The following is a 72089-nucleotide window of genomic DNA, read 5'->3' as shown; positions in this document are numbered from 1 at the left end:
CACTTTCTGACACAAAAAAAAATTCTTGTCTTTTCAGGTACATGCCCAGCAATACCAGAAGCTACAAGGAAACTCAACTGCTATTCTCATCAGACCCTGCAAGTTTGGAACGTTCAATCCGAAAAGGAAGACGCTCCTCATCAATCGACGACAACAACAGTTCGTCGCTCGATTTTCGTCAACCACCGTCGACCCAGACACCAATTTCGTCGACCGACACTCGCTCACCATCGACGACCGAAGAAACTGTTCCGTCGACCGACATTTTCCTTCTGACATCAATCGATACTCCAGTCCGAACATCGATCGATACTGAGCCGCGAGACATGGTTGCGACCTTGATACTTGTACGTGATGATAAGGGAGACCTGTATGACCAGGAGGGTCATCTGCGTAATGCAGCAGATCAGATGATATATGCTCAGGGGGCTGCAATCCCTGAGACTGATGCTACATGTGCTGCTCAACCTGTAGATGAGGCCACTCGACCCAGAACGTTAGCTGATTACAACCGTCCAGATCAGTTCTACACCAACAGATCAACTATTCGTCCTCCAACTATCCAGAGAGGGGATTTCGAGTTGAAGCCGCAGTAATACACACTCATGGGACAGACGCCCTATTATGGGTTATCTCACGAGCATCCTATGGACCATCTGGAGAGGTTCGAGGATCTCATATCTGCTATTAAAGTCGAATGAGTCTCTGAGGACTACCTACTCTGCAAGCTTTTCAAGTACTCACTTGCTTCGCACTGGCTTAAGCAGTTACCACCAGGATCTCTCACATCCTGGAGCGACATCAAAATTGCATTCCTATGCAACTTATTTGATGAGGCGCGTGCTGAAGACTTGAGGAGCAAGATTGCTACATTCGCGCAGGAACCTACATAATCATCCAGAAGCTCCTGGATTAGATTCAAGTCTTATTAGAGAGATTGTCCACACCATGGATTCAACAAAGTACATCTGCTCAGTACTTTCTTCAGAGGCATCGCAGTGCAGTATCAGATGGCTCTTGATGCTTCCAGCGATGGGAACTTCAACACCAGGAATCCAGAGGAGGCTGTGAGAGTTATTGAGAACTTGGCATCCAACAACAGCACCGAGAACACTGATTTTGAGAGGAAGAGATCTGCAACCATCCTTGGGAATGACCAGATGGATGAGGTGAAACAGCTGCAAACCCGAGTCTGAAACAGCTGCAAACCCGAGATCTAGAAATCAAATTATTCAAGAACACAAGTTGTTTTCCTATCATTTCTTCTCATTCATTATTGATACAAAAACAAAGATATCTTAATACTGTTTTAATGATATGTCTGGTTCCATTTGTACTCTCGTGAAAAGAGAATGTTTTTGAAAGTGATTTGCACTTTTATACTTGTGTAGATACAATCCTAAACAAACACAACGGGAGACAAGAAACGCTAACTTGCTTCTTCTTGTAACTTGTGCAATCTTAGAAAGAAGCGCTAACTTGCTTCTTCTTTGCTTCTGAAGAAAATAAAACCAAAGCAAAACAATCTCTGTTTAGTTGTAGCTTCAGTTCTTTTACGAAAAAGCTGTGTCATGACTTGGTCTCAAATTCTCAACTAACGAAGTAAACAGACTATTGTTTGAATTGGTTAAAATTCTAAACTGATTTCAGTTGAATGCATCATTATGATTGAAAATTAATCAAATTGTATACAAAACATGATTAAAAATTAAATATTCAATACATTTAAATTTAGTTTAAAACTATAAAGCTTTAACTAAAAGCCCACAAAACTTTGAATAAAATAGAGATAGGGTTTTTCACGGGTTACCCGTGGGTAACCCTAAAATTTTTGGGTTTTTCGCGGGTTACCCTAATGATACCGGGTTTTTTCGAGTTTTTTAGTTTAGGGTATTTTTTTAGACGGCTTTAATTCGGGTTCGGGCCGGGCCGGGAAATTTTGCCCATTACAACATCCCTATTCACAAGCTTCTCAAGAAGCAAGCTTGCTTGGTTGAGGATGCAGAAGATGTAGACACATAGTGTAGAGCAGAAGTAGAAGAAGATGTGAAATTCATTGGTGGAACTGGATTTCAGAGGTCTGGAAACCATAATGGAAACTTCTAAGGACAAAGGAGTAATTTCAACCAGAGTTCGCAGAACCAGAAACCCTACAACAGCAACTACATCATCAACAAGAGTTATGGAAACTCATTCTACAAGAAGCCACCACCACCTACTCAAGAGAGCAAGATTGAAGCGATGCTCGATAAGGTTTTTGAAGGACAGCAAAGCATGACGGTAGACTTCAATGGGAAGATTGACTCTGTCTAGACCGACCTGAATACAAAGTTGGAGACTTTGAGCACTCACGTGAAGAAGCTGGAGATGCAGGTTGTTCAAACAGGAGAAGTTGTTAAGAGGCAAGAAGCCTTAACAAGAGGGGTAGGAGATGATGTGATGAAGCACCACGTGAATGCCATCATAGATGATGATTTTTGGCAAGTGGTGAAGCAGAAGAAGCTGCAAGAAGGAGATTTTGAAGTGGAAAGCTCGATGAGCTTCGGCAGATCGCATTGGTGTCGATCGACGCCAAACTTCTAACATCGATCGATGGATTTCAATCAAAATCGATCGACAGGCTCTCCAGAGCATCGATCGACGACACCTACGGAGTCGACCGCATCTTGCAATGCCGTGAGGATCATGACTCACGAGGAGTTCGCAGCAAGACACCTACATCCACCCAGCCATGTTTATGTCAACATCGATCGACACTCTGATCCTGCCATCGATCGACTGAGAGAGACTGCAATCGATCGACAACCTCCTGCGCCCATCGATCGACGCATACCTCTCACATACCAAGTGCAGATGCCAAAGATAGACGCCGACCGTCTAAATGCACTCAGGCCACAACCCAAACCTTCAGCTAACCCACCAGAGGCTACCAGCCCACATTCAGATGATGCAGCAGAACCTATGGAAGTTAACAAGGCTCCTATGGGGAGAACCTTGAGGAATAGAAAGGAAAAGGTTGCTAACCATTTGAAGAGGGGAGATAATGAGAAGGAGATGAAAAGCTTTCGAAAGAGATTCTTCAGGATTCCACAGGAGAAACCATTCGATGAAGTCTACTTTACCCACAGATAGTGGATGTTCTTCAGAGAGACCATAGAGACTGAAGATGACATTAGGAGAATGTTCTATGAGGGTAGAGAAAAGATGAAGAATAGGATTACACTGAAGAAGAAGAGTGATCCTTGGAAGTTTGCAATACCATGTACGGTGAAGGGTATTGAGGTCCCACATGCCTTGTGTGACACATGAGCATCAGTCAGCATCCTGCCTACGTACCCTTGTTGAAGGGATCAAGCCTTTCGTAGTTCATCTTGGAGTTAAGGTTCTTATGACTAGTTTTCCAGTGAGACCTTTACGGTCTAGTTTATATGAAGAGGTTATCAGGCGTGTTGCTGCCGATGGCATTTTTTATGGGTGTAGAGGGAAGACTACGAGTTGTCATCTCGTAATCTAACTCTGTGTGAACTGCTATATCCGTGATCTGTTTCGAGAGTTTTCCGCAGTGTGTAAACTTGCGGGATTTCTGAAGACGCTCGAATATTGGCCAAATGACAAATTTTGGGATCTCGTATCAGGTTGTTTGATACTATGCCTAGAGATGTTAGAGACCAGTGTGCTAGGTTTAGGGGAAGACCTAGGTCTAATCACGACTTTAGGGGGTGCGATGACTACTTCGACTTACGTTTCCCATATCGTTTTCGACCTGATTCCATCCCGCTTTAAAGTCCGCGATATGTTCTCGGATTACGTGACTTGTATGGTAGGAATCGAGCATCTCCTCGAGGACAATTTTTAAGTCTCCCGAAAGTGCTGACCAAAATTTTGGATTTTTTTATATAGCGCTATTACCCTTGTGTCGGGTGTACGAGAGCTATCTCTACGAGATGGATAAGTCTGTTTAGGACGTTAAGAGTTTGTTGTGATCAGCAAAAAACTTATCGGTAGATATTACCGTTTTTGAGTCTTCGCGAAGAATACGTGTTTGAGAAGATGTTAGTATGTATGACTGTTTGGTCTTCCAAGAAGGTGCCTTTATCGAGGAAGGTAATTTTGTCAAAAAATGGTTCTTCAGGCGTCTGCGACGTCTCACAATGCTGAAGATTGATTTTTTCTTTCGTATGCCGCGTTTCGTGCTTGAAATGTTCACGGGCTTGAAGATGTTTCGCGATATTGCAAGGGTTTAGTCTTAGCCCTGCGTTTGAGAAACATTCTGGTCTGTCTACGGATGTTCGCAGCCAAAATTGTTGTTCCTGATTGGATGCTAATAATTTGATTTTTGATCGAGGAATTAGGACTGAGAGGTTGCGTAAATTTGTCCATGGGAAGAAGCGTTTTCCTTCATAGTGCTTTGTGAAGTGCTAGCCTTCCGAGATCTATTTTGTGCATTTTTGAGGATGTTTCGTATAGCTCTAGAAGCTTTGTTACAAATTTTTCCTTACATGCCGCGTATTATGGGTAAAATATAGCAGGCTTAAAGTGAATTGTGGAATGTATCGAACTTGGTCGATTGTCGACAAGTTTTGGTTTTCCGTTAACCGTTTGGTTGTTAGGACTGAGTTTCGTTACGAAGAATTTATCATATGATTTCCGACTGTGGGTTATTCGATAACTATTCTCTTAATAGTCTCATGACGTTTTTAGACAAATCGTAGATTGTCGTTTAGCCGTTAAGTGATGGAGCAATGGTTTCTCGAATAGTTTGGTTTGGTGTGAAGGATGTGTTCTCTCAGATAGCCAAGGATGTTGTAGGTCGAGAATTAGACCATGGTACTTTAACATTTAAGATCATGTTAGTTTACGATCGTTCTTAAAGGGGAAGGCAAATTCTGGTTTGGACCTTTACAGGAAGGCGTAATTGACCGAGGGCCAAAGAGCGCTTGTCGAGATTGGTAGGCCAAGTTTGCCTGAGTTATCCGTGTTAAGATGGCTGATAGTCATAGAAAACGATTCTATGCTTTAGGTTTCAGTTATACGATGAATATTTCGTATAATGTTACCTATAGTCTTATGAAAATTGATTCGTTTTTGTCTGAGGAAGACGTAGCCTAAGAGGTTTGATACAGAACCAGTGCGGAGTCAGTTGCGGGACGATTGCCTGCTTGGATGTGACCGAGGGGAACGAAACGCAGAAGCCAGTGAGCCGGATGGCTAAAATACGAGATCTATTAAATCGTAATGCGAAGATCTCACTCTAGATTGGTCATCCAAAGTCAGATTTTACAGCTTTGTGATTGGTATACAAAATATACTTCTTCGTAAAAACAGTTATGTTTACTTTCAAAAGTTTCTTCGTAAGACTTGGTGTGCGGGTTTTACGAGAAACGTTTCTGCTGTGATTTCGAACTTAGGTGAAAGTTGCTTGGAGTTACTCATGGAGTGTTGCCGAAGTTTATTTCACTACGATCTAGTCGGAGAACCTTTTTCATTGGTTTTTTGAGAGGATTCTCATGACACATTTGTTTCTGGAACGAATTGGTCAACTAGAGGTTGATCTAGCCAACGATTGGGAAGAAAGTGTTCCCTTTAATGTGCTCGATGCTACAATTATTCTCGAGTTTTTTTTGTCACAAATGTTCTCGATGCTTTTCCGTGACTCACTTGGTTCAACGGAAACTGAAAGAAATGCTTTGATGCTTGAAGATTTCTTGTAGAAAATTTTATACGAAAATGGCTTTATAAAGCCGGAAAGGACTTCAAGACTTTGGCTAATCTTCGAGTTTCAGTTTGATATTTGTACAAGTTTTCTACACGCATGATTGCGACAAGAAATGCTGTATAATCTTTGAGATTATGTTCATCATCGTCTGGATATGTTGCTAGCGTTTAGACGAATATTAGATTGTCGTTTGCCTATATGGGACGATTTGCTTTGACGAAAGCCTTTTCTTGACGATTTGCAATCGTTTTTGAAGTTTGGGAGTATACGAGTATAGTATACGTACCTACTCCCCCATTTTTTTTTTTGAAAAAAAACGGTTGAACTGATATTTTGAAGGGTTGTGTACCTTTCTTCTTCCGAGGTTTGGAATGATCGACAATCCGGGTCGATTTAAAGACAATGCTAGGACTGTGATTTGGTTGTTTCCAGGTGGATGACTTGGAATATGTCGGTTTTAAGAAAATCGCTACAAACAAATCAATTTTAAGACGACATTCGTGTCTCTAGTTTTTTTCTCTCTTTAGGAAGCGAGCTGGATATGCGTGGCGATCATTTCTCGATTTTCAGAGAGTTTAGATCGGTTTGCAAGATCTGGCTGAACAGTTATGGAACGATATATCGAGACAGGAAAAATTGCCTAAGACTTAGTGCGCTAGACTATCCACCTAGGTTTAAAGTTCCCTAAAGTTCTATGGCAGTCTCAAAGGCGTTTTTATTTCTTAGTAATTTCCTACGAAAATTCCAAGTCTGATTTAAAAAAATTCAAGTCGGAAATACCTTAGCTCTCGCGAAGATTTGGGTTAGCCTCTTCTCTGTTTTGCTTGCTCATTTGCGCTTCTCTTTTCGTGTCTGTGTGCCCACTTTGAATAGCAAGAATATTAATTCTTCTTGGACTTCTCTACTTTCCTGGCCGCGTTTTGGCTGCTGCCAATATTGCGGGTTTTTGTGATTCATGTTTCAATCTTAGTATCATTGGATTTACGAAAATGAATAAGCATCTCGTAGAAAACTTTTTGGCGTTTAGGAATAGCCAGGGACGATTGAGAGATGCCAAGGATGATCAGGAAGACTCGCCAAGTGATGAGGTTTTGGCCACAGATCAAGGCGCGAGAGGAAGGATGGTGAAACTGTGGAGAGAGGCGGATGGGAGAAATTTGTTTTTCAGATTTCGCTCCATCTCTTTCCTTATCCGAGACTCTTTTTCTACGATTGTTGTTAGATTTTCGAAGGTTGTCATATGATGCCAATTTTAGTTTTACGAAAGAATTTCCAAAAAATAATATCGGGTTTAATTTTACAACAATTATTCCGTAAAATGTTATCGATTTTAATTTTACGAAAGTTGTTTCATAAAATGTTGTCGAGCTTAATTTTTACGGAGGTTATTTCGCAAGATGTTGTCGAGCATAATATTTCCGAGATTTGTTCCGTAAAGAGGTTTTCAAGTTTTGGCTGTACGAGAGCCGTGACGAGGTTAATTATTGCAACCGAGCTTAGTTAGAAGTTTTTCTCTTATCCGTGGGATTGATCCGTGGAAGTTTCGAGTAGTTTTTTCCGAAGTAAGATTTAGGTGACAAACATCGACAACTCACGGAGTTTGTTACTATGAAAGTGATACGTGAATTCAACTAGGAAATCTTAGGCTTCAGAAAACATTATAGCGGTGGGGATACGATTTCCCGTTTTGGTTTATTTAGTCTTCGTCAGCCGTTTTAGGTTTCGAGTGATTCTATAGAAATCAACTTCGTTTCTCTGAAAGTTATTTGGAAGAAGTACAGCTGTGGGGGATTCGTAACCGATTTGTTGCGCTTCCTTTTTCCGCGACTAACCTATGGATTATCCGCAAGATATCCGGAAGAAGTACAACGGTGAGTTATGTACCCGATTTGCTATGCTTCCTTTTTCCGCGATTAACCAAGGGTTTTTCCGAAAGATATTCGGAAGAAGTACAGCAGAAAGTTATGTATCCGATTTGCTGTGCTTCCTTTTTCCGCGATTAACCTAGGGTTTTTCTACGGTTTTTTGGAGAAAAAGTTTTACTTTTACGAAAAGTTTTCGGAAAACGTGTTTTGGTAGAACCCTTATGCATTGAGACTTCTTTAGCTCAGTAATGAGCCAAAATTACGTGGTTTGATAAAATTTATCGTTTCCCTTTATGTTTAGACAGAGAAATCGCGAGCTCGTTTCGTAGCACATCCTGTGGCGAAAAGTCGCGGCTAAGTTTTCGATTTTTTCGAGCACTACGGCGTTTGCGTAAGCGTTGGCCATAGGTGCAGTGGCGGCTGGAGTTGTCTTACCAGCGTTGTTGCGAACTGAGATTTTGTCTTTCGTATTTCCAGACATTGTTTTGATCAACTGTTTTGCGGCTATGAGTTAGAGTAATCCGTACCCCCCCCCCCCCTCCTTCTAGCTAGAAACTGTGGGAACCGAAATACACACCGTCAATTTCCGTAATCGGAGGAAAGTCAGGAAACCCTAACTTTCCCTGAGGTCCCGGATTCTATGCGAGAGCCAACGACAAGTGACCAAATAAATGCAAAAAATATAAAAAGATAGCAAAATAAATTTATAGAAAACGTAGATCTTATTTTTAATCCATGTAAGAGCGTTGCGATCATTACAAGAGATTATAAAAGCTTCGGCCGCAAGATCTGTCAGCGAATTGTCTAGCTCTAGCAACCTAAAACCTTAAACCTAGTTGAGTCGCATCTCGATAATAGAAGACAGAAAAGATATGAAAATGGTTTTGATTGATTTTGGAATTAACCTTATGAAAGGCTGCCTACGTACCTCTTTCGAGGATCAAGCCGAACGTAGTTCAAGAGTGAACCAAGAGATCGAACTGCTTGTGCGCGTTCGTCTGGTAATCGGGTGCCAGTCATAGAAACAGAGCATGTTGAGAATAATTCCCCAAAGTTTCTAAGTGCCGAGAGTTTGCTGTGTCTCGAATCCCCTTTGCCTCTCACCTAGGACTCCTTATACACTTGCTCCTAGGTGGGTTTGCGCCTTTCTCCTTCTGCCCTTAAGCCGTCATAGCTCAAAAATGGAGATATTCTAATTTTCCCGATCTTCGTGATTATCTTCGGAAACTTCACATTTATCCGCGGAAACTTGACATTTATCTTGCCTTACGAACCAAACATAAACCGTCATAAGTCTTATGGGTTTTCAGTTAAGAAATCATAATTGGGCTTCGAGTTGCGTTTTATGTCTCATTGGGCCATCTTTGACTCGAAATGTTTATCACGGTTTCTTCGATAAAAACAACTTCCCGCGGTTTTTATCATAAAGTTTGACTGATGACTTCGAGTGATGAGAAACAAAGAATGGTTTAGCCATGGCCTACGGGAGATAGCATCAAAGAGTAGACGAGAATGCATGGATTCATGTCGTATCGACGTTTTGGGAAAGTTCGGTCGCTACGTAGCGACTTAGCCGTGTGCGTGCCCGGTCGCTACGTGGCGAAGGAGCCGTGTGCGTGCTCGGTCTCTACGTAGCGACCGAGCTTGGCTTGAGCTTGGTCGCTACGTAGCGACCAAGCCGTGTTCGTGCTCGGTCACTACGTAGCGACCGAGCTTGGCTTGTGCGTGGTCCGATGGCCATACTTGAGCTTGTCCGTGGCCGATTTGGATACGTGTTTGTTGCCTTCGGACAATCGGTATTTAGTGATTCGATTGAGATTAGAACAAGATTTTACCGCAAGGCTCTTTGTAAAGATTCTTTTTACAAGAATAACTTTCGTAAAAAATGTTCACGCTGATTTTTACGGAGATTTGGACATTAACTTCGTCGTATCCGTTTTTGACCCCAATACGTTGATCGGTTTGTCCGCTGTTCTCAGAAAATTGGTGTTTGGTGGCTCGATCGAAGCTTTTTAAGAACGTCATCATGAAAATATTTCCGCAAGGGTTTCTTTACGAAAATTACTTTTCTGAGAAGTGTTTTTACCCATTTTTTTTTTACTTCTTTTTTTTGTTTTTATTGCGGGAAATATTTTCCTGGGACTTTCAGACATTGATTCCATCGTGACCGATTTTGACCCCAACAACCATCCACTGTAAGCGAAAAACCTAATTATGATAATCAGTATCTAACATAGGATGTGTTTGGTATTTTCAGGGACCCAGATGGCTATGCAAGAGCAATGGATGGACATGCACTGAAAATATCCAGAGAGGACATTACAGACATTCTTCAGATGGCTAATGGAGCAGAAAATCTCTTCATGCAACAACACACCAGCCCAACACATTAGCAGATGGTTACAAACGAGTTCTATGACACAGCTGGTGGCATAGACGATCGCTTCAAGCAGAAGTATCGACATCATACTCGACCGTCGATCAACGTTGATGTCCCTTCATCGATCGACAGATGTCCAAAATTTGGCAAAAGAGCCTATGGCCGTGATGGAACTAGCAGATTCCACTGGGAAGAGAAAGATGAGTATGGAGTCTACAGAGATGATCAAGGATATGCAAGAGATGTAGATGGACACATCATTCATGTGTTCAAGTATGATATCAGAAAGCTAATGGAAAGAGCTTCAAAAGATGAGCACAGCTACATATGTCTTCCAGAACATGCTAGCTCATTCACACAGACCAAGCTGGTACCAGAGATCTACACGAATGACGAGATCAATGAGATGTTCTATGAAGTCTGTGGAGCCCAAGAAAAGAATGAAGGTGATTTCCAGATGAAGCTTGATGGTGTCTACTACCCACTGAATGATAGCATCAGTTGGTTGACTACATGCATGGAGGAGATGAGGCAAGACATTGCCAGGATCCAAACACATCGTGCAGCCGAAGCAACCGCACCAGCGTCGATCGACAGACACCACTCAACATCGATTGACGACGACCCACAACATTCAAATCCAATGAAGTCTCAACCAGATTCCTACACCAGAGCAGAGATTGATCAGTTGGTAGAAGAGATCTACAGAACTCTAGAAACTATGGAAGATAGGCTTGATAGGAGATGTGATGACATCTGTTTCCCAATGGACCTTACAATGAGTTCTTTGACTTCTCAGATAGAAGCAATATAGAGGGAGATAGTAGAGATTCAGAGATACATTGCTCGTCGACCAGAAGCATCAGCATCGATCGACATACACAACAACAAATCAACCGACAATCACAGACGGATATCGATCGACGAAGCTACAAACCGAGGCAGGCTAGTACCAAAGGTGAAATCAGATATGTCTGATACACACAACCATGGATAGGAGATCTCAGCTGACACATACGCCACACTTATGAGACATCAGTTCAACCTTGAGAGTCTTGGAGACATATTGCAGAAGATTGAGAATACAACTGCAACAATGAAGGACAAATGGCGCAGAGGAGATGAAGAAATGCGAGACTTCACTGGTACATGGTTCAACAAGCGCAGAGAAGAGATGGACACTTGTTTCCCAGCAAGTTCCAACTTTCCACATTACTAGCTAAATCACCTCCAAAGTCAAGCCAAATGACTATAACAAAGCACTGAGTGGGAGGCAACCCACGATTAGGTCATAGAAAAAACAGATCCGAGTATACGATTGCCGTGAGTATCGACCGACGAAACACTGCCGACATCGATCGACATAACATCACCTGCCGCGACCGATATCAATATCTTTACATCGATCGACATTCATTCCGATATGGTATATCGTTCTAACTTGTTACATTTAGTCCTTAGGATTTAGTTATTACCATAACTCCGATTGAATTTACACTGAAGACAGTGTAGTTTAAGTCTGAGGGGAGGTTTACTGATATTAGTTTATTCATGAGTCTTATTAAAATGTTTTCAACAAAGTTTTTATTGAGTCAAGAAGAGGATGATGAACTTATTGATTTTGCTTATTATCTAACTACACCATTCTAGACTTACTAGTTGCAGATAGTACTAAAGATACCAAAATGGATCAACCTGTCAACTATGTTACACTTGCTGAGAGTGTTTAAAGGAACAAAAGCTGACCTCCAACCTAATTGAGCTAAACTCTGCTTGTCTTGGGGTTTGGTATACATGAGATCGGATTCTTCAAACAAGTCTGGAAGGTAAAGCCTTGTATAGATTTATCACCCTTTCTCTCTATTTTCGAAATATAGAGATATAATTAAAGATATAGATTAAAAATAATAATAATAATATATATTATAGATTAGTTAGGAAGGAATTTGAACAGGACTTGGTGTCTACAACCATTAAGGCTTGCTTCATAAGAATTCTATAGGTAAAAGATTAGAACATGACTTGGTGGCTACAACCATTAAGGCTTGATTCACAAATAATCCTAGGATATAGGTCAAAAAGAAATGAACATGATTTGGTGGCTACAACCATTAAAGCTTGATTCATGGAATCATGTCCAATCTTGGTCAATGATCTTGCAATATAAGCAGACTTTGACTGAGAGAGAAAATTAGTAGAGAGAGGATATGAGCTATTATTGACCTGCAGGTCCAGATACTTGTTTGAGCATCCTTGCATCCTATGATCAATACTCCCAAAGTAAAGCCTACACTTTATTTATGCAAGAATTGAGGTTGGTAGAGGGGATTGTCAAATATGATTTTCTAAGTTGTTGACTAGATGAACTTGGTTGCTAGACTAGGATATGGTATAGTGTGCTTCTGAGACTAGGGCTGTCTAAGGTGTTGATTCTGATTTTTAATCTGTGAGTCCCTGCTGTTTTCAAACTTCTTTCAGAGAGCCTGCCTATATGTTTTGCTTGAGGACAAGCAAAAGGGTAAGTCCAGGGGAGTTGATAGACCATGGATTTAACCCACTTTTACCCATGATTTACAAGTGTTTTAACTACTATTTATTATATTATAGAGTCTATTTAGTATAATTATAGGATCAGGAGTGATTTGGAAGAAAGTGATGATTTTGGAGCATTTTGGAGATATTTGGAGTAAGCACCCGAGATGACCATCGAGCATGACCATCGGTCGATATTGAAGAGGAATAATCGATCGCTGCTAACATCGTTACCTCGATCGACAGCGAAGCGCGCATAAAACCCGTTTGGTCTCAGCCGACTTAGAGCCCAAGTCTTCACCTATTTACAAGATTACCCTTGACAAGTGTTAACCTAATTATATAAGCTTTGCCAACATGTTAGAGGCAAAGTGTGCTTTCTTGTTTTTCTGATTTCACAGCAAAAGGTTTTCTAGGATTTTTAGTAGATTGGAGAGAAGATCCAAAAAGATTTGTGACTGGAACTCCATCGATATCTGTCTATTTATCTATGCAATTTTTATACCTAATTGTTGTTATGAATTGCTTAGCCATGTCTGAGTAGTTCTATTTGTTAGATTTAGGGTTTAAATAGGTTATGAGGGATTAGCCCCAACTATAGATTGCTAAGTTGTGATATTCATCTTTAGGATTGTCATTAATGTCTGATTCTAGAATAGCTACCTAGAACTTGCCCTAGGAGTTGTAGACATAAGCGATAGCTTGCATCTCACCCTGAAACCATCCTAACTGAGCTAAGACTTGCTAGAGTAAGGCGAGAGCTGATCAAGTGAGCTTAGGAGCACATTCAACCCGCACATTAACGCTTGACCAAAAGCGTCGATCGGTATTCCAATAGAATAGTCGGTCGACGTTTCCACAAGTGTATCGATCGATATTCTTATAGAATCATCGATCTACACTGGTCAATAGACAAACCTAGAAAGCGAGAGCCTAGTGGTTTGTTTATAAGTGTTGAGCTCTACAATATCATGCATACAACTTATTAAGCATCTGTAGATATATAATCCTGATTACCTGAATAAAAGCCCTAAGTCTAGCTACTTCCATCTAAGTACCAAAATCCTAATCAATCAATCGAGCAACTACCTTGCTCACAAACCTGCTATTTACATTTAAATATAAAATCAACATAGCTTAATCAATCTAATTAGATTTATTAGGTTCCCTAGCTCCTTGTGAATTTGATCTCTAAGTACTACAACTGAACCTCTTATTTGAGAGAGTAATTCACTCGTTAGGGTAATTTGAGTGATATCAATTAGAAGTAAAAAATTTCCAGCATTTCCTTCTAAATTAACCATGTGGTTCATGCCTGTGAAGATTTTTAACTAATCTTAATTATAAAAAAATATTTAAATTATACTACAAACTAAAAGCAAAGAATTTGATTTAAAAGAAAGTATATGGGTTGCGTCTACCAAATAAATATACAGAACAACAAATGAGAAGGATCGATTTAAAATCCGAGTTTCATTTTACAACAATCCTAAAGAAGTCTATTCATAATTTTCTTATAAGCTGTATAAGTTTACTTTTTCTGTTTTTTTTTTGTTGTTTCATAAAAATAGCATATTTGTGTGTTTTAATGTAACTTTACTACTTCTGTATCTACATATATAAATTTATGAAATGTATATTATATATTAAAATATGATTATTTTTATTATTAAAATGTGTGAAAACTCCAAGTTACCTTCTTCGTGAAACATAGAGAAACATATGCACTATAAGAATTCACTTGTGAACACTCAAGACTCGTCTTGGAACATATCCGTCTCTATATTGACTTGTGCATTTATTATCTAAGTCAGAAGAAGCATAGTTATATAGAAAAAACAATATTTGACTTCGTTATATGTGTTTTAATGACTAAATTGTTTATAAATAATGTTTTTCCCTGTTAAAGAAGTTGCCACCTAAACAAGCCAATGTAGTTATCCTGTTTAAATTGTTATTTTCAACAAATTCTACTCACAAGCTTATTATAAAAACTGGTTATCATGTTATCTCTTCTAAAAAAATTAATTTCTTTGGCTTAATGAAAAGTTGTTTAGCGTCTAACCATAGTTAAACTCAAAATACCATCAAGACTCTAGAAATTGGAAGATTGCATGCCCCTGGTCTCAAGAGGGAGAGAAAAAGATAGAGAGATAGAGAGAGGGAGAGTGAGAGAGAGAGAGAGATATAGCTATTTGTCTTAGGCGGGAGATGATTTGAAAACAATAGTTTCGAAGCATAACAAAAATGGTAAGACTATAAACTGGTCAGATCAGTTTTATCAAAAAGTCCACCAGTTATTTGTTATTAATGTTGCTCGTCACATCGGTTCAGCTTTGTTTGGATTTTGAAAAAAGGTAATTAAATTTATTATAAAAGTCCAAAGACGTTTCTTAACCTTATTTCCATTCAATATAATTAGACAAAGGATGGTACTATCTGCTCATCAATCAAAATTCAAACTCGATAAAGACTCATATATTTGGAGAAATCTTTCTTATTTTTTTCCTTATCTCATAATGTCTATTAAACATGGTTTTTTTTTCAATATGGTGGTTGTGTGTGTTGTAGTCTCTGACAAAGCCGAAGCCAATTGCTTACCGAAACTTCCATTCAACCCATTTTTTCCTCTCAAAGAACAATGTTCAAGAATTTCTAGCGCAGCTCCTCCTACCACAAAATAGAGTTTTACATTAATAGAAGTAATAGCTATGCCATTTTTATTTCTCAATGTATTTTTAAATTTTAGCTATATTCTACGATGTAATCCTCCAAAAATACGATTATATAAACAACATTTTAGAAGTAAAAAATTTCCAGCATTTCCTTCTAACTTAACCATGTGGTTCATGCCTGTGAAGATTCTAAACTAATCTTAGTTATAAAACATACTTAAATTATACTACAAACTAAAACTATACAATTTGATATATGGTAAAGCACATGGGTTGCATCTAAATAAATATAAAGAAAAACAGAGGAGAAGGATCGATTTAAGATCCGAGTTTCGTTTTTCAATAATCTGAAAGAAGTCTATCTACAATTTTCGTTCAAACTGTATAAGTTTCTTTTATTTTCTTTCATAAAACTGGAGTTTTTGTGTGTTTCAATGTAACTTTATTACTTATGTACTCATTTTACTCATATTAATTAAGATAATTACTACATATATTAATTTTTAATATTTATTATATATTAAAGTATGATTATTTTTACTATTAAAATGTGTGAAAACTTGAAACTACTTTCTTCGTTAAACATAGAGAAACATATGCACTATAATAATTCACTTGTTAACAATCAAGAATTGTCTTGGAACATGTCCGTCTCTATATTGACTAGTGCATTTACTATCTAAATCAGAAGAAGCATAGTTATATAGAAAAATATCTTTGATTCCATTATAGGTGTTTTTAATGACTAAATTGTTTCTAAATGATGTTTTTCTTGGAAATTGAAGTTATCCTCCAAAAATACGATTATATAAACAGCATTTTAGAAGTAAAAAACTTCCATCATATCCTTCTATATTAACGATGCGGTTCATGCCTGTGAAGATTCTAAACTAATCTTACTTATAAAACATACATAAATTATACTACAAACAAAAACTATACAATTTTTTAAATTTGGGAAAGTACATGGGTTACATCTACAAAATAAATATAAAGAAGAACAGAGGAGAATGATCGATTTAAGATCCGAGTTCCATTTTACAATAATCTGAAAGAAGTCTATTCATAATTTTTTTACTAGCTGTATAAGTTTCCCATATTGTTTCTGTTTTTTTTTTGTTTCATAAAAATATCATTTTTTTGTGTGATTTAATGTAACTTTACTACTTATGTATCCATTTTACTGATATTAATTAAAATAACTACTACGTATATTAATTTATTTAATGTATTCTATATATTAAAGTATGATTATTCTTATTATTTAAATGTGTGAAAACTCCAAACTACCTTCTTCGTGAAACATAGATAAAAATATGCACTATAAGAATTCACTTGTGAACACTCAAGACTTGCCTTGGAACATGTCCATTTCTATATTGACTTGTGAATTTACTATCTAAATCAGAAGAAGAAAAGTTATATAGAAAAAATCTTTGATTTTGTTATATGTCTTTTAATGACTAAATTGTTTCTAAATGATATTTTTCTCTGTTAAAGAAGTCGCCACCTAAAAAGCCAATATAGTTAGCCCGTTTAAATTGTTATTTTCAACACAATTCTACTCACCAGCTTATTATTAAAACTGGTTATCATGTTATCTCTCCTAAAAAAAAAAAATTCTTTGGCTTAATGAAAAGTTTTCTAGCGTCTAACCATAAAGAAAACCAAAATACCATCAAGACACTAGAAATTGGAAGATTTCATGCCCCTAGTTTCAAAAGAGGGAGAGAGAGAGTGTGTGTGTGGGTGTGTGTGTGTGTGTGTGAGAGAGAGAGAGAGAGAGAGAGAGAGAGATAGAGAGTGTGTGTGTGTGTGTGTTTGTGTGTGTGTGTGTGTGTGTGTGTGTGTGTGAGAGAGAGAGAGAGAGAGAGTGTGTGTGTGTGTGAGACAGAGAGAGACGGATATAGAGAGAGATAGCTATTTGGCTTAGACGTGAGATTATTTGAAAACAATAGTATTGAAACACAACAAAAACGGTAAGACTATAACTAGTATGATCAGGTATGTCATGACTTAAGAAAGTCCACTAGTTATTCGTTATTAATGTTGTTTGTCTCGTCGGTTTTAGCTTTGTTTTAGTTTTGAAAACAGGTAATTCAATTTATTATAAAAGTCCAAAGACGTTTCTTAACCTTCTTTCCATTCAATATAAAATAGTCAAAGGATTGTACTATCTTCTCATCAATCAAAACACAAACTGGATAAAGACTCATATATTTGGAGAAATCTTTCTTCTTTTCTTTGTCTATCTCATAATGTCTATTAAACAAGTTTTTTTCTTTATGGTGGTTGTGTGTGTTGTAGTCTCTGCCAATGCTCAACTACCCCTGTTTCCCATCCCATTTCCTTTTCCACTCCCATTCCAACCAAGTCCCGGTATTCCCGGATTACCTGAAGTAGCAAAATGTTGGTCTTCAGTGATGGATATTCCAGGATGCATTATAGAGATTTACACATCCATACTCACAGGACAATTCGGACATATAGGTCCTTCTTGTTGCAAAGCATTTTTGGAAGCCGAAGCCAATTGCTTACCGAAACTTCCATTCAACCCACTTTTTCCTCTCAAAGAACAATGTTCAAGAATTGCTAACACAGCTCCTCCTACCACAAAATAGAGTTTTAAATTAATAGAAGTAATAGCTATGTCGTTTTTATTTTTCAAGGTATTTTAACATTTTAGCTAAATTCTACGATGTTATCCTCCAAAAATACGATTATATAAACAGCATTTTAGAAGTAAAAAACTTCCAGCATATCCTTCTATATTAACGATGCGGTTCATGCCTGTGGAGATTCTAAACTAATCTTACTTAAAAAAACATACTTAAATTATACTACAAACTAAAACTATACAATTTTTGATATTGGGGAAAGTACATGGGTTGCATCTACAAAATAAATATAAAGAAGAACAGAGGAGTATGATCGATTTAAGAAGTCTATTCAAAAAAAAATTACTAGCTGTATAAGTTTCCCATATTTTTCTGTTTTGTATTGTTTCATAAAAATAGTATTTTGTGTGTTTTAATGTAACTTTACTACTTATGTATCCATTTTACTGATATTAATTAAAATAACTACTACATATATTAATATTATTTAATGTATATTATATATTAAAGTATGATTATTTTTATTATTAAAACGTGTGAAAACTCCAAACTACCTTCTTTGTGAAACACTCAAGACTTGACTTGAAACATATCCATCTCTATATTGACTTGGGCATTTAATATCTAAATCAGAAGAAGCATAATTATATAGAAAAAAACTTTAATTTCGTTATATGTGTTTTAATGACTAAATTGTTTCTAAATAATGTTTTTCGCTGTTAAAGAAGTCGCCACCTAAACAAGCCAATATAGTTACCCCATTCAAATTGTTATTTTCAACACAATTCTAGTCACAAGCTTATTATAAAAACTGGTTATCATGTTACCTCTCCTAAAAAATTAATTTCTTTGGCTTAATTGAAAGTTTTTTAGCGTCTAACCATATTGAAACCAAAATACCATCAAGACACTAGAAATTGGAAGATTGCATGCCCCTAGTTTCAAAAGAGGGAGAGAGAGAGAGAGTGTGTGTGTGTGTGTGTGTGAGAGAGAGAGAGAGAGAGAGAGAGGTGTTTGTGTGTGTGTGTGTGAGAGAGAGAGAGAGAGAGAGAGAGAGACGGATATAGAGAGAGATAGCTATTTGGCTTAGACGTGAGATTATTGGAAAACAATAGTATTGTAGCATAACAAAAAGGGTAAGAGTATAAACTGGTCTGATCAGTTATGTCATGACCTAAAAAGTCCACTAGTTATTTATTATTAATGTTGTTTATCTCATCGGTTTCAGCTTTGTTTTACTTTTGAAAACATGTAATTCAATTTATTATAAAACTCCAAAGACGTTTCTTAACCTTCTTTCCATTCAATATAAATAGTCAAAGGATTGTACTATCTGCTCATCAATCAAAACACAAACTCGAAGAAGACACATATATTTGGAGAAATATATCTTCTTTTTTTGCTTATCTCATAATGTCTATAAAACAAGTTTTTTTTTATGGCGGTTGTGTGTATTGTAGTCTCTGCCAATTCTCAACTACCCCAGTTTCCCATCCCATTTCCTTTTCCACTCCCATTCCAACCAAGTCCCGGTATTCCCGGATTACCTGATGTAGCAAAATGTTGGTTTTCAGTGATGGATATTCCAGGATGCATTATAGAGATTTAAACATCCATAGTCACAGGACAATTCGGACATATAGGTTCTTCTTGTTGCAAAGCCTTTTTGGAAGCCGAAGCCAATTGCTTACCGAAACTTCCATTTAACCCACTTTTTCCTCTCAAAGAACAATGTTCAAGAATTGCTAACGCAGCTCCTCCTACCACAAAATAGAGTTTTACATTAATAGAAGTAATAGCTATGTCGTTTTCATTTTTCAAGGTATTTTAACATTTTAGCTAAATTCTACGATGTTATCCTCCAAAAATACGATTATATAAACAACATTTTAGAAGTAAAAAACTTTTTCCAGCATATCCTTCTATATTAACGATGCGGTTCATGCGTGTGGAGATTCTAAACTAATCTTACTTATAAAACATACTTAAATTATACAACAAACTAAAACTATACAATTTTTTTTATATTTGGGAAAGTACATGGGTTGCATCTACAAAATAAATATAAAGAAGAACAGTAGAGTATGAACGATTTAAGAAATCTATTCAAAAACAATTTACTAGCTGTATAAGTTTCCCATATTTTTTCTGTTTTGTATTGTTTCATAAAAATAGTATTTTGTGTGTTTTAATGTAACTTTACTACTTATGTATCCATTTTACTGATATTAATTACAATAACTACTACATATATTAATATATTTAATGTATATTATATATTAAAGTATGATTATTTTTATTATTAAAACGTGTGAAAACTCCAAACTACCTTCTTCGTGAAACACTCAAGACTTGACTTGAAACATATCTATCTCTATATTGACTTGAGCATTTAATATCTAAATCAGAAGAAGCATAGTTATATAGAAAAAAACTTTAATTTCGTTATATGTGTTTAATGACTAAATTGTTTGTAAATAATGTTTTCGCTGTTAAAGAAGTCGCCACCTAAAAAAGCCAATATAGTTAGCCCGTTTAAATTGTTATTTTCAACACAATTCTAGTCACAAGCTTATTATGAAAACTGGTTATTATGTTACCTCTCCAAAAAAAATAATTTCTTTGGCTTAATGAAAAGTTTTTTAGCGTTTAACCATATAGAAAACCAAAATACCATCAAGACACTAGAAATTGGAAGATTGCATACCCCTAGTTTCAAAAGAGGGAGGGAGAGAGAGAGAGTGTGTGTGTGTGTGTGTGAGAGAGAGAGAGAGAGAGGGAGAGAGAGACGGATATAGAGAGAGATAGCTATTTGGCTTAGACGTGAGATTATTGGAAAACAATAGTATTGTAGCATAACAAAAAGGGTAAGAGTATAAACTGGTCTGATCAGTAATGTCATGACCTAAAAAGTCCACTAGTTAATTATTATTAATGTTGTTTATCTCATCTGTTTCAGCTTTGTTTTACTTTTGAAAACAGGTAATTCAATTTATTATAAAAGTCCAAAGACGTTTCTTAACCTTCTTTCCATTCAATATAAATAGTCAAAGGATTGTACTATCTGCTCATCAATCAAAACACAAACTCGAAAAAGACACATATATTTGGAGAAATATTTCTTCTTTTTTTGCTTATCTCATAATGTTTATAAAACAAGTTTTTTTCTTTATGGCGGTTGTGTGTATTGTAGTCTCTGCCAATTCTCAACTACCCCAGTTTCCCATCCCATTTCCTTTTCCACTCCCATTCCAACCAAGTCCCGGTATTCCCGGATTACCTGATTTAGCAAAATGTTGGTTTTCAGTGATGGATATTCCAGGATGCATTATAGAGATTTACACATCCATACTCACAGGACAATTCGGACATATAGGTTCTTCTTGTTGCAAAGCCTTTTTGGAAGCCGAAGCCAATTGCTTACCGAAACTTCCATTCAACCCACTTTTTCCTCTCAAAGAACAATGTTCAAGAATTGCTAACGCAGCTCCTCCTACCACAAAATAGAGTTTTACATTAATAGAAGTAATAGCTATGTCGTTTTCATTTTTCAAGGTATTTTAACATTTTAGCTAAATTCTACGATGTTATCCTCCAAAAATACGATTATATAAACAGCATTCTAGAAGTAAAAAACTTTTTCCAGCATATCCTTCTATATTAACGATGCGGTTCATGCCTGTGGAGATTCTAAACTAATCTTACTTATAAAACATACTTAAATTATACAACAAACTAAAACTATACAATTTTTTATATTTGGGAAAGTACATGGGTTGCATCTACAAAACAAATATAAAGAAGAACAGTAGAGTATGATCGATTTAAGAAGTCTATTCAAAAAAAATTTACTAGCTGTATAAGTTTCCCATATTTTTCTGTTTTGTATTGTTTCATAAAAATAGTATTTTGTGTGTTTTAATGTAACTTTACTACTTATGTATCCATTTTACTGATTTAATTAAAATAACTACTACATATATTAATATATTTAATGTATATTATATATTAAAGTATGATTATTTTTATTATTAAAACGTGTGAAAACTCCAAACTACCTTCTTCGTTAAACACTCAAGACTTGACTTGAAACATATCCATCTCTATATTGACTTGAGCATTTAATATCTAAATCAGAAGAAGCATAGTTATATAGAAAAAAACTTTAATTTCGTTATATGTGTTTTAATGACTAAATTGTTTGTAAATAATGTTTTTCGCTGTTAAAGAAGTCGCCACCTAAAAAAGCCAATATAGTTAGCCCGTTTAAATTGTTATTTTCAACACAATTCTACTCACAAGCTTATTATGAAAACTGGTTATCATGCCTCTCCAAAAAAAATTAATTTCTTTGGCTTAATGAAAAGTTTTTTAGCGTTTAACCATATAGAAAACCAAAATACCATCAAGACACTAGAAATTGGAAGATTGCATACGCCTAGTTTCAAAAGAGGGAGGGAGAGAGAGAGTGTGTGTGTGTGTGTGAGAGAGAGAGAGAGAGAGAGAGAGAGAGAGAGAGAGAGAGAGAGAGAGAGAGAGAGGGAGAGGGAGAGGGAGAGAGAGGGAGAGGGAGAGAGAGAGAGGGAGAGAGAGAGACGGATATAGGGAGAGATAGCTATTTGGCTTAGACGTGATTATTGGAAGACAATAGTATTGTAGCATACCAAAAACGGTAGAAGTATAAACTGGTCTGATCAGTTATGTGATACCACTCAAATTACCCAAAGGAGTGAATTACTCTCTCAAATAAGAGGTTCAGTTGCAATACTTATGGATTGAATCCATAAGGAGCTAGGGAACCTATTAAATCTAGTCAAGTTATTAATTCTAGGTGTTTGTTGTTTTATTGGTTTAAAAGTAAATAGCAATCTTAATTGAGCAAGTCGATTGCCCGACTAACAAGATGATTGGGGGTGTAACTTTATTGGAAGATATTAGATGCAGGGTTTCTATTCAGGTGTTAGGGATTATAATCCTATAGATGCCCAACAGTTGCATGCATGATATATTAGAGCTCAACTCCTTAATCACAGTGATCAGCGATGACAATGTTTCACTGGTTAACTAACTAGATCTTGGATCTCAACTGTCATCTTTTGATCACAAGAAAGTGTCGATCGATGATCCTATATGGATATCGATTGATACACCTTTTGCAAAATATCGATCGATTGTCAGAAGACAATATCGATAGCTTCTAGCTAAGCCCTAGGCGCGGGTTGATAATGCTCACTAGTCTCCTAGATCAGCGGTTAGCTCACTCTAGCAGTCCTAGCATGACAGATTAGATTCAGGACATGATGATCAAGGATGCTTGACACATGCTAATTCCTTGGTTCATGTTCTAGTTAGCAAGGCTAAAACATGCATTAAGAACAATCAATAAATGAATATCACAACTCAGCAAATCTATAGTTGGGGCTAGTCCCTCTAACCTATTTGAACACTGAATCTAACAAGTAAACTACTCAGACATAGCTAAGCAATTCATGACACAAAATATAGATAAAAACTACATAGAATAGAATAGATGAATCAATGGAGTTCCAATCAAAAATCTCTCAACGATTTTCTCTCCTAAAACTCTCTCTCCCTCTCTTTTGCTGAAAGTAAGAATACAATGGTGGCTAAAGCTCTCCATGCCTCCTAACACTTAGGCAAGTATATAACTATTAGGTTAAAAACTCGTCAGGGGTATTCTTGTAATTTGGTGAAGCCTTGAGTTTAAGTCGGCTGGAACCAAGTCGCGCATCTCGCGTCTCGACATCGATCGATAGTACAGGATGTATATTGATCGATTGCTTCTTCTTCGTATCGACCTCTAATGATCAGCTCGGATGAAATCTCTTTTAAGCTCTTAAATGCTCCATAATCATCACTTTACTCCAAGATACTTCTGAACCTGAAAACATACCTAATAGGATAGAATATATAATATATAGATAGTAAAACACTTATATACCATGGATGAAAATGGATCGAATCCATGGTATATCGACTCCCCCAGACTTACCCTTTTGCTTGTCCTCAAGCAAAACAAACAGGCAGTCTCTCTGAAAGAGGTTTGAAAACAGCAGAGACTTACAGATTCAAAACATAGAAATCACCTCTACAATTTCGCAAACCACATCTAAAAAGTCCTAATCACAAAAGCACATTATGCAATATCCTAGCTTAGCAACCAAATTCAACTAGTCTACAACTCAGCAAATCCTGTCTGACATTCCCCTCTACTAACCTCATTTCTTAGCATAAATATAAAAGTGCATGCTTTACCTTGGGAGTATCGATCACATGATGCAAGGATTTTCAGACAAGTATCTGGAACTGCAGGTAAAAGTTAGTTCCTAATTTCTCTCTTGAGTCAAAGTCTGCTTCCATTGCAGGATCAGTGACCAAGATTGGACAGGCTTCCATGAATCAAGACTTAATGGTGGTTGCCACCAAGCCCTGTTCACTTCTTTTTGACCTATATCCAAGAATTCTTTGTGAAGCGAGCCTTGAAGATTGCCGCCTCCAAGTCCCATTCGAATTCTTTTTATTGGAATCTTTATGAATCAAGCTTTAATGGTTTTAGTCACCAAGTCCCGTTCAGACTCCTCCTAACTAGATCCTAAGTTCTAATTAAGTAATAAATTTTGGATTTTTTTTTTTAATTTTTTTGATAAAAACTAACTACTCTAGGGTCAAAATAGAGAGAGGAAATATGATAAATGAATCTACACAAGGCGTTACCTTCCAGACTTGTCTGAAGAATCCGATCCCATGTATACCAAGCCCCAAGACAAGCGATTATGTCAGGTTTAGTGTTGGAGGTCAGCTTTGGTTCCTTCAAACAGTCAAGGCAAGTGTGTATAGTTGACAGGTTGATCCACTTTAGCATCTTTAGTACTATCTGCAATCAGTAAATCTAGAATGGTGCTAAAGAGTGGCTAGACATTCAAGTATAAATTAATAATAAGATCATAGTCCCTTTCACATAGCTAAGCATAACTTTATTAAAATCTTTTTATAAATATCAGAATAAATAATATCAGCAAACCTCCCCACAGACTTAAATTACACTGTCCCAGTGTAACACAGTCGAAGTTATGGTGGAAATAAATCATAAGTACTCAATGTAACAAGTTAGGAAGATAAACCTGACCGGAGTGGGAATCAATCGATGTGCATCGGTATGCATCGATCATCGTATGTGATTGTAGGTCGATCGATGTCGACGTCTCGTCCACGGTCGATATGTTGGTAATCATCCTACTTGGGTCTTGCAATAAATCTGAAAGAATGAAAACGAAAGTAAATACTAGTAACTAAGAAAACCAATTAAAATTACCTAATAGTGGGTTGTCTCCCACTCAGCGCTTTGTTATAGTTATTTAGCTTGACTGTGGAGGTGTGTGGCTAGTTGGTGGAAAGACAGCTACTTGTTGGAAAACAAGAATCCACCTCATCTCTGCACATTCTGGACCAAGCTGCAATGAAACTTCTTGTGGCTTCATCATTTCTGGTCCATCTCTCATCCATTTTCTGTATTGCATTTGAGATGTTTTGTAGCCTTTCTAGGATGTTTTCAATGCTGAACTGATGCCATCATATCTTGCCGTATGCGTATGCTGATAGCTCGTTCCGTTCCTCATTCATTGACTCCATTTTGTTTTGTATCAGCTGCTCGTCGTCTGGTGTAGACGTGGTATTGATCGATGCGACCAAGTGTTTATCGGTCGATGCTGATATATGGTGTTGAGATGCGAGTTGCCTCTGAATGGCTTTGACTTCCTTCTGTAACCACTCTGCTTGGCTATCCAGTCCACCGAGTCTGACGTCAAATGGAAAGTAGATGTCATCACACCGCTTCTCAAGTCGTTCTTCCATGGTGTATATATCTGTGTAAAGCTTTGATGTGATCTGATCAACTTGTGTACTGAATATTTTCTATAGGTTTCTTGCCGTCGAGCGATGCCATGCGGAACCTATCGATCGATGTTGAACCTTCTTCCTGAAAATCATGTTGATCATTAAGCTTGCCAATGTCCCTCTGGAAATTCATCATCTGTGTAGACAAGGTGTCCAAGTATCGCATTATAGGTGAGGTGAAACGGTCGTGCGTATCCTCGTATGTTTGTAACCTATCTTCCATGGCTGCGAACTTGGTGTCGATCGATGTGATGGTGCAGATATCGATCGATGTGGCTGGTTGTGGATCCTTCTTGCGAATGGTTTCCAAATCTTGTTGTAGCAGATCAATTCTCGTGCTTAACCAGTCCACATTGTTGTTGAGAGGGTTGTATACGTCGTTAATCCTCGTGTTGATGTATGCGATCTCCCATTCATCCTTCTTCTCGGCCAAACTTTCCGGTTCTGTAGGGATCTGAGATGTATGTTGCTTGATGTCGATCGATGTAGATTTGTTGGCGTCGATCGATGGTGATGTCGTTGCTTCCTTCTCAAGGTTGTGCTGCATACTCTCAATCTCTGTCCTCATCTCTGCCATACTTCTGAAAAGATCATTGTAACATCTATCCAAAGGCTGATAGGTGTCATCTACCAATGTCTTGAGTTCATCTCCTAGCTTTTCTTGAGCTCCACAAATACCAGTCACCATCTCATTAATCTCATCCTTGGTGTAGATATCTGGTGCTAGTTTTGTAGGTGTGAAAGAAGTGGCATGTTCTGGAAGACATATGTGACTCTCTTCAAATAGGGATGCTCTCTCCAGAATTTTTCTGATGTTTTCTTTGGTAACAGGGATCATCTCACCAGCTACGCTCCGTGCATATCCAAACTCATCTCTGTAGACACCATATTCTTCCTTTTGTTCCCATCTGAATTTTCTGGCTCCATAGATGTCATAAGCGCGATGTCCAAATTCGTAACGTCTGTCGATCGATGGTAAAGGTGCCTTGTCGAGCGACATTGGTGTTACCCTGTCGAACGATGTAGGAGCAACCTTTTTCGATCGATGCTTGGCCAACTGGTCGGCATGATTGGTGTGAACCAATTTCTGTTGTGTCAGTCCTTGGATATTCGTCTGGAACAGCTGGAATGTTGTCCGGAATGCTGCGTTGCTGCATAAACAAGTTGTCTGGTCCATTGGCCAACTGAAGAATATCTGCTATGTCCTCTCTGGATACCTGTAGAATCCTTCCATCCATAGCTCTTGCATGGCCATCTGGGTCCCTGAAAATACCAAATTCATTAGGAGTTAGAAAATCGTACTCAATACTCATATTCTTGTTAGTAAATAAAGAAAGTTTTGGTTTAGAATGAGAATCGATCGATTTGATAATGGAGTATCGATCGAGGGTAAACGTTTGTCTGCTGAATTAGGGTTTTTGGATCGAATCCTCCTCCTGGATGTTGCTTCTGATTGGTTTGTGGGAGCATTAATCTTTTCTACTTCGGTGTCGTGAGAAATAATCTGGGGTGCAAAACTCCTTATATAGGTATTGGTAAACCTACTTGGAATTGGAATATTTCCTTTTTCCTTTTCAAAGGCGGTGGCTTTAATATCGATCGATTTACCAGGTATGGTATCGATCGATGCATAAGAACGTTTTGCTGGATGAGGGTGGGTATCGACCGATGCTGAGTGAACTCTGTCGATCGATGGTGGAGACGTGTTGTTGATGGAATGGCTTGAATATCTGTCATCCTGGATAGCAATCTCTATAGCTCTTTCCTTCCAGTAATCCTCATCATACTCCTCTGTAGGATCCTCATTGGATGAAGGAATTACAGCATCCACTGCAAAACTTTCATGGAATCCACTTTCTGCCCAACTGCCTATTGAATAGTCATCTCATCCTATTTTGTTGGGTTGTTGAAATGCAAAGTCTGGATAACACTGATTTGGTAATGTGAAGTGGTATACCGGTTGCTTCCCGTCGAGCGATGTGGGATAGCGTTCATCGTTCGTCGGTGACTCATTGGGATCGATCGATGATGCAGTGTGAGTGTCGATCGATTCTGAGTACTATGTTTCGTACTCTGCTCCACAATGGCATGCTGCAATGTAGCCAAAATCATTTCCAAGCTCCACGAGGTTGACCTGTTGTCTCACAACTCGAACTGGGTCATAGTGGACATCTGGATCTATCAGTGTCAGACACAATCTGTTGGTGTTCATGTCACATACAGCTCCTACTGTAGCCAGGAAAGCTCTTCCAAGCAGAAGTGAAGAGTTCCAGTTAAGCTTGATGTCCAGGACATGAAAATATACTGGGACAAGGGCATTACCAATCTGTACCTCAATGTCTCTTATGATGCCTCCTGAGCTTCTTTCTAAAAGGTCCACGAAGGTGAAAGATTCTGATGAGGGCTCTATTTTCAGACCCAGCTGGTCTGCCATAACCTTAGGTAGTATGCTGACTGATGCTCCTGTGTCACAAAGTGCATGGAGAAATTCAATACCCTTCACCACACATGGTATTGCAAACTTCCCAGGATCACTATTCTTCTTCAATGTGATCCTTAGTTTCATCATTTCCCTGACATGATGAAACATTCTCCTAATGTCCTCCTCAGTCTCCTTAGTCTCTCTGAAGAACGTCCACAACCGGTGTGTGAAATAAACTTCATCAAAAGGTTTCTCCACTGGGATTCTGAGGACTCTCTTAGTGAAACCATCCATCTCCTTCTCATTAGCTTCCCTCTTAAGGTACTTAGGAATCTTCTCCTTCCTTTTCCTTAACCTTCTTCCTTCAGTTGCCTTATCAACTTGCATAGGCTCTGGTGTATTGTCTGAAGGGTTGGTTGTAGGTTCTGGTGGGTTTGCTAAAGGTTTAGGTGGTGGTCTGAGTGCGTTGATTCGGTCATTATCAATAGATGGTAACCGCACTCGGTAGGTGAGAGGTGCTCGTCGATCGATGGGAGGTGAGGAGGGTTGATCGATATCGGTCTCTCTCTGTCGGTCGACTGCTGGCTCATGCGATCGATCGATTTTGACGTAGAAAGGGGAGAGTGGGTGAGGATGTTTTTCTTCGAATTCCTCATGAGTCATGATTCGAACTGCACTACACTCCGCAGTCAATTCAGCAGATGATATCGATCGATGTTTAGAGTAATCTGTCGATCGATCTTCGTCATGGTCTGTCGAGCGATGTGTATCCATTGACATCGGTCAACACCAATGTGATCCGCCGAAACTCATGGAGCTTTCAACTTCGAAGTCTCCTTCTCCAAGCTTCTCATGCTTCACCACTTGCCAGAAATCATCATCTTTGATGGCATTTATGTGGTGTTTAGCTTTCTCAATTCCTGCCTCTCTAGCCAAGGCTTCTTGCCTCTTTACAGTGTCTCCAGTCTGAACCACTTGCATTTCAAGCTTCCTCACCTAAGTCCCTCAGGTCTCAATTCTTGTGTTCAGACTGTTGTAGGTTGAATCTATCTTCCCATTGAAATCCACAGTGAGTTGTTGCTGTCCTTCCAGAACTCTGTCAAGCATTGCTTCAATCTTGCTTTCCTGAGTTTGTGGTGGTTGATTCTGGTAGAATGAGTTTCCATAGCCTCTGCTGTTGTTGCTGAAAGGTTCTGGAACTGTGAACTCTGGTTACTCCTCTGACCATTGCCATAGAAGTTTATGTTTCCACCCTGGTTTCCAAACCTCTGGAATCCAGTACCTCCAATGTAGTTCACATCTTCTTCTCCTTCTATGTTTACAGCCTCTTCTCCTTCAGCTGAGCAGACCTCCTTCCTAAGAAGCTCATGAACCAAATCTAACTTTTCTCTAACTTCGTCCATCTGCTCCTTCCCTAGGGATGCAACAGACTTCTTCCTCTCAAAGTCAGTGTTTTTGGTGCTTCTGCTGTTTGCTAGATTTTCTATCAGTTTCACAGCTTCTACCGGATTCCTGGTGTTGAAGTTTCCCTCGCTAGCTGTATCAAGAGCCATCTGATACCTCAAGGCGATACCTCTGAAGAAAGTGCTCAGCAGTTGCACTTCGTTGAATCCGTGGTGTGGACAGTCTCGTTGGAAGAACTTGAATCTGATCCACGCATCTTTGAAAGACTCTCCAGTCTAATTCGCGAATGTAGCGATTTTGCTCCTCAAGTCTTTAGAGCGTGCCTCATTGAAGAAGTTTCGCAAGAAAGCATTCTTGATGTCGGCCCAGGATGTTAGTGATCATGTGGGTAGCTGTTTAAGCCAGTGCATCGCTTCTCCAGTCAGAGAATACTTGAAGAGCTTGCACAATAGGTATTCCTCGGGGACTCCATCCATACGAATAGCAGCGATAAGATCCCCGAACCTCTCTAGATGGTCCATAGGATGCTCGTGCGGTAGCCCAGAGTAGGGTATCTGCGACACGAGTGTGTAGTACTGAGGCTTCAGCTCGAAATTCTGCTTCTGAATCTCTGGAAGTCGAATAGCTGATCTGTTGGCGTAGTACTCATCTGGACGATTGTAGTTAGCCAGTGCCCTTGGTTGAGCAGCCTCTTCTACAGGTTGAGCAGCTCCTGTAGCATCAGTATCAGGGATTACATTCCCCTGAGCGTCTTGTTTCTGACCTGTTGCATTACGCAGATGACCATCCTGGTCATACACGTTTCCATTCTCGTCCTGTCTGAGAATAAAAATCGCAACCATGTTTCGCGACTGATGATCGATCGATGTACGCGGTGTAGTATCGATCGACGTCGAACGATGTAAATCGATCGATGTCGAACGATGTAAATCAATCGACGATGAAGGTCGGTGTCGTTCGACGGTTGGGTGCGAGAATAAGTCGACGTGAAAGCTGCTGCGTCGAGCGATGTGGAACGTTGGTCTTTGCGGATCATGCGTTCCAAGTGAGCAGGATCTTCTGAGAATAGCAAGTGTTTGTCCTTGTTGCTTCTGGTACTGCTGGGCAGGCACCTGAAAAGGCAAGAAAATTTTTTTGTGTCAGAATGGGGGTAGAGAAAAGAATAAGAATCAATAAAACTAAATCTAATGGCGATCAAAGCTCCCCGGCAACGGCGCCAAATTTGATACCACTCAAATTACCCTAAGGAGTGAATTACTCTCTCAAATAAGCGGTTCAGTTGCAGTACTTAGGGATCGAATCCACAAAGAGCTAGGGAAACTATTAAATCTAGTCAGGTTATTAATTTTAGGTCTTTGTTGTTTTATAGGTTTAAAAGTAAATAGCAATCCTAATTGAGCAAGTCTATTGCTCGACTAACAAGATGATTGGGGGTGTAAATTTATTGGAAGATATTAGATGCAGAGTTTCTATTCAGGTGTTAGAGATTATAATCCTATAGATGCCTAACAGTTGCATGCATGATATATTAGAGCTCAACTCCTTAATCACAGTGATCAGCGATGGCAATGTTTCACTGGTTAACTAACTAGATCTTGGATCTCAAATGTCGTCTTTTGATTACAAGAAAGTATCGATCGATGATCCTATATGGATATCGATCGATACACCTTTCGCAAAATATTGATCGATTGTCAGAAGACAATGTCGATCGATAGCTTCTAGCTAAGCCCTAGGCGCGGGTTGATAATGCTCACTAGTCTCCTAGATCAGCGGTTAGCTCTCTCTAGCAGTCCTAGCATGACATATTAGATTCAGGACATGATGATCAAGGATGCTTGACACATGCAAATTCCTAGGTTCATGTTCTAGTTAGCAAGGCTAAAACAAGCATTAAGAACAATCAATCAATGAATATAACAACTCAGCAAATCTATAGTTGGGGCTAATCTCTTTAACCTATTTGAACACTGAATCTAACAAGTAAACTACTCAGACATAGCTAAGCAATTCATGACACAAAATCTCTCTATGATTTTCTCTCCTAAAACTCTATCTCCCTCTCTTTTGCTGAAAGAAAGAATACAATGGTGGCTAAAGCTCTCCCTGCCTCCTAACACTTAGGCAAGTATATAACTATTAGGTTAAAAACTCATCAGGGGCAATCTTGTAATTTGGTGAAGCCTTGGGTTTAAAGTCGGCTGGAACCAAGTCGCGCATCTCGCGTCTCGACATCGATCGATGGTACAGGATGTACATAGATCGATTGCTTCTTCTTCGTATCGACCTCTAATGGTCAGCTCAGATTGAAATCTCTTTTAAGCTCATAAATGCTCCATAATCATCACTTTACTCCAAGATACTCCTGAACCTGAAAACATACCTAATAGGATATAATATATAATATATAGATAGTAAAACACTTATATACCATGTATGAAAATGGGTCAAATCCATGGTATATCATTATGTCATGACCTAAAAAGTCCACTAGTTATTTATTATTAATGTTGTTTATCTCATCGGTTTCAGCTTTGTTTTACTTTTAAAAGTAGGTAATTCAATTTATTATAAAAGTCCAAAAACGTTTCTTAACCTTCTTTCCATTCAATAGAAATAGTCAAAGGATTGTACTATCTGCTCATCAATCAAAACACAAACTCGAAAAAGAAACATATATTTGGAGAAATCTTTCTTCTTTTTTTTGCTTATCTCATAATGTCTATAAACCAAGTATTTTTCTTTATGGCGGTTGTGTGTATTGTAGTCTCTGCCAATGCTCAACTACCCCAGTTTTCCATCCCATTTCCTTTTCCATCCCATTCCAACCAAGTCCCGGTATTCCCAGATTACCTGATGTAGCAAAATGTTGGTCTTCAGTGATGGATATTCCATGATGCATTATAAAGATTTACACATCCATACTCGCAGGACAATTCGGACATATAGGTCCTTCTTTTTGCAAAGCCTTTTTGAAAGCCGAAGCCAATTGCTTACCGAAACTTCCATTCAACCCACTTTTTCCTCTCAAAGTACAATGTTCAAGAATTGCTAATGCAGCTCCTCCTACCACAAAATAGAGTTTTACATTAATAGAAGTAATAGCTATGTCGTTTTTATTTTTCAAGGTATTTTAACATTTTAACTAAATTCTACGATGTTATCCTCCAAAAATACGATTATATAAACATCATTTTAGAAGTAAAAAACTTCCAGCATATCCTTCTATATTAACGATGCGGTTCAGGCCTGTGGAGATTCTAAACTAATCTTACTTATAAAACATACTTAAATTATACTACAAACTAAAACTATACAATTTTTGATATTTGGGAAAGTACATGGGTTGCATCTACAAAATAAATATAAAGAAGAATGTGAGAACCGAAATTCATACCGTCGATATCCGTTCAAATTAGGAAAGTTAAGAAAACCCTAATTTCCCAGAGGTCCCGGATATCTGCTAAACCACACGCCAAGCAATCAGAACACGAAAGTAAAGACGAAAAAAAATAAGAAATCGTAAAAAAGAGCAAAAGGAGTCTTATTCCGAATTCGCGTATGAGCGTTACAACAAGGTAGAAGCCTCGGCTATGAGAGCTGTCGGAAAAATTCCTAGTTCTAACAACCTAAGACTGAAAAACCTAGTTGAGTCGCAGCTCGAAATAACAAAAATGGAAAGTTGCCTAAATGCTCTAAGTGCTAAGTTTGTTCTGAAAAAGTTCTCCCCTTGTGCCTCTCGCCTAGAACTCCTTATATACTCCCTCCAAGGTCGGTTTAAGCTTTCTGGAAATTTAACATTTATCCTTTCTCGTGGATAAAATATAAACCGTCGTAGTACTGATGGGCTTTTACCGAATAAAATCGTAAGTGGGCTCTTAGTCCCGTTTTAGGCCTCTTTGGGCCGTTTTTGGACTTATCGCGTTTATTACGATTTTTGAATAAGTTACCGCAGTTTTTATCGTAATGTCTCGACAACAACTTCACTTAGGATGGAGTAAGGGACAGTATAGCCGTAGTTCGTAAGAGGTCGTATCAAGGTTTAGACGAGAGTGCATTAATTGGTGTTGTCCCAACAGTTTCGGGTTGGATCGGCGTTTCAGGACAGACCACTCGACGATCATCGAGTGGTACGATGGTCAGACCACTCGACGATCGTCGAGTGTCCTGCTTGGGTCGACCACTCGACAATCGTCGAGTGGCCTGCTTAGGCCGACCACTCAACGATCGTCGAGTGGTTCGATGCTCGGACCACTCGACGATTGTCGAGTGGCCTGCTTGGGCCGACCACTCGACGATCGTCGAGTGGTTTGATGCTAGGACCGTTCGACGTGTGTCGAATGGCCTGCTTGGGCCGACCAGTGGTTCGATGCTCGGACCGTTCGACATGTGTTGTGTGGGTCGATGGTTCGTTTGCTCGAATGGTTCGACGTTCGTTGGTCGACTTAAGTTTCCTTTCGAGCATGTTTTCGAATGATTGGTTGATAGCTTTGATATTACAGACATATCTTTCGTAAAAATTCTTTTCGGTAATTTTTTTACGAAAGTTCGTTATTTCATTTCTTTTTTAAATATAGTTTCCGTGGGCTTTCAGGCGTTAATTCCGTCGTGACCGGTTTTGACCCCAACAGTTAGCCTCCAGCTCGTTAGAACCGTGTATCGTAAGGTTCTAGCGTGCGGTTAGGCTCATTTGGCAAGTTTAGGCGAGTTGGATGGGATTAATGCCCGAAAGTCCGAAGGTGAATAGTGAATTTTTGTGTCTATAAGTAGATGGGGTGATTTTTTCTCTCAAACCCCACACTTTCTCATTTTCACAAAAGTTCCTTTGAGAGAAAGAAAGAAGAATTCCCTCTCTTCTTTCCTCATCTCTTTTTTTTTTTAAAAAGAAGCTTTTAAAATTTCAAAGAGATGTCTTCCAAGAAGAAAGTTTCGCGAAAGTCCACTCCTCGCAGCTCCAAATCCGAGGATGTTTACGACGAGGAACTTCTCGTCCCGAAGGCCGAGTTTGAGCCTCACTCGGTTGATCCTGCGGAAGGCGAGGCATATTGGGTTGCACGATCTGGCTTGATCACTCCCCCTCTCGAGGCACCTTATCCCAACAGGTCCCATCAAACGATTAACCATGACTTGCCGAGCAGGAGTACGCATTCGTTTCTGAAGATCGTTTGGAAGTTCGCTCGGATTTCCGAAGAAGTGGAGTTTTGAATCTCTGGCGATGGTGAGACTGCAGAGAATCCCACGGATGGCTACTTCACATGTTACGAGGCATTCCTGCTGCGTTGTCGCTTGTGGTTCCCTATTCCGGAGATCATAGTCCGCGTTCTCGAGTGTTTAAAAATATCGATAGGCCAGTTGAGCCTCGCTGGCTTGGAGCACCTCATCGGTTTGGTGATCCTTAGTTACGAGCATGGCCTAACCCTTACCGTTGATCACTTCGAGGCTTTTCTACGTCTGCAGAATGTTTCGGTTTCTATGTTCCGCCTAACTCCCCGTACCAACATGTCGGTGATCAAGAAGACCACCCCTCACGGTAATACGTGGATGAAGTGTTTCTTCTTTGTTCGTATAAACGCTGCATCCGTCGAGGAAGGATGTATTCCGGTGTTTCGAAACAAGTTCAACGATCGCCCTTTCATAAACCCCTTGTACCCGTTTCCTAGTGACACGGTTATCATGCGGGACCTTCTGCAGAATGGTTCATTTTACTGGACGTTCTTCACGCCGCAAAGAGTTCACAGGGCATTGAGGTGTCATCGTGCTGGCCCCGGTGTCCAAGTGGCCGAAGAACTCAGCTCGGATTCGGATGATTCTGTTCCTCGCAGCGTTCCCATGAAAAGGGGAACAGCCAAGCAGTCGAAGGACAAAGGCATTGATCTCAATAATTTTGACTTTCCCGTGGATGATTTTGTGCTGCCCGGATGGGATCCGAACCTTCCTTATGGTGATGGGAGCGGCACAAGCGAGGTCCCCTTTCCAAACGGCGATTTCGATGCGTTCCTTGCCGGGCTGCCTCCAAAATTTGACTTACCTCCATCAGTAGACGTACCGGAGAGATCAAAAGTCATTTTGGAAGGATCATGCTTAATCATTGGGGTTAGTTTCCTTTGTTTTTCGACTATCTTGGATCTGGACTATTTTATTTCCGAGACTCTTAATGATGGTTTTTTTTTTAGGGAGTGAACATGATCAGCTCGGCCCTTGAGGCAAGGACTCGTGAGGCGATGATTTACCGTTTCAAAGCGGAGAAGGCAGAGAACACCCTCGCCCGTGTGCAGAGCGAAGCCATGGAACGAGAGCTGAAGGCTGCTCATGACCACTCCAGGGCTATTCGCAGAGCGGAGAGACGGGGCAGGAGAGAGGTTGCTGCTGTGATGGCGAACCGTGCTTCTCAATTTGCGTTCGAGTATGGCCGTCTCAAGGAGGCGCACTCGATGTTGGGCGATTGTCGAGGTTCCATCGGGTCGTTGTGGAAGGCGCGAACGGATGACTTCGACTTTGATGACCAGATGTCCACCATGAATGGTGGTATGAACGACTATGCTCATGCTGAGAACCTGATCCCTCCAATCGAGGCAAGGATCCGAGGATTCTGGGATCCAGTCCCAGTCTCGCCTGATCGGAGGAGGTTGTGATTGATGTTGCGGGCGAGGATGAAGAGGTGGATTGACCAATAAGTACATTTGGAGCCTACATGTCCGGAAACTGCGTTCTCGATCCTTCAAGGTGTAAGTGGTGTCTGATGGGAACGGGTTCCCCCTTATCTTATGTTCTGGCCGTGTCTGGCCGTTATTATCTATTCTCGGCCGACTGTGGCCTTTATTTGTGTTTGAATTTCGTGTGGGTCGAGATGGCCGCGTTTGTGTTAATTGGGACTGGTCGTTGGTGGCTTTGAATCCCTTACCGCTATGCGGTTTTGTATATATTATGAGTGTTTAAGAGTTTTCTTTGCGTGTGCATTTTTGATTGCCGAGAGGAAAAAATATGAGTTGTCATCTCATACCTAACTCTAGTGAATCGTTGTTTCTGTTAGTTCGTATGTAAAAGTGTAGAGTTTTGTGAACGTTTAGAAACAAACTGGTGAGACATGGTTTAAGATCTCGTATCAATTTTAGATATCATGTCTTGAGATGTTAGAGACTAGAGTGCTGGGTTTAGGGCAAGACCTAGGTTTACTCCTGGATTTAGGGTGTGCGATGACTGGTTCAACTTACATAACCCATTTCAGTTTCATCCTGGTTCCAAACCGATGTAAAGTCTGTGATATGTCATCGGCTTATACGACTTGTTTGGTTGGAACCGAGCATCTCTCCAAGGGCAATTTCTAAGCCTCCTGAAGTGCTGACCAAAATGTCAGACTTCTTTTATAGCGCTATAATCCTTGTGTCGGATGTTCGAGGACCAATTCTTCTTGAGATAAAGGTCAGGATGCGTTTGTTTAAGACGGTTGATGTGTTCGACGGGGCCAATCGACGAACATTATGTAATGGTGGTTTTAAATTTTATAGTCGCGTTTGGACTGTTGATTTAGACGCATTGTCCTGAAACTTTTTCGCGACGTCTCGCTAAATCTCGAAATTTCGTCTTAAGATTTTTACTAAGTGTTGCGAATTCTCGCAGTTTAGAGTCTGGTATGACTAGGATTGTTTATGCAAGATAGAGAAGTTTTCGTATTATTGAAAAAGTTTTCGAAAATAAGACGTACAACAATGCATATTTTAAAAATATGGAAGTATACGCGTATGTGTATATGTACCCACTCCCCCCCCCCCTTTTTAGAGAGGGGGATAGCTGAACTTGGCTGTTGGGGTCGAAAAAGGTTGCGACGAAGTTAACGTCCAAATCTCCGAAAAGAAAACGTAGAAACCTTCTTCGACAAATACTTTTTCAAAATAGATTCTTCTTTACGAAAAGCTTTGCGGAGGAAACGTGAGTCATCGGACAAGAGCTACGTAGCGACCGATTTCGAGCCAAGGCTCGGTCGCTACGTAGCGACCGAGCTCGAACCGAAGTTCGGTCGCTACGTAGCGACCGAGCTCTTCCAAAACGTTGATACGACATTAGTCCCTGCATTCTCGTCAACCCTTCGATGCTATCTCCCGAAGACCGTAGCGAACCCATTTCACGTTCCCCGCCATTCTAAATTTACCAATCAAACTTTACCGTAAAAACCGCGGAAAGTTTATTCTTTATCGAAAGAAGCTGTAATAAACGCTTCGAGTCGGAAGACGGCCCAAAGGGACCTAAGACATGACTCGAGGCCCACCTTACGATTTCTTAACCAACAGCCCGTAAGCCGCATGACGGTTTACGCTTGGTTCGCAAGGAAAGATAAATGTCAAGTTTCCGCAGATAAATACGAAATTTTGAAGATAATTACGAAGATCGGAAAAATGGAATATCTCAATTTTTATGCTATGGCGGCTTAAGGGCAGAAGAGGAAAAGCGTAAACCGACCTTGGAGCCAGTATATAAGGAGTCTTAGGCGAGAGGCATGGAAAAGGACTTTTGTCACATCAAACTTAGCACTTAGAGCGATTTTAGGCAATTTTCCGTTTTTGTTATTCGAGCTGCGACTCAATTAGGTTTTTGCCGTCTTAGGGTTTTAGAACTAGGAATCTCGCCGACAGCTCTCGTAGCCCAGGCACTTACCTTGTTGTAAACGCTCAAACGCAGATTCGGAATAAGAACAATCTTGCTCCCTTTTTCGATTTCTTATTTTATTACTGTTCTCGTTTTGTGTTCTGATTGCTTGGCATGTGGTATTAGCAGATATCCGGGACCTCTAGGAAATTAGGGTTCTCCTACTTTCCTTGTTTAAACGGAAATCGACAGTGCGAATTTTGGTTCCCACAGTTTGGCGCTAGAAGGAGGGGGGTACGGATTAATCTAACTCTCAACCACATTACGCTCAACCAGACATGTCAACTGACGACACGGATAACGTGCAGACTCCTCTTAACGGAGGCAGCAGCACTGATCTCCACACTCCCGCAGCGGACGTATCCGCCGCCAACGCACCAGCCAACGCCGCGGCGCTCGAGGAGTTTAAAAAGATGTTTGCCACCTACGAAAAAGGTCAGAAGAACAGGATAGGCTCGTGAGCACCTTGACCAAACAAGTTGAAACTTTAACGGCAAGGACTCGAGCAATCCGCACCCGCGGAACCACTAAAGTCCGCGGGAAAAGACTCGACTTTGCAACCCCACTCAACAGGCCTGGAGCCGCGCAGGAACGACACTCGGGTCGAAACCCTAGCGAGAAATCTCCCGTCGAAAAGGGAAACTCCGAAAGCCCTCCGCCTCCCGCGAAGGTTTCGGAGGACAATGGAGTCGAGCAAGTCGACCTGGATCCTAGTGATGTCTCCAACAATACTGATGAGGACGTCAACAGACATCCAAGGAGAACCAGAAGCCGATTCACTCGAGAAAGCTCTCCGTTCGTCAAACCAATGACAGAAGAGGAGGAAATCCTCTATTGGAACAAACAAGAAGAGCTGGCTGAAATGCAATCGGAAATCTGTTGACGAGACGTCGGATATATGCGATCTTCGCGACTATATCACCAAGACTGCGGCCGAAGTAAGAGCCGTAAAATCCCAAATCCATCATGCTACCAGCGCGGCCCCCGAGATCGACAGGCTGCTGGATGGGCTCGGAAGACCCCTTTCACCGCTCGCATCTCAGATACAAGGGTATCCGATCCTGGAAAAATCAAAGTACCGAAGTATGATGGTACAACCGATCCGAGAGCGCACCTTCAGGCTTTCCACATCACGATGGGAAGAGTGAGGCTGAAGGACGGCGAAAGAGACGTCGGCTAGTGCTTCCTGTTCGTCGAGAATCTAGAAGGAGCAGCCCTCGAATGGTTCGCGCGCCTTAAGCGAAACTCTATCGGAAGTTTCCGACAGCTCGCATCGGAATTCCTCAAGCAATACTCTATGTTCATAGATAGAGAAACTTCCGATGTCAATCTCTGGAGTCTGTCCTAGAGGGAAGACGAACCCCACCGCGAGTTCATCAGCTGATTCAAGTTGGTAATGTCTAGGGTCAGCGGGATAAGCGACAAGGTGGCCATCGATGCGCTCAGAAAGGCGCTCTAGTACAAGTCAAAATTCAGAAAATGGATATCCCTCGAAAAACCGCGAACAATCCAAGACGGACTACATCAAGATCGAGGAAGAAAAAAAAATCTTATCGCAAAAACATAAGTCGGCGAGATAATCCTCGAAAGATGTAGACCCAAAAACAAGGAAGAAGAACCCTCGTAACAACAAGTATGTCCATCACGAGGGGGAAGAACTCCAAGGAGTGCACAATTACACGATCGGCTCAGACCAGGGCCGAACCATGGGTAATACGTGGACTCGCAATCAAGGATATGATGAAAACACCTTCTGCGAGTTCCACCAATCCCGAGGACACTCCACGACTAACTGCAAGGTCTTGGGAGCAAGGCTGGCCGCGAAGCTACTAGCCGGAGAACTCTCGGATGTGACCAGCGTGAAAGATCTCATCCTCGAGACCGATCGCCCCCCGAAGCCGGACAGAAATCTTCCCTCAGAGAGATCTCCTCAAAGAAACCAATCTGGGGATATACGCGCCAGGAGGCCCGGCGACAAAGGGAACGATAACAATCGTCGTAGAGTCAACATGATCATCGGAGGATCGCAATTCTGCAACGATACGGTTTCGGCCATCAAGGCTTACCAGCAGAAGGCGGAGTCGAGCGCAAACTGGCCTACATGGTCTCCTACCCGAGATGATCAGAACTGCTCGATCACCTTCACAAAGGAGGAAGCCGGCGGGATCGATCAACCTCACTGCGATCCGCCCGTCATAGACCTCGTCATACGAGATCTGGAAGTCGGAAGAGTACTCATTCACACGGGAAGCACGGTCAATGTAATCTTCCGCGACACTCTCAATCAGATGAGCATCAAACTCGGAGAAGTAACTCCAACTCCGAAACCGCTCACAGGCTTTTCAGGCGAAGTATCGATGACCCTCGGATCGATTCAGCTACCAGTCATGGCCAAGGAGATCACAAAAATCGTCGAGTTCGCGGTAGTCGAACATCTTGCCATCTACAACGTGATCATGGGAACCCCATGGCTCAACGCTATGCAAGCCGTTCCATCGACGTATCACCTGGGCGTCAAATTCCCGACCCCAAACGGAGTCGCAGCTATCTGTGGATGTCAGAAACAGTTGCGCCTGTGCTTCCTCGCGGAACACAAGCTAAGACATATGACGACCTCTGCAACGACAAATCGCAAACCCACGAAGATTGATAAATCTTCGACCAACGTTTCCAGAAAAGACGATTTAACATCGTCTGCCGACGCAAGCGCTTCGGGTGTTGAAACTCAACATGAGTTCGAAGCCGACACTTCAACTCAACCGGAACATCCGGAAGAGAACACTGACCCAGCCACGATCATCACGATCAAGGCGGTCAGCACGGCAACAACCGCCGAGTGAAAACACTCGCGGCACAAAACAGAACTACGAGATGGCTTGATCCTCGAAAGGGGTACGTAGGCAGCTCGTCGAAAGACGAGTTCAGCTATCCCCCTCTCTAAAAAATGGGGGGGAGTGGGTGTGTATACTCGTATACTCCCACATAGGAAAAGATGCGTTATCATAATTGAATTCTATAGAGATTTCGAAACTTTTTACGACCAATATGCGTCGCTCCTTTTTAAGACACTTGCAAAAGTCTCAGAACACGCCTCGAAAATTTACAAACGTTAATACTCTTGCCAGCAGCCTCGTACGGCCTAAAATCGCAAAACAATCTCACTTCAGCACCAAAAATATACGTATAGTCTTGGAAATAACTGCGAGACGTCGCCAAGTTAAAAATCGAGATGATACGAACAAATTGTCCGAACGCGACCACTACAAATCTTACACTCCGTTCGTCGATTGGCCATGACGAACACATCAGCCGTCTTAAACAAACGCAATTAGATCACTCTTTTGATCTTCGAATGTCCAACACAAGGACGAAAGCGCCCTACAAAAAAAATCTGAAATTTTGGTCTAGCACTTCCAGTTGGCTTAAAAATTGTCTCTGGAAAGATGCTCGATTTGTACCATACAAGTCGTATAAGCCGAGAACCTATCGCGGATTTTAAATCGATATGAATCAGGTAGAAATCGCAACAGGAAAACCGATAGCCGGCTAGTCACCGCACAAACCTTAAAACCGAGAGTAAACCTAGGTCTTGCCCTAAACCCATCGCATTGGTCTCAGACATCTCAAAGACAAGATATCTAAACGATACGAGATCCTAAAACATGTCTCTCCGTTCATATCTCAACGTTCCCGAAAGGTGGTAAATAAGGTTTACGAAAACTCACGTCTCGAACGAACCAACAGATTGAACGCCTCAACGAAGTTAAATATGAGACGACAACTCATGTTTACTTCAAACCCACTCGAAACAAAGTAACTCAAACAAACATCCATTATATAAACCGCGTAGCGGTAGCGGTTCAAAGCCACCAACGGCCAGTCCCGATAAAAAGGCGAAAACAGGCCCATACAAAGTTCGAAGGCCACGCTCGGCCAGACATATATGAACAAAGGCCACACTCGGCCGCTAAAAACTAGATAAGGGAAAAACTTCTTCCCGTCAAAACACTCACAGATCAAAGTTAAAATTCCCGGACATGGAAGCTCCGAATGCATCTGCGGGATAGTTCACTTCCTCATCGTCACCGGCAAAATAAGTCGTGGTTTCTACGGTATCAGGAGAAACCGTGACGGGATCCCAGAATCCATGAATCTTCCCATCGATTGGAGGAATGAGCGTCTCAGCGTGAGCATGATCCTTCATGCCACCCTTCATTAACTCCATCTCCCTCTCGAAAACGTAGTCATCCGCCCGCGTCTTCCAAAGGCTCCCGACAGAGCCGCGACACTCACGGAAGTCGCCCAGCGAGTTGAAAGCGCCCTTAAGAATCCCGTACTCAACCTGGAATTGAGAGGCGCGAGTCTTCATCACCTCGACAATTTCCCTCTTGCCCTTTTGTTCCGCCCTACGAACAGCCCTGGCATGATCACGAGCGAGTTGAGCGTCTCGCGCCAACATCTCGTCTCGCATGCGAGCAAGATCTTTTTCCGCCTTCTCCGCTTTAAAGCGATAGATCATGGCCTCTCTATGGCTCGCCTCAATGGCCGATCCAAGCAAGTTCAAACCCTATAAAACCGATTGACACGTTATAAGCAAAAAAATAATAATAACGATCGTCAAAATTCTTAAAGTTTATACCCCGTTGATGATACGAGATCCTTCCGCGATGACTTTTGGCCTCCCCGACTCACTCGTGGCCGGAGGAGCATCGAAGCCCGACGAAGACCAGAGAAGAAATCATCGAAGTCCGGAATAGGGACCTCGCTCGTACCGCTTCCATCGCCGAAAGCAAGGTCCGGATCCCATCCCGGAAGCATGCAATCGTCCATCGAAAACTCCAGGTCACCAAGGTCAATATCTTTCCCCTTCGAAGAGTTCAGCCTGTCGCAATCGTGGGAGTGGCATCGGGACCTTGGTTTTCAGGGTCGGAATCACTCCTTGTTTCTCCGTCCAAAGCAGGACTAGGATGCACAAACCTCAGCGCCTTTCGAACTCTCTTCGGCGTGAAGGAAGTCCAGAAAAAAAGACCATTCCTGAGCAGATCCCTCATCGCAATAATGTCCTCAGGGAACGGAGCAAGGGGGTTGACAAAGGGACGATCGTTCGGCAACCTCCGAAACAGTGGGATACAACTCTCCTCAACGGACGTTGCGAACGAAGAAGAAAAACTTCCTCCACGAGTTGAAGTTAGAAGTAAACCCCTTTACCACTGACATGAAGTTCCGAGGAACCAGCCTGTACGTGTTCGTGTCCCTGATGATCTGTAATCGAAGAAGAGCTTCGAAGTGATCGACGGTGAGAGAGAGACCATGCTCGTAGCTCATGACCAGGATTCCTATGAGGTGAAGGATGCCAAGAGGATTCAGTTGGCTTATCACCACCCCGAAACGACCCAACACACGGACGATAATCTCGGGGATCGGGAACCACAAACGGCAGCGCACTACGAATGCCTCGTAACAAGTAAAGAAGCCCTCCGGGGGACTACTAGCGCATTCTCCTTGACGAGGAACCCTGAATTCCACCGCATCCGAAATATGGTAGAACGACCGCATGACCTCGAGGAATTCACTAGTACTCCTACTTGGTGCACCTGCCTCCACCGGGCGATGGTTCATGACCGGAAACGATTTTTCTTTGGGAGGCGTGATCGAACCGTAACACGCCAACCACCATGCCTCGTTCTTGGCTGGGTCTACCGAATGAGGAACAAATTCCATCTTCGAAACTCGAAGCTCTTCAGAAACGTTTGTGGGCAAGGACCCTTTCTTCGAACTCCTCTTCTTACTCGACATCTCGTGTTTTTCTTTGATCAAGAAGGAAATGATAGAGAGAAAGAAAAAGAAGAAAGAACCTTTCAAGAAAACCTCTCTATGAGAATGAGTAAGTGTAAAGATTGTGAAGAAATTACCTCCCTTCTTATAGGCATGAGAAATTACTATTTACTTGCGGATTTTTGGACACGAACTTCGCCCAAATACACCAATCTCGTCCGAACTCGCCATACCGCGCATTGCGATCTCGCTAGAAATCCACGCTCCCAACGAGCTGGGGGGCTAACTGTTGGGGTCAAAAACGGTTGCGACAAAGTTAACGTCCAAATCTCCGAAAAGAAAACGTAGACACCTTCTTCGACAAATACTTTTTCTAAATAGATTCTTCTATACAAAAATAATTGCGGAGGAAACGCGAGCCATCGGACAAGAACTCGAAAAGGATCGTTACGCAGCGATCGAACACGTGCTCCGCTCGGTCGCTACGTAGCGACCGAGTTCGAGCGAAGGCTCGGTCGCTACGTAGCGACCGAACGTCCATTCCGCTCAGCTACTACCTAGCGACCGAGCTCGAGTCGAACCTCGGTCGCTACGTAGCGACCTAGCTTGAGCAGGAGCTCGGTCGCTACGTAGCGACCGAGCTCTTCCGAAACGTCGATACAACATTAGTCCATGCATTCTCGTCAACCCTTCGATGCTATCTCCCGAAGACCGTAGCGAACCCATTTCACGTTCCCCGCCATTCTAAAGTTATCAATCAAACTTTACCGTAAAAACTGCGGAAAGTTCATTCTTTATCGAAAGAAGCCGTAATAAACGCTTCGAGTCGGAAGACGGCCCAAAGGGACCTAAGACATGACTCGAGGCCCACCTTATGATTTCTTAACCAACAGCCCGTAAGCCGCATGACGGTTTACGCTTGGTTTGCAAGGAAAGATAAATGTCAAGTTTCCGCGGATAAATATGAAATTTTGAAGATAATTACGAAGATCGTAAAAAATGGAATATCTCCATTTTTATGCTATGGCGACTTAAGGGCAGAAGAGGAAAAGCGTAAATCGACCTTGGAGCCAGTATATAAGGAGTCTTAGGCGAGAGGCATGGAAAAGGACTTTTCTCACAGCAAACTTAGCACTTAGAGCGATTTTAGGCAATTTTCCGTTTTTGTTATTCGAGCTGCGACTCAATTAGGTTTTTTCCGTCTTAGGGTTTTAGAACTAGGAATCTCGCCGACAGCTCTCGTAGCGTAGGCACTTACCTTGTTGTAAACGCTCAAACGCAGATTCGGAATAAGAACTATATTGCTCTCTTTTTCGATTTCTTATTTTATTACCGTTCTGGTTTCGTGTTCTGATTGCTTGGCGTGTGGTATTAGCAGATATCCGGGACCTCTGGGAAATTAGGGTTCTCCTACTTTCCTTATTTAAACAGAAACCGACGGTGCGAATTTCGGTTCCCACATTGGGTTTCGGCGAGCTGCCTACGTACCTCTTTCGAGGATCAAGCCATCTTGTAGTTCTGTTTTGGCCGTGAGTAGGTTTACTTGTTTTCGGCGGTCGCGTCGATAGTTTCAGTCGTGCTGACTTTAGATGGGTCGACGGCCTTTTCCGGGTTTGTCTCCTCCGGTTGGGTGAAGGCATCGGGACTAGCATGCTGCTGTTTTAGGTCCGTCGCCGGGAACGGTGTTGCATCATCCTTTTTCAAAGCGTTTTCAGCTACATGCTGAGTTATCTTCGCTCGCTTCGGTTTTGCGGTCTCAGTGATTTGTCTCAGCTTATGTTCAGCGAGAAAACAAAGCCGTGACTGCTTCTGGCATCCCCAGATCGCAGCAATTCCGTTCTGGATTGGGAATTTGATGCCCAGGTTATAGGTAGATGGGACTGCCTTCATAGCGTTGAGCCAAGGCGTTCCTACGATGACATTGTAGATGGCTGGATGATCGACCACTGCAAAGTCGACTATCTTCGTTACCTCTTTCGCCATGACTGGAAGCTTGATTGACCCAAGGGTCATTGATGTTGTGCCTGAGAAACCAGTTAGTGGTTTTGGTATCGGTACGACTTCGCCGAGCTCGATGTTCATCCTCTTAAGGGTGTCGAGGAAGTTGACATTGACCGTTCTTCCGGTGTCCACAAGGATTCTGGCGACTTCCAAGTCTCGGATGACAAGGTCTATGACGAGTGGATCACAGTGAGGCTGGTCTATCCCGCCAGCTTCTTCCTTCTGGAAGACGATTGCACTGTTCTGAACGTCCTGGGGAGGGGACCAGGTCGGCAAGTTCGCACTTGTTTCAGCTTTACGCTGGTAAGCCTTGATGGCCGAGACCGTATCGTTGCAGTACTGTGATCCTCCGATGATCATGTTTACCCTGCGGCGATTGCTGTCGTTACCCTTGTCGTCTTTCCTCCTTCCACGCTTATCTCCCGATTGGTTTCCCTGAGGAGGAGCTTCCGGGGGCGAACTTTTGTCAGTCTTTGGGGGACGATTCGTCTCACGGATGAGATCCTTGACGCCAGTGATTTCGGAGAGTTCCCCGGAGAGTAGCTTTGCGGCCAATCTTGCCCCAAGCACTTTACAGTTGATTGTGGAGTGCCCTCGGGTCTGATGGAACTCGCAGTAGGTGTTCTTGTCGTAGTTGGGATTTCGGGTCCATGTATTGCCCGAAGTCCTACCCTGCTCCGAGTTGATCACGTAGTTATGCGCTCCCTGGAGTTCTTCCCCCTCGTGATGGACTTACTTGTCGTTACGAGAGATTTTCTTCTTGGGCTTTTGGTCTGCGTCCTTCAAAGACGATTTCGTCGGCTTATGTTTTTGTGACAGGACCCTCGTCTCTTCTTCGATGATGATGTAGTCGGTTGCCTTGCGAAGAGCATCATGGATCGTACGCGGCTTGTCGAGGGTTATGCACTTTCTGAATTTCGACTTGTACTAGAGCGTCTTTCTGAGCGCGTCGATGGCTACCTTGTCGCTTATTCCGCTGACCCTGGACATGACTACCTTGAACCTGCTTATGAAATCGCGGAGAGGCTCATCTTCCCTTTAGGAAAGGCTCCAGAGATTGACGTCGGAGGTTTCTCTATCTATGAACATAGAGTAGTGTTTGAGAAACTCCGATGCGAGCTGGTGAAAACTTCCGATAGAGTTCCGCTTCAGGCGGGAAAACCACTCGAGAGGTGCCCCTTCCAGGTTTTCGACGAAAAGGCGACAATAGCCAGCGTCTCTCTCGCTTTCTCTGAGTCTGTCTCTCCCCATGGTGATCTGGAAGGCTTGCAGATGCGCCTTAGGATCGGTTGTGCTGTTGTACGTTGGCACTTTGATCTTCCCCGGATCAGAAACCTTGGTTTCGGCGATGCGAGCCGTGAAGGGCGTTTTTCGCGCTTCCTCCAACAACTGGTCGATTTCAGGGGCGGTGCTAGTAGTGTGATGGATCTGGGATTTCACGGCCCTTACTTCCGCAGCAGTCTTTTTTATGTAATCGCGAAGATCGCGAACATCCGGATCTCCACTGGTAGCCTTTCGAGCATGTCGGCGTCTGCTGCGAGTAATTTCGGCCTGCTCTTCAGCCAGCTTCTCCTGCTTAACCCAGAAGATATTTTCTTCTTCTTCGGTTATGGTCTTACTGAATGGAGAATCTTTCCGAGCCATCTGGCTCCTGGTTCTTCTTGGATGTACGTCAGCATCTTCTTCTGTATCATCGGATTGATCGCTGGGATCCAAGAGCAAAAGGAGTCTTATTCCGAATTCGCTTATGAGCGTTACAACAAGGTAGAAGCTTCGGCTATAAGAACTGTTGGTGAGATTCCTATTTCTAACAACCTAAGACTCAAAACCTAGTTGAGTCGCAGCTCGAAATAACAAAAACGGAAAGTTGCCTAAATGCTCTAAGTGCTAAGTTTGCTCTGGAAAAGTTCTCCCCTTGTGCCTCTCGCCTAGAACTCCTTATATACTCCCTCCAAGGTCGGTTTAGGCTTTCATGTTATGCCCTTTGGCCGACTTTAGCATCTTTTGGAAATATTCCATTTTCCTCGATCTTTGTAATTATCTTCGGAAACTTAACATTTATCTTCGAAAATTTAACATTTATCCTTTCTCGCGGATAAAATATAAACCGTCGTAGTAGTGATGGGCTTTTACCGAATAAAATCGTAAGTGGGCTCTTAGTCCCGTTTTAGGCCTCTTTGGGCCATTTTTGGACTTATCGCGTTTATTACGATTTTCGAATAAGTTACCGCAGTTTTTATCGTAATGTCCCGACAACAACTTCACTTAGGATGGAGTAAGGGACAGTATAGCCATAGTTCGTAAGAGGTCGTATCGAGGTTTAGACGAGAGTGCATGAATTGGTGTCGTCCCGACAATTTCGGGTTGGATCAGCGTTTCAGGACAGACCACTCGACGATCGTCGAGTGGCCTGCTAAGGTCGACCACTCAACGATCGTCGAGTGGTTCAATGGTTGGACCACTCGACGATCGTCGAGTGGCCTGCTTGGGCCGACCACTCGACGATCATCGAGTGGTTCGATGCACGGACCACTCGATGATCGTCTAGTGGCCTGCTTGGGCCGACCACTCGACGATCGTCGAGTGGTTCGATGCTCGAACAGTTCGACTTGTGTCGTGTGGGTCGATAGTTCGTTTGCTTGAATGTTTCGACGTTCGTTGGTCGACTTAAGTTTTCCTTTCGAGCATGTTTCCGAATGATTGGTTGATTGCTTTGATATTACGGACATATCTTTCGTAAAAATTATTTTCGGTATTTTTTTTACGAAAGTTAGTTCTTTCATTTCTTTTTTAAATATAGTTTCCATGGGCTTTCAGGCGTTAATTCCGTCGTGACCGTTTTTGACCCCAACAAAGAACAGAGGAGAACGATCGATTTAAGAAGTCTATTCAAAAAAAATTTACTAGCTGTATAAGTTTCCCATATTTTACTGTTTTGTTTTGTTTTATAAAAATAGTATTTTTTGTGTTTTAATGTAACTTTACTACTTATGTATCCATTTTACTGATATTAATTAAAATAACTACTACATATATTAATATATTTAATGTATATTATATATTAAAGTATGATTATTTTTATTATTAAAATGTGTGAAAACTCTAAACTACCTTCTTCGTAAAACATTCAAGACTTGACTTTTGACTTGAAACATATCCATCTCTATCTTGACTTGTGCATTTAATATCTAAATCAGAAGAAGCATACTTATATAGAAAAAAACTTTGATTTCGTTATATGTGTTTTAATGACTAAATTGTTTCTAAATAATGTTTTTCTCAGTTAAAGAAGTCGCCAACTAAACAAGCCAATATAGTTAGCCCGTATAAATTGTTATTTTCAACACAATTCTACTCACAAGCTTATTATAAAAACTGGTTATCATGTTATCTCTCCTAAAAAAAATAATTTATTTGGCTTAATGAAAAGTTTTTTTGCGTCTAACCATATAGAAAATCCAAATATGATCAAGACACTAGAAATTGAAAGATTGCATGCCCTAGTTGAGAGAGAGAGAGAGAGAGAGAGAGAGAGAGAGAGAGAGAGAGTGTGTGTGTGTGTGTGTGTGTGAGAGAGAGATAGAGAGAGAGAGAGTGTGTGTGTGTGAGACAGAGAGAGACAGATATAGAGAGAGATAGCTATTTGGCTTAGACATGAGATTATTTGAAAACAATAGTATTGAAGCACAACAAAAACGGTAAGACTATAACAGCTGGTCTGATCAGTTTTGTCATGACTTAAAAAAGTCCACTAGTTATTTGTTATTAATGTTGTTTGTCTCATCGGTTTCAGCTTTGTTTTACTTTTGAAAACATGTAATTCAATTTATTATAAAAGTCCAAAGACGTTTCTTAACCTTCTTTCCATTCAATATAAAATAGTCAAAGGATTGTACTATCTTCTCATCAATCAAAACACAAACTCGATAAAGACTCATATATTTGGAGAAATATTTCTTCTTTTCTTTGCTTATCTCATAATGTCTATTAAACAAGTTTTTTTCTTTATGGTGGTTGTGTGTGTTGTAGTCTCTGCCAATGCTCAACTACCGCAGTTTCCCATCCCATTTCCTTTTCCACTCCCATTCCAACCAAGTCCCGGTATTCCCGGATTACCTGATGTAGCAAAATGTTGGTCTTCAGTGATGGATATTCCAGGATGCATTATAGAGATTTACACATCCATACTCACAGGACAATTCGGACATATAGGTCCTTCTTGTTGCAAAGCATTTTTGGAAGCCGAAGCCAATTGCTTACCGAAACTTCCATTCAACCCACTTTTTCCTCTCAAAAAACAATGTTCAAGAATTGCTAACACAGCTCCTCCTACCACAAAATAGAGTTTTAAATTAATAGATTTAATAGCTGTGTCATTTTTATTTTTCAAGGTATTTTAACCTTTTAGCTAAATTCTACGATGTTATCCTCCAAAAATACGATTATATAAACAGCATTTTAGAAGTAAAAAACTTCCAGCATATCCTTCTATATTAACGATGCGGTTCATGCCTGTGGGGATTCTAAACTAATCTTACTTATAAAACATACTTAAATTATACTACAAACTAAAACTATTCAATTTTTCATATTTGGGAAAGTACATGGGTTGCATCTACAAAATAAATATAAAGAAGAACAGAGGAGTATGATCGATTTAAGAAGTCTATTCAAAAAAATATATTACTAGCTGTATAAGTTTCCCATATTTTTCTGTTTTGTATTGTTTCATAAAAATAGTATTTTGTGTGTTTTAATGTAACTTTACTACTTATGTATCCATTTTACTGATATTAATTAAAATAACTACTACATATATTAATATATTTAATGTATATTTTATAGTAAAGTATGATTATTTTTTTATTAAAATGTGTGAAAACTCCAAACTACCTTCTTCGTGAAACACTCAAGACTTGACTTGAAACATATCCATCTCTATATTGACTTGTGCATTTAATATCTAAATCAGAAGAAGCATAGTTATATAGAAAAAAACTTTAATTTCGTTATATGTGTTTTAATGACTAAATTGTTTCTAAATAATGTTTCCGCTGTTAAAGAAGTCGCCACCTAAACAAGCCAATATAGTTAGCCCATTTAAATTGTTATTTTCAACACAATTCTAGTCACAGGCTTATTATAAAAACTGGTTATCATGTTACCTCTCCTAAAAAATTAATTTCTTTGGCTTAATGAAAAGTTTTTTAGCGTCTAACCATATAGAAAACCAAAATACCATCAAGACACTAGAAATTGGAAGATTGCATGCCCTTAGTTTCAAAAGAGGGAGTGAGAGAGAGAGAGAGAGAGAGAGAGAGAGAGAGAGAGAGAGAGAGAGAGAGAGAGAGAGATAGCTATTTGGCATAGACGTGAGATTATTGGAAAACAATAGTATTGAAGCATAATAAAAACGGTAAGAGTATAAACTGGTCTGATCAGTTATGTCATGACCTAAAAAGTCCACTAGTTATTTTTTATTAATGTTGTTTATCTCATCAGTTTCAGCTTTGTTTTACTTTTGAAAACAGGTAATTCAATTTATTATAAAAGTCCAAAGACGTTTTTTAACCTTCTTTCCATTCAATATAAATAGTCAAAGGATTGCACTATCTGCTCATCAATCAAAACACAAACTCGATAAAGACACATATATTTGGAGAAATATTTTTTCTTTTTCTTGCTTATCTCATAATGTCTATAAAACAAGTTTTTTTTCTTTATGGCGGTTGTGTGTATTGTAGTCTCTGCCAATGCTCAACTACCCCAGTTTCCCTCCCATTTCCTTTTCCACTCCCATTCCAACCAAGTCCCGGTATTCCCGGATTACCTGATGTAGTAAAATGTTGGTCTTCAGTGATGGATATTCCAGGATGACTTATAGAGATTTACACATCCATACTCACACGACAATTCAGACATATAGTTCCTTCTTGTTGCAAAGCCTTTTTGGAAGCCGAAGCCAATTGCTTACCGAAACTTCCATTCAACCCACTTTTTCCTCTCAAAGAACAATGTTCAAAAATTGCTAACGCAGCTCCTCCTACCACAAAATAGAGTTTTACATTAATAGAGGTAATAGCTATATCGTTTTTATTTTTCAAGGTATTTTAACATTTTAGCTAAATTCTACGATGTTATCCTCCAAAAATACGATTATATAAACAACATTTTAGAAGTAAAAAACGTCCAGCATATCCTTCTATACTAACGATGCGGTTCATGCCTGTGTAGATTCTAAACTAATCTTACTTATAAAACATACTTAAATTATACTACAAACTAAAACTATACAATTTTTGATATTTGGGAAAGTACATGGGTTTCATCTACAAAATAAATAAAAAGAAGAACAGAGGAGAATGATCGATTTAAGAAGTCTATTCAAAAAAATTTACTAGCTGTATAAGTTTCGCATATTTTTTTGTTTTGTTTTGTTTCATAAAAATAGTATTTTGTGTGTTTTAATGTAACTTTACTACTTATGTATCCATTTTACTGATATTAATTAAAATAACTACTACATATATTAATATATTTAATGTATATTATATATTAAAGTATGATTATTTTTATTATTAAAATGTTTGAAAACTCCAAACTACCTTCTTCGTTAAACACTCAAGACTTGACTTGAAACATATCCATCACTATATTGACTTGTGCATTTAATATCTAAATCAGAAGAAGCATAGTTATATAGAAAAAAACTTTAATTTTGTTATATGTGTTTTAATGACTAAATTGTTTCTAAATAATGTTTTTCGCTGTGAAAGAAGTCACCACCTAAACAAGCCAATATAGTTGGTGACTTCTTAGAAGTAATAGCTATGTCGTTTTAATTTTTAAGGCATTTTAACATTTTAGCTAAATTCTACGATGTTATCCCCCTAAAATATGATTATATAAACAGCATTTTGGATGTAAAAAACTTCCAGTATATCCTTCTATATTAACGATGCGGTTCATGTCTGTGGAGATTTTAAACTAATCTTACTTATAAAACATACTTAAATTATACTACAAACAAAATTTATGCACTTTTTGATATTTGGGAAAGTACATGGGTTGCATCTACAAAATAAATATAAAGAAGAACAGAGGAGAATGATCGATTTAAGAAGTCTATTCAAAAAAAATTTACTAGCTGTATATGTTTCCCATATTTTTCTGTTTTGTTTTGTTTCATAAAAATAGTATTTTGTGTGTTTTAATGTAACTTTACTACTTATGTATCCATTTTACTAATATTAATTAAAATAACTACTAAATATATTAATTTATTTAATGTATATTATATAATAAAGTATGATTATTTTTATTATTAAAATGTGTGAAAACTCTAAACTACCTTCTTCGTGAAACACTCAAGACTTGACTTGAAACATATCCATCTCTATATTGACTTGTGCATTTAATATCTAAATCAAAAGAAGCATAGTTATATAGAAAAAAACTTTAATTTCGTTATATGTGTTTTAATGACTAAATTGTTTCTAAATAATGTTTTTCGCTGTTAAAGAAGTCACCACCTAAACAAGCCAATATAGTTTGCCCGTTTAAATTGTTATTTTCAACAAAATTCTAGTCACAAGCTTATTATAAAAACTGGTTACCTCTCCTAAAAAGATAATTTCTTTCGCTTAATGAAAAGTTTTTTAGCGTCTAACCATATAGAAAACCAAAATACCATCAAGTCACTAGAAATTGGAAGATTGCATGCCCCTAGTTTCAAAAGAGGGGGGGGGGGAGAGAGAGAGAGAGAGAGAGAGAGAGAGAGAGAGAGAGAGAGAGAGAGAGAGAGAGAGAGAGAGAGAGAGAGAGATATTTGGCTTAGACGTGAGATTATTTGAAAACAATAGTATTGAAGCATAACAAAAACGGTAAGAGTATAAACTGGTCTGATCAGTTATGTCATGACCTAAAAAGTCCACTAGTTATTTGTTATTAATGTTGTTTATCTCATCGGTTTCAGCTTTGTTTTACTTTTGAAAACAGGTAATTCAATTTATTATAAAAGTCGAAAAACGTTTCTTAACCTTCTTTCCATTTAATATAAAAAACGTTTCTTAACCTTCTTTCCATTTAATATAAATAGTCAAAGGATTGTACTATCTTCTCATCAATCAAAACACAAACTCGATAAAGACTCATAGATTTGGAGAAATCTTTCTTCTTTTTTTGCTTATCTCATAATGCCTATTAAACATGTTTTTTTTATTTATGGTGGTTGTGTGTGTTGTAGTCTCTGCCAATGCTCAACTACCCCAGTTTCCCATCCCATTTCCTTTTCCACTCCCATTCCAACCAAGTCCCGGTATTCCCGGAATACCTGATGTAGCAAATTGTTGGTCTTCAGTGATGGATATTCCAGGATGCCTTATAGAGATTTACACATCCATACTCACACGACAATTCGGACATATAGGTCCTTCTTGTTGCAAAGCCTTTTTGGAAGCCGAAGCCAATTGCTTACCGAAACTTCCATTCAACCCACTTTTTCCTCTCAAAGAACAATGTTCAAAAATTGCTAACGCAGCTCCTCCTACCACAAAATAGAGTTTTACATTAATAGAGGTAATAGCTATGTCGTTTTTATTTTTCAAGGTATTTTAACATTTTAGCTAAATTCTACGATGTTATCCTCCAAAAATACGATTATATAAACAGCCTTTTAGAAGTAAAAACTTCCAGCATATCCTTCTATACTAACGATTGCGGTTCATGCCTGTGGAGATTCTAAACTAATCTTACTTATAAAACATACTTAAATTATACTACAAACTAAAACTATACAATTTTTGATATTTGGGAAAGTACATGGGTTTCATCTACAAAATAAATAAAAAGAAGAACAGAGGAGAATGATCGATTTAAGAAGTCTATTCAAAAAACTTTACTAGCTGTATAAGTTTCGCATATTTTTTTGTTTTGTTTTGTTTCATAAAAATAGTATTTTGTGTGTTTTAATGTAACTTTACTACTTATGTATCCATTTTACTGATATTAATTAAAATAACTACTACATATTTTAATATATATATATTATATATTAAAGTATGATTATTTTTATTATTAAAACGTGTGAAAACTCCAAACTACCTTCTTCGTGAAACACTCAAGACTTGACTTGAAACATATTCATCTCTATATTGACTTGTGCATTTAATATCTAAATCAGAAGAAGCATACTTATATAGAAAAAAACTTTGATTTCGTTATATGTGTTTTAATGACTAAATTGTTTCTAAATAATTTTTTTCTCTGTTAAGAAGTCGCCACCTAAACAAGTAGGCTTGGGCGTTCGGGTACCCGTTGGCATTCAGGTCGGGTTTTTTGGGTTTTCCGATTTTCGGGTTTACGCTTCTAGGTCTCATACTAAAATTTTATTAGTACGGGTCGGGTTCGGATAATACCACTTCGGGTTCGGTTCAAAATTGTATTGCATCATTAAACCCATAAAGTAATCCTATATCGTACGGATTCGGGTTATATCGGTTCGGTTCGGATATAACCAAAGTAAAAAACAAAATTGTTGAAGTAAAACATAAAGAAAAACCTCTAAATTAAATAAAAATTAATCTATCACATATAAAATAACAATAAAATGTTAAATCAAGCATGAAAACAAACATCATTTGTAAACAATATGTATTGCCTTATAAAGAGTAGACTTTTTATTTCAATGAACAAATTATAAAATACTTATTTATAACTAATTGTGTAATTAAAGCATTTATTAGAATTTTACTATTTATTATTATATATAATATTACCACAAATATTGAATTTAATAATTGGAATACTTATATATATTTCAAAATATTTATATTGACTATTAATTTCGGATTTTTCGGGTCACCCGTTCCGGTTCGGTTAATAACACATCGGGTTCGGATATTTTTTGTACCACCCTACAAGACCCGTTCGGGTATTTTTACGTTTCGGGTCGGATAACTGGTCGGGTTTTTTGGTCTGGATTCGGTTCGGATTTCGGGTTCCAGATTTTATGCCCAGGCCTATAAACAAGGCAGTATAGTTAGCTCGTTTAAATTGTTATTTTCAACACAATTCTAGTCACAAGCTTATTATAAAAACTGGTTATCATGTTACCTCTCCTAAAAAAAATAATTTTTTGGCTTAAAGAAAAGTTTTTTAGCGTCTAACCATATAGAAAACCAAAATACCATCAAGACACTAGAAATTCGAAGATTGCATGCCCCTAGTTTCAACAGAGGGAGAGAGACAGAGAGTGTGGGTGTGGGTGTGTGTGTGTGTGTGTGAGAGTGAGAGTGAGAGAGATAGAGAGAAAGAGATAGAGAGAGAGAGAGAGAGAGAGAGAGAGAGAGAGAGAGAGAGAGAGAGAGAGAGAGAGAGAGAGAGAGAGAGAGAGAGAGAGAGAGAGAGAGAGAGAGAGAGAGAGAGAGACGAATATAGAGAGAGAGAGCTATTTGGCTTAGACGTGAGATTATTGGAAAACAATAGTATTGAAGCATAACAAAAACAGTAAGAGTATAAACTGGTCTGATCAGTTATGTCATGACCTATAAAGTCCACTAGTTATTTGTTATTAATGTTGTTTATCTCATCGGTTTCAGCTTTGTTTTACTTTTGGAAACCGGTAATTCAATTTATTATAAAAGTCCAAAGACGTTTCTTTACCTTCTTTCAATTCAATATAAATAGTCAAATGATTGTACTATCTTCTCATCAATCAAAACACAAAATCGATAAAGACTCATACAATTTTTGATATTCGGGAAAGTACATGGGTTGCATCTACAAAATAAATATAAAGAAGAACAGAGGAGAATGATCGATTTAAGAAGTCTATTCAAAAAAAAATTACTAGCTGTATAAGTTTCCTATATTTTTCAGTTTTGTTTTGTATTATAAAAATAGTATTTTGTGTGTTTTAATGTAACTTTACTACTTATGTATCCATTTTACTGATATTAATTAAAATAACTACTAAATATATTAATATATTTAATGTATATTATATATTAAAGTATGATTATTTTTATTATTATAATGTGTGAAAACTCTGCACTACCTTCTTAGTAAAACATTCAAGACTTGACTTGAAACATATCCATCTCTATATTGACTTGTGCATATAATATCTAAATCAGAAGAAGCATAGTTATATACAAAAAAACATTGATTTTGTTATATGTGTTTTAATGACTAAATTGTTTCTAAATAATGTTTTTCTCTGTTAAAGAAGTCGCCACCTAAACAAGCCAATATAGTTAGCCCATTTAAATTGTTATTTTCAACACAATTCTAGTCACAAGCTTACTATATAAACTGGTTATCATGTTACCTCTCCTAAAAAAATAAATTTCTTTGGCTTAATGAAAAGTTTTTTAGCGTGTAACCATATAGAAAACAAAAATACAATCAAGACACTAGAAATTGGAAGATTGCATGCCCCTAGTTTCAAAAGAGGGAGAGAGAGAGTGTGTGTGTGTGGGTGTGTGGGTGTGTGTGTGTGTGTGTGTGTGAGAGAGAGAGAGAGAGAGGGAGATAGAGAGAGAAAGAGAGAGAGAGACGGATATAGAGAGAGATAGCTATTTGGCTTAGACGTGAGATTATTGGAAAACAATAGTATTGAAGCATAACAAAAACGGTAAGAGTATAAACTGGTCTGATCAGTTATGCCATGACCTAAAAAAGCCACTAGTTATTTGTTATTAATGTTGTTCATCTCATCGGTTTCAGCTTTGTTTTACTTTTGCAAACAGGTAATTCAATTTATTATAAAAGTCCAAAGACGTTTCTTAACCTTCTTTCCATTCAATATAAATAGTCAAAGGATTATACTATCTGCTCATCAATCAAAATACAAACTCGATAAAGATTCATATATTTGGAGAAATCTTTCTTCTTTTTTTTTCCTTATCTCATAATGTCTATTAAACATGTTTTTTTCTTTATGGTGGTTGTGTTTGTTGTAGTCTCTGCCAATGCTCAACTACCCCAGTTTCCCATCCCATTTCCTTTTCCACTCCCATTCCAACCAAGTCCCGGTATTCCCGGATTACCTGATGTAGCAAAATGTTGGTCTTCAGTGATGGATATTCCAGGATGCGTTATAGAGATTTACACATCCATACTCACAGGAAAATTTGGACATATAGGTCCTTCTTGTTGCAAAGCATTTTTGGAAGCCGAAGCCAATTGCTTACCGAAACTTCCATTCAACCCACTTTTTCCTCTCAAAGAACAATGTTCAAGAATTGCTAACGCAGCTTCTCCTACCACAAAATAGAGTTTTAAATTAATAGAAGTAATAGCTATGTCGTTTTTATTTTTCAAGGCATTTTAACATTTTACCTAAATTCTACAATGTTATCCCCCAAAAATACGATTATATAAACAGCATTTTGGAAGTAAAAAACTTCCAGTATATCCTTCTATATTAACGATGTGGTTCATGCCTGTGGAGATTCTAAACTAATCTTACTTATAAAAAATACTTAAATTATACTACAAACTAAAACTATACAATTTTTGATATTTGGGAAAGTACATGGGTTGCAACTACAAAATAAATATAAAGAAGAACAGAGGCGAATATCGATTTAAGAAGTCTATTCAAAAAAATTTACTAGCTGTATAAGTTTCCCATATTTTTCTGTTTTGTTTTGTATCATAAAAATAGTCTTTTTTGTGTGTTTAATGTAACTTTACTACTTATGTATCCATTTTACTGATATTAATTAAAATAACTACTACATATATTAATATATTTAATGTATATTATATATTAAAGTATGATTATTTTTATTATTAAAATGTTTGAAAACTCCAAACTACCTTCTTCGTTAAACACTCAAGACTTGACTTGAAACATATCCATCACTATATTGACTTGTGCATTTAATATCTAAATCAAAAGAAGCATAGTTATATAGAAAAAAAACTTTGATTTCGTTATATGTGTTTTAATGACTAAATTGTTTCTAAATAATGTTTTTCTCTGTTAAGAAGTCGCCACCTAAACAAGGCAATATAGTTAGCCCGTTTAAATTGTTATTTTCAACACAATTCTAGTCACAAGCTTATTATAAAAACTGGTTATCATGTTACCTCTCCTAAAAAATTAATTTCTTTGGCTTAATGAAAAGTTTTTTAGCGTCTAACCATATAGAAAACCAAAATACCATCAAGACACTAGAAATTGGAAGATTGCATGCCCCTAGTTTCAACAGAGGGAGAGAGAGAGTGTGTGTGGGTGTGGGTGTGTGTGTGTGTGTGTGTGTGAGAGAGAGAGAGAGAGAGAGAGAGAGAGAGAGAAAGAGATGTTGGGCTCGAAAACGGTTACGACGAAGTTAACGTCCAAATCCCTGAAGAAGAAAACGAAAAACCTTCTTCGACAAACACTTTTTCGAAATAGATTCTTCTTTACGAAAAGTTTTACGGAGGAAACGCGAGTCATCGGACAAGTGCTCGAAAAGGATCGCTACGCAGCGACCGAACACGTGCTCCGCTCGGTCGCTATGTAGCGACCGAGTTCGAGCCAAAGCTCGGTCGCTACGTAGAGACCGATCGTCCATTCCGCTCGGTCGCTACGTAGCGACCGAGCTCGAGTCGAAACTCGGTCGCTACGTAGCGACCGAGCTCTTCCGAAACGTCGATACGACATTAGTCCATGCATTCTCGTCTACCTTTCGATGCTATCTCCCGAAGACCGAAGCGAACCCATTTTGCGTTTCCGATCATTCTAAGTTATAGATCAAACTTTACCGTAAAAACCGCGGAAAGTTCGTGCTTTATCGAAAGAAGCCGTAATAAACGCTTCGAGTCAGAAGACGGCCCAAAGGGACCTAAGACATGACTCGAGTCCCAACTTACGATTTCTTAACCAACAGCCCGTAAGCCGCATGACGGTTTACGCTTGGTTCGCGAGGAAAGATAAATGTCAAGTTTCCGCGGATAAATACGAAATTTTGAAGATAATTACGAAGATCGGAAAAAATGGAATATCTCCATTTTTAAGCTATGACGGCTTAAGGGCAGAAGGGGAAAAGCGTAAACCGACCTTGGAGCCAGTATATAAGGAGTCCTAGGCGAGAGGCATGGAGGGAGACTTTTTCACAGCAAAACTTAGCACTTAGAGCAATTTTAGGAAATTTTTCGTTTTTGTTATTCGATCTGCGACTCAATTAGGCTTTTGCCGTCTTAGGGTTTTAGAACTAGGAATCTCGCCGACAGCTCTCGTAGCCCAGGCACTTACCTTGTTGTAAACGCTCAAACGCAGATTCGGAATAAGAACTATCTTGCTCTCTTTTTCTATTTCTTATTTTATTACTATTCTCGTTTCGTGTTCTGATTGCTTAGCGTGTGGTATTAGCAGATACCCGAGACCTGTGGAAAATTAGGGTTTTCCTAGTTTCCTTATTTAAACGGAAATCGACAATGCGAATTTATGTTCCCACAGTTTGGCGCTAGAAGGAGGGGGGGTACGGATCAATCTAACTCTCAACCACATCACGCTCAACCAGACATGTCAACTGACGACACGGATAACGTGCAGACTCCTCTTAACGGAGGCAATGGCACTGATCTCCACACTCCCGCAGCGGACGTATCCGCGGCTAATGCACCAGCCAACGCCGCGGTGCTTGAGGAGCTTAAAAAGATGTTCGCCACCTACGAAAAAAGGTCGGAAGAACAGGATAAGCTCGTGAGCACCTTGACAAAACAAGTTGAAACTTTAAAGGCAAGGACTCGAGCAATCCACTCCCGTGGAACCACTAAAGTCCGCGGGAAAAGACTAGACTTTGCAACCCCACTGAACAGGCCTGGAGCCGCGCAGGAACGACCTTCGGGTCAAAACCCTAGCAAGAAATCTCCCATCGAAAAGGGAAACTCTGAAAGCCCTCCGCCTCCCGCGAAGGCTTTGGAGGACAACGGAGTCGAGCAAGTCGACCTGGATCCTAGCGATGTCTCCAACAATACTGATGAGGACGTCGACAGACAGCCAAGGAGGACCAGAAGCCGATTCACTCGGGAAAGCTCTCCGTTCGACAAACCAATGACAGAAGAGGAGGAAATCCTCTATTGGAACGAACAAGAAGAGCTGGCTGAAAAGCAAACCGAGCTCACTCGCAGTAAATGCCGACAAGCACAGAAATCAGCTGGCGAGACATCGGATATACGCGATCTTTGCGACTATATCACCAAGACTGCAGCAGAAGTAAGAGCCGTAAAATCCCAAATCCATCACGCTACCAGCATGGCCCCCGAGATTGACAGGCTGCTGGAAGGGGCTCGGAAGACCCCTTTCACCACTCGCATCTCAGATACGAGGGTATCCGATCCAGGAAAAATCAAAGTACCGAAGTATGATGGTACGACCGATCCGAGAGCGCACCTTCGGGCTTTCCACATCAAGATGGGAAGAGCGAGGCTGAAGGACGGCGAAAGAGACGCCGGCTACTGCCGCCTGTTCGTCGAGAATCTAGAAGGAGCAGCGCTCGAATGGTTCGCGCGCCTTAAGCGAAACTCTATCGGAAGTTTCCGACAGCTCGCATCGGAATTTCTCAAGCAGTACTCTATGTTCATAGATAGAGAAACTTCCGATGTCGATCTCTGGAGTCTGTCCCAGAGGTAAGATGAACCCCTCCGCGAGTTCATCAGCCGATTCAAGTTGGTAATGTCTAGGGTCAGCGGGATAAGCGACAAGGTGGCCATCGATGCGCTCAGAAAGGCGCTCTAGTACAAGTCAAAATTCAGAAAATGGATATCCCTCAAAAAACCGCGGAAGATCCATGACGCCCTCCACAAGGCGACGGACTACATCATGATCGAGGAAGAAACGAAAAATCTTATCGCAAAAACATAAGTCGGCGAGATCATCCTCGAAAGATGTAGACCCAAAAACGAGGAAGAAGAACCCTCGTAACGACAAGTATGTCCATCATGAGGGGGAAGAACTCCAAGGAACGCACAATTACGTGATCGGCTCAGACCAGGGCCAAACCACGGGTAATACGTGGACTCGCAATCAAAGATATGATGAAAACACCTTCTGCGAGTTCCACCAGTCCTGAGGACACTCCACGACTAACTGCAAGGTCTTGGGAGCAAGGCTAGCCGCGAAGCTACTAGCCGGAGAACTCTCGGAAGTGACCAGCGTGAAAGATCTCATCCTCGAAACCGATCGCCCCCCGAAGCCGGACAGAAATCTTCCCGCGGAGAGATCTCCTCAAAGGAACCAATCTGGGGATAAACGTGGCAGGAGACCATACGACAAAGGGAACAATAACAATCGTCGTAGAGTCAACATGATCATCGGAGGATCGCAATTCTGCAACGATATGGTTTCGGCCATCAAGGCTTACCAGGGGAAGGCGGAGTCAAGCGCAAACTGGCCTACATGGTCTCCTACCCGAGATGATCAGAACTTCTCAATCACCTTCACAAAGGAGGAAGCCGGCGGGATCGATCAACCTCACTGCGATCCGCTCGTCATAGACTTCGTCATACGAGATCTGGAATTTGGAAGAGTACTCATTGACACGGAAAGCACGGTCAATGTAATCTTCCGCGACACTCTCAATCGGATGAGCATCGGACTCGGAGAAGTAACTTCAACTCCGAAACCGCTCACAAGCTTTTCAGGCGAAGTATCGATGACCCTCGGATCGATTCAGCTACCAGTCATGGCCAAGGAGATCACAAAAATCGTCGAGTTCGCGGTAGTCGATCATCCTGCCATCTACAACGTGATCATGGGAACCCCATGGCTCAACGCTATGCAAGCCGTTCCATCGACGTACCACCTGGGTGTCAAATTCCCGACCCCAAACGGAGTCGCAGCTATCTGGGGATGTCAGAAACAGTGGCGACTGTGCTTCCTCGCGGAGCACAAGTTAATACAGATGACGACCTCTGCAACGGCAAATTGCAAACGCACGAAGATGGATAAATCTTCGACTGACAACGCTTCAATAAAAGACGATTTAACACGTCTGCTGACGCAGACGCTTCGAGTGTCGAAACTCAACATGAGTCCGAAGCCGGCACTACAACTCCACCGGAACATCCGGAAGAAAACACTGACCCAGCCATGATCATCACGATCAAGGTGGTCAGCACGGCGACAACCGCCGAGTGAAAACGCTCGCGGCATAAAACAGAACTACGAGATGGCTTGATCCTCGAAAGAGGTACGTAGGCAGCTCGTCGAAAGACGAGTTCAGCTATCCCCCTCTCTAAAAAGGGGGGGGGAGCGGGAGTGGGTGCGTATACTCGTATACTCCCACATAGGAAAAGATGCGTTATTGTAATCGAATTCTATAGAGATTTCGAAAATTTTTACGATCAATATGCGTCGCTCCTTTTTAAGACACTTGCAAAAGTCTCAGAACACGCTGAGAAAATCTACAAACGTTAATACTCTTGCCAACAGCCTCGTACGGCCCAAAATCGCAAAACAATCTCACTTCAGCACCAAAAATATACGTATAGTCTTAGAAATAACTGCGAGACGTCGCCAAGTTAAAAATCGAGATGATACGAACAAATTGTCCTAACGCGACCACTACAAATCTTACACTCCGTTCGTCGATTGGCCCCGACGAACACATCAGCCGTCTTAAACAAACGCAACTTGATCACTCTTTTGATCTTCGAACGTCCAACACAAGGACGAAAGCGCGCTACAAAAAAATTCCGAAATTTTGGTCTAGCACTCCCAGTTGGCTTAAAAATTGTCTCTGGAAAGATGCTCGATTCGTACCATACAAGTCGTATAAGCCGAGAACCTATCGCGGACTTTAAATCGATACGAATCAGGTAGAAATCGCAACAGGAAAACCAATAGCCGGCTAGTCACCGCACAAACCTTAAAACCGAGAGTAAACCTAGGTCTTGCCCTAAACCCATCGCATTGGTCTCAGACATCTCAACGTTCCCGAAACATCTAAATGATACGAGATCCTAAAACATGTCTCTCCGTTCATATCTCAACGTTCCCGAAAGATCGTAAATAATTTTTACGAAAACTCACGTCTCGAATGAACCAACAGATTGAACGCCTCAACGAAGTTAAATATGAGACGACAACTCATGTTTACTTCTAACCCACTCGAAACAAAGTAACTCAAACAAACATCCATTATATAAACCGCATAGCGGTAGGGGTTCAAAGCCACCAAACGGCCAGTCCCGATAAAAACGGCCAAAACAGGCCCATACAAAGTTCGAAGGCCACACTCGGCCAGACATATATGAACAAAGGCCACACTCGGCCGCTAAAAAACTAGATAAGGGAAAAACTTCTTCCCGTCAAAATACTCACAGATCAAAGTTAAAATTCCCGGACAAGTAAGCTCCGAATGCATCCGCGGGATAGTTCACTTCCTCATCGTCACCGGCAAAATCAGTCGTGGTTTCTACGGTATCAGGAGAAACCGGGACGGGATCCTAGAATCCCTGAATCTTCCCATCGATCGGAGGAATGAGCGTCTCAGCGTGAGCATGATCCTTCATGCCACCCTTCATTAACTCCATCTCCCTCTCGAAAACGTAGTCATCCGCCCGCGTCTTCCAAAGGCTCCCAACAGAACCGCGACACTCACAGAAGTCACCCAGCGAGTTGAAAGCGCCCTTAAGATTCCCGTACTCGACCTGGAATTGAGAAGCGCGAGTCTTCATCACCTCGACAATTTCCCTCTTGCCCTTCCGTTCCGCCCTACGAACAGCCCGGGCATGATCACGAGCGAGTTGAGCGTCTAGCGCCAACATCTCGTCTCGCATGCGAGCAAGATCCTTTTCCGCCTTCTCCGCTTTTAAGCGATATATCATGGCCTCTCTATGGCTCGCCTCAATGGCCGATCCAAGCAAGTTCAAACCCTATAAAACCGTTTGACACGTTATAAGCAAAAAAAAAATAATAATAACGATCGTCAAAATTCTTAAAGTTTATACCCCGTTGATGATACGAGATCCTTCCGCGATGACTTTCGGCCTCCCCGACTCGCTCGTGGCCGAAGGAGCATCGAAGCCCGACGGAAGACCAGAGAAGAAATCATCGAAGTCTGGAATAGGGACCTCGCTCTTACCGCTTCCATCGCCGAAAGCAAGGTCCGGATCCCATCCCGGAAGCATGCAATTGTCCACCGAAAACTCCAGGTCACCGAGGTCATTGTCTTTCCCCTTCGAAGAGTTCATCCCCGTCGCAATCGTGGGAGCGGCATCAGGACCTTGGTCTTCACGTTCGGAATCACTCCTTGTTTCTCCGCCCAAAGCAGGACTAGGATGCACAAACCTCAGCGCCTTTCGAACTCTCTTCGGTGTAAAGGAAGTCCAGAAAAAAGGACCATTCCTGAGCAGATTCCTCACCGCAATAATGTCCTCAGGAAACGGAGCAAGAGGGTCGATAAAGGGACGATCGTTCGGCAACCTCCGAAACAATGGGATGCAACTCTCCTCAACGGACGCGGCATCTACACGAACGAAGAAGAAAAACTTCTTCCACGAGTTGAAGTTAGAAGTAAACCCCTTTACCACTGACATGAAGTTCCGAGGAACCAGCCTGTACGTGTCCGTATCCTTGATGATCTGTAATCGAAGAAGCGCTTCGAAGTAATCGACGGTGAGAGAGAGACCATGCTCGTAGCTCAGGACCAGGATTCCTATGAGGTGCTGGATGCCAAGAGGATTCAGTTGGCTTATCGCCACCCCGAAACGACCCAACACACAGACGATAATCTCGGGGATCGGGAACCATAAACGGCAGCGCACTACGAATGCTTCATAACAAGTAAAGTAGCCCTCCGGGGGACTACTAGCGCTTTCTCCTTGACGAGGAACCCTGAAATCCACAGCGTCCGAAATATGGTAAAACGACCGCATGACCTCAAGAAATTCACCAGTACTCCTACTTGGTGCACCTGCCTCCACCGGGAGATGGTTCATGACCGGGAACGATTTTTCTTTGGGAGGCGTGATCGAACCGTAACACGCCACCCACCATGCCTCGTTCTCGGCTGGGTCTACCAAATGAGGAATGAATTCCATCTTCGGCACTCGAAGCTCTTCAGAAACGTTCGCGGGAAATGACCCTTTCTTCGAACTCCTCTTCTTACTCGACATCTCGTGTTTTTCTATTTAATCAAGAAGGAAATGATAGAGACAAAGAGAAAGAAGAAATAACTTTTCAAGAAAACCTCTCTATGAGAATGAGTAGGTGTAAAGATTGTGAAGAAATTACCTCCCTTCTTATAGGCATGAGAAATTACTATTTACTTGCGGATTTTTGGACACGAACTTCGCCCAAATACACCAATCTCGTCCGAACTCGCCATACCGCGCCTTGGGAGCTCACTAGAAATCCACGCTCCCAACGAGCTGGGGGGCTAACTGTTGGGGTCGAAAACGGTTACGACGAAGTTAACGTCCAAATCCCTGAAGAAGAAAACGAAAAACCTTCTTCGACAAACACTTTTTCGAAATAGATTCTTCTTTACGAAAAGCTTTGCGGAGGAAACGCGAGTCATCAGACAAGAGCTCGAAAAGGATCGCTACGCAGCGACCGAACACGTGCTCCGCTCGGTCGCTACGTAGCGACCGAGTTTGAGCCAAAGCTCGGTCGCTACGTAGAGACCGATCGTCCATTCCGCTCGGTCGCTACGTAGCGACCGAGCTCGAGCAGAAGCTCGGTCGCTAACGTCCGCTCGGTCGCTACGTAGCGACCGAGCTCTTCCAAAACGTCGATACGACATTAGTCCATGCATTCTCGTCTACCCTTCGATGCTATCTCCCGAAGACCGTAGCGAACCCATTTTGCGTTTCCGATCATTCTAAGTTATCGATCAAACTTTACCGTAAAAACCGCGGAAAGTTCATGCTTTATCGAAAGAAGCCGTAATAAACGCTTCGAGTCAGAAGACGGCCCAAAGGGACCTAAGACATGACTCGAGTCCCAACTTACGATTTCTTAACCAACAGCCCGTAAGCCGCATGACGGTTTACTCTTGGTTCACGAGGAAAGATAAATGTCAAGTTTCCGCGGATAAATACGAAATTTTGAAGATAATTACGAAGATCGGAAAAAATGGAATATCTCCATTTTTATGCTATGACGGCTTAAGGGCAGAAGGGAAAAAGCGTAAACCGACCTTGGAGCCAGTATATAAGGAGTCCTAGGCGAGAGGCATGGAGGGAGAATTTTTCACAGCAAACTTAGCACTTAGAGCAATTTTAGGCAATTTTCTGTTTTTGTTATTCGAGCTGCGACTCAATTAGGTTTATGCTGTCTTATGGTTTTAGAACTAGGAATCTCGCCGACAGCTCTCGTAGCCCAGGCACTTACCTTGTTGTAAACGCTCAAACGCAGATTCGGAATAAGAACTATCTTGCTCTCTTTTTCGATTTCTTATTTTATTACTATTCTCGTTTCGTGTTCTGATTGCTTGGCGTGTAGTATTAGCAGATATCCGGGACCTCTGGGAAATTAGGGTTTTCCTAGTTTCCTTATTTAAACAGAAATCGACAGTGCGAATTTCGGTTCCCACAAGAGAGAGAGACGGATATAGAGACATATAACTATTTGGCATAGACGTGAGATTATTGGAAAACAATAGTATTGAAGCATAACAAAAACAGTAAGAGTATAAACTGGTCTGATCAGTTATGTCATGACCTAAAAAGTCCACTAGTTATTTGTTATTAATGTTGTTTATCTCATCGGTTTCAGCTTTGTTTTACTTTTGAAAACAGGTAATTCAATTTATTATAAAAGTCCAAAGACGTTTCTTTACCTTCTTTCCATTCAATATAAGTAGTCAAATGATTGTACTATCTTCTCATCAATCAAAACACAAACTCGATAAAGACTCATACAATTTTTGATATTTGGGAAAGTACATGGGTTGCATCTACAAAATAAATATAAAGAAGAACAGAGGAGAATGATCGATTTAAGAAGTCTATTCAAAAAAAATTTACTAGCTGTATAAGTTTCCTATATTTTTCAGTTTTGTTTTGTTTCATAAAAATAGTATTTTGTGTGTTTTAATGTAACTTTACTACTTATGTATCCATTTTAATGATATTAATTAAAATAACTACTACATATATTAATATATTTAATGTATATTATATATTAAAGTATGATTATTTTTATTATTAAAATGTGTGAAAGCTCTAAACTACCTTCTTCGTAAAACATTCAAGACTTGACTTGAAACATATCCATCTCTATATTGACTTGTGCATATAATATCTAAATCAGAAGAAGCATAGTTATATAGAAAAAAACTTTGATTTTGTTATATGTGTTTTAATGACTAAATTGTTTCTAAATAATGTTTTTCTCTGTTAAAGAAGTCGCCACCTAAACAAGCCAATATACTTAGCCCGTTTAAATTGTTATTTTCAACACAATTCTAGTCACAAGCTTATTATATAAACTGGTTATCATGTTACCTCTCCTAAAAAAATTAATTTCTTTGGCTTAACGAAATGTTTTTTAGCGTGTAACCATATAGAAAACAAAAATACAATCAAGACACTAGAAATTGGAAGATTGCATGCCCCTAGTTTCAAAAGAGGGAGATAGAGAGAGTGAGAGAGAGAGAGTGTGTGGGTGTGTGGGTGTGTGAGTGTGTGTGTGTGTGTGAGAGAGAGAGAGAGAGAGAGAGAGAGAGAGAGAGAGAGGGAGAGAGAGAGAAGAGAGAGAGAGAGAGAGAGAGAGAGAGAGAGAGAGAGAGACGGATATAGAGAGAGATAGCTATTTGGCTTAGACGTGAGATTATTGGAAAACAATAGTATTGAAGCATAACAAAAACGGTAAGAATATAAACTGGTCTGATCAGTTATGTCATGGCCTAAAAAGTCCACTAGTTATTTGTTATTAATGTTGTTCATCTCATCGGTTTCAGCTTTGTTTTACTTTTGAAAACAGGTAATTCAATTTATTATAAAAGTCCAAAGACGTTTCTTAACCTTCTTTCCATTCAATATAAATAGTCAAAGGATTATACTACCTGCTCATCAATCAAAATACAAACTCGATAAAGATTCATATATTTGGAGAAATATTTCTTGTTTTTTTTTTCTTTATCTCATAATGTCTATTAAACATGTTTTTTTCTTTATGGAGGTTGTGTTGGTTGTAGTCTCTGCCAATGCTCAACTACCCCAGTTTCCCAACCCATTTCCTTTTCCACTCCCATTCCAACCAAGTCCCGGTATTCCCGGATTACCTTATGTAGCAAAATGTTGGTCTTCAGTGATGGATATTCCAGGATGCATTATAGAGATTTACACATCCATACTCACAGGACAATTTGGACATATAGGTCCTTCTTGTTGCAAAGCATTTTTGGAAGCTGAAGCCAATTGCTTACCGAAACATCCATTCAACCCACTTTTTCCTCCCAAAGAACAATGTTCAAGAATTGCTAACGCAGCTCCTTCTACCACAAAATAGAGTTTTACATTAATAGAAGTAATAGCTATGTCGTTTTTATTTTTCAAGGTATTTTAACATTTTATCTAAATTCTACGATGTTATTTTCCAATTATGTTCAGGTCGTCTAAATATACAGCAATGATCACAAAGCCAAATGACGATTTCTTTACAAAAACGCATGGACATGTCGCATTATTCACATATCCTTTACTCAAAAGATATTCACTTAAGCGATTGCACCACATGCGTCCGGATTACTTTAATCCGTAAAGTGATCGCTGTAACTTGACCGAACAAATCTCACTGGATTTTTCTTTCAATGCCCCTAGCATTTTCAATCCCTCATGGAGTATATATATATATATATATATATATATATATATATATATATATATCGTTATCCAACGATCCATACAAATATGCAGTCACAACTCCATGAGATGCATTTCAAGTTTTTAGACGCCGTTAGGCTCATCAAAAATCTAAACGTAATTGCATCCATTACCGGGGAATAATTTTCCTCATAATCAATTTCCGGTCTCCGAGAAAAAATTTGGGCAACTAATCAGGCTTTATATCGTGTTACTTTTCTCACGAATACCCACTTATACCCAACAAGATTTATATTCTCAGGTGTTATGACTATAGGTCCAAAGACATTCCTTTTATTTAGGGAGAATAATTCAATTCGAATGGCCTTCTGCCACTCCTCCCAATCATGTCTTTTAACATTCCAAAATGGACCTTCGATCGGGATCATCATTTTCATGATCGATATCTTTGGACACAGAAAAGGAGAAGATTCCATCAACATCTTTTATCTATTACTTTTCATCAAGGGCGTAGTTGATGGAAATCTCATACTTCTCTGTTCCCTTCTCGTCATCTGGACCTATATCTTAATTTTCTTCTTCTTGATCCTTTTCATTTATGTCTTCTTTCAGACATTTTTCAGTATCAGGCTCTTCTGGAACCTTACCATTTATGCCTTGTTTCAGACATCTTTCAGTATCATGTTCTCTTTGAACCTTTCCATTTATGTCTTCTTTCAGACATTTTCAGTATCAGGTTCTTCAGGAACCTTGCAACTTTTCTCAACCAATTTCTTTCGGGGATTTTTTATCTCTAGAACCTGCTAGTCTCCCCCTCTTTAATTGAACCCTAGGTTCATTCATTTTGTTACCATCAGTTTGTTCTTTAGGAACATCAACTTTTGATGGAACATTTTCAGCGGGTATATCATGTCGTATCTGTGAATACATTTGGTAATTGGTTTACCAAATTATGCAAATGCACAATTTTTAAATTTCCAGCTCTCTCTGAGTCGTAGGGGGATCAAGGTGTAACAATGACTATGTACACCATGTAATCTCTTTAGGAATTTTTCTAATTCCTCCCCCTAACGCTGGAAATTCATCCTTATTAAAGGGCAATCGGTAAACCGTGCCATAAACATATCACCAGTTACCGGTTCAAGATACCTTATATACGGCTTGTTCTAACTCTTCCAGAGTTTTATACTTTCCCGAGAATATCATTAATTCTCCAGGGACTAATAAATAACTAGATGCAACTCAAATATTTTGTGTCCTGCCAGACATATCAATATACTGCATCTATTTTAAATTTTCTCCAGTGACCTCGGAACAAGCCAGTTTTCATACCTCAAGGTCATCTTTTATTTCCTTCTCTAGAGAAATATATACCTTGGACTTTTAGTCCAAAAATCTCTCGTTTTTTTTTAACAAGCTTTATATCAAATTGATGGCCAATCAATTCACTCTACCCTCATACATAGAGGTAGATTCATAATCCTTATTTATATAGCGCTTTCTCATTTATTGTCGACAATCTATTTTCTCTTTGGTTCCATCTTTTTATCCGTACTGATATGGTTAATCGAGATCTCTTTATCATCATCGATGATTTACCCAGGTACATGACTGTAATATTAACCATATCAACGGTCTCTTCACGAGATTCATCCTCTATTCATATATTTGCTCTTTTTCGAGGACTCTTTGGAACCAAAGCGGTCTATCACGTCTTTAGCGTGCTATAGACTCATATATCGTCCTTTTAGGACACTATTTTCTTATTTGGAGCATTTTCAGCTGGAATATGAGATTTCATTATTTCATCAAAATGTCTGGCATGCATTTTGTAAATGGATTATCCTATTTTTCATTGTAATCCATTTAACATATCTCATTCCATCAGCTTATCATATGCTTCTAGCAAACTTGCGAGCATATTTCTAATTATCCATACACTTTATCCCTCTAGATTGTATATGTCTTTATTACATGCACAACTACATGTTTACACCCGATCATGGGGATCATCTTACTTGAATTTACTTTATCAAGTTCTTTTTCGAGTGGCGGACATAATTTTCTCAATGTTCCACTCATTAGGATTCTTTAATTCTCCCTCTCGAGATGATGACACTCCATGTCTAAAATCTCGTACTGAATGCCACTCTAGAAGCAATAACATATTCAGTTTTTCCATTTTTGGGTGAATTATGTTTCAAATCCTTTAGAGTGAGATCTTAATTTGGGGTCTGCTTAAAGAAATCACATATTGTGAACTTGTTTGATGATTCATCACCCATGATGGTTTCTTTTATTTTCTTGACATGCTATATGTGAAAAACTTCTGGTTTTTTTTACATTTCACAATAATGTCGATAACATTATTGAAGATGGCT

The 72089-nt window shown here is 40.0% G+C and overlaps 6 protein-coding genes and 4 pseudogenes across 6 annotated transcripts; 9 read left to right on the top strand and 1 right to left on the bottom strand.

Annotated features, from left to right (window-relative positions):
• The first annotated feature begins 16272 nt into the window (after nt 1–16272).
• On the top strand, nt 16273–17901 carry LOC106454208. Its single transcript, XM_048766577.1, has one exon. The coding sequence runs from the start codon at nt 17427–17429 to the stop codon at nt 17787–17789; it is 363 nt and encodes a 120-aa protein (XP_048622534.1). The 5' UTR covers nt 16273–17426; the 3' UTR covers nt 17790–17901.
• Nucleotides 17902–18051: 150 nt separating this feature from the next.
• Nucleotides 18052–21330, top strand: LOC106454205. Its single transcript, XM_048766079.1, has one exon. The coding sequence runs from the start codon at nt 20931–20933 to the stop codon at nt 21291–21293; it is 363 nt and encodes a 120-aa protein (XP_048622036.1). The 5' UTR covers nt 18052–20930; the 3' UTR covers nt 21294–21330.
• LOC106454206 lies at nt 19200–19560 on the top strand (annotated as a pseudogene).
• Nucleotides 21331–31916: 10586 nt separating the features above from the next.
• On the top strand, nt 31917–33079 carry LOC125592049 (annotated as a pseudogene).
• A 12401-nt stretch (nt 33080–45480) lies between these two features.
• Nucleotides 45481–46817, bottom strand: LOC125591803. Its single transcript, XM_048766658.1, has 3 exons — nt 46801–46817; nt 46309–46609; nt 45481–46194 (listed from the first exon to the last, which is right to left on the bottom strand). The coding sequence occupies exons 1-3, from the start codon at nt 46815–46817 to the stop codon at nt 45481–45483; spliced, it is 1032 nt and encodes a 343-aa protein (XP_048622615.1).
• A 2726-nt stretch (nt 46818–49543) lies between these two features.
• Nucleotides 49544–50576, top strand: LOC106429368. Its single transcript, XM_013870122.3, has one exon. The coding sequence runs from the start codon at nt 49923–49925 to the stop codon at nt 50283–50285; it is 363 nt and encodes a 120-aa protein (XP_013725576.2). The 5' UTR covers nt 49544–49922; the 3' UTR covers nt 50286–50576.
• Nucleotides 50577–51636: 1060 nt separating this feature from the next.
• LOC106423612 lies at nt 51637–53676 on the top strand (annotated as a pseudogene).
• Nucleotides 53677–53726: 50 nt separating this feature from the next.
• On the top strand, nt 53727–55361 carry LOC106423613 (annotated as a pseudogene).
• A 969-nt stretch (nt 55362–56330) lies between these two features.
• On the top strand, nt 56331–59045 carry LOC106423614. The gene has a single exon (XM_013864387.3). It carries the CDS (start codon nt 57857–57859, stop codon nt 58217–58219), a length of 363 nt encoding a protein of 120 aa, XP_013719841.1. The 5' UTR covers nt 56331–57856; the 3' UTR covers nt 58220–59045.
• Nucleotides 59046–68667: 9622 nt separating this feature from the next.
• LOC106425191 lies at nt 68668–69477 on the top strand. The gene has a single exon (XM_048766625.1). It carries the CDS (start codon nt 69032–69034, stop codon nt 69392–69394), a length of 363 nt encoding a protein of 120 aa, XP_048622582.1. The 5' UTR covers nt 68668–69031; the 3' UTR covers nt 69395–69477.
• Nucleotides 69478–72089: the final 2612 nt, after the last annotated feature.

The sequence above is a fragment of the Brassica napus genome, chromosome C8 (assembly GCF_020379485.1).
Source record: "Brassica napus cultivar Da-Ae chromosome C8, Da-Ae, whole genome shotgun sequence".
NCBI lineage: Eukaryota > Viridiplantae > Streptophyta > Magnoliopsida > Brassicales > Brassicaceae > Brassica > Brassica napus.
The sequence above is the reverse complement of the archived record's forward strand: the minus strand, read 5'-3'. Positions and strand labels throughout refer to the sequence as shown.

Excerpts from the sequence above, each read along its gene's own strand:
- LOC106423614 (XM_013864387.3), top strand. The coding sequence starts at position 57,857 with ATGTCTATTAAACATGTTTTTTTCTTTATGGTGGTTGTGTTTGTTGTA.
- LOC106454208 (XM_048766577.1), top strand. The coding sequence starts at position 17,427 with ATGTCTATTAAACAAGTTTTTTTCTTTATGGTGGTTGTGTGTGTTGTA.
- LOC125591803 (XM_048766658.1), bottom strand. Across the intron at positions 46,195-46,308 it reads ACGACAGCAATCGCCGCAGG|GACGTTCAGAACAGTGCAAT; the intron begins GTAAACATGATC and ends TCCCCTCCCCAG.
- LOC106454205 (XM_048766079.1), top strand. The coding sequence starts at position 20,931 with ATGTTTATAAAACAAGTTTTTTTCTTTATGGCGGTTGTGTGTATTGTA.
- LOC106425191 (XM_048766625.1), top strand. The coding sequence starts at position 69,032 with ATGTCTATTAAACATGTTTTTTTCTTTATGGAGGTTGTGTTGGTTGTA.
- LOC106429368 (XM_013870122.3), top strand. The coding sequence starts at position 49,923 with ATGTCTATTAAACAAGTTTTTTTCTTTATGGTGGTTGTGTGTGTTGTA.